The sequence below is a fragment of the Nicotiana sylvestris genome, chromosome 4, assembly GCF_000393655.2.
Source record: "Nicotiana sylvestris chromosome 4, ASM39365v2, whole genome shotgun sequence".
In the NCBI taxonomy this organism is placed as follows: Eukaryota; Viridiplantae; Streptophyta; class Magnoliopsida; order Solanales; family Solanaceae; genus Nicotiana; species Nicotiana sylvestris.
In genome coordinates this window covers 179818859-179890947 of record NC_091060.1, presented here as the reverse complement: position 1 = coordinate 179890947, position 72089 = coordinate 179818859, and the positions used below count along the sequence as shown (strand labels likewise).

Here is a 72089-nt window from a genome sequence, read left to right as displayed (position 1 = left end):
CAGATTTATCTTTACATGAAAAGTGGCTAAATTTTGATTACTTTTGAAACTATGGCTTTTTTTGAATAACCACTTGTAAATCTGGCTATTTTTTAATTTCTCTGTATTTTTCCCCTCCTAATTCCATTGACACTTATAATATATAATTTCTAAAACTTTAAAGTACACAAATAGTGAATGAACCAACAAATTGTTTTTATATTTATTTATTTTTTGTGAAAATTGACTTATTTAGAGATAAACTGATAAATCGTGCCAGCTAACTCTTTTTGGTCCCAACAAAACAATTACTAGAAAAGTTTGACATTAACTTATATGCCTTAAGATGAAAACAATATACAGATATTCATTACGAATAATAGTATATCACCATCAATAAAAGGGTCAGTGGATAGTGAAAGTTTTATTACTTAAAAGAAATTTATTCCTTTGATTTAAATAACAACAAACTAATAGCTTTGACTTCTTAAAATCAAAATTCTTCCCCAAAAATTTTCTATGTTCCCATTAGAAGTTTGACCTGGCCCTTAGGGAAAACGTCAACCTTTACATAATGTGAACTCCTTAGCATTCAAATGCAATATATATATATATATATATATATATATATATATATATATATATATATATAAACAAATATGATTTATTAATAATGGCCGGCCAAAGTTGGTATATTAGTTTGAACCATTTTTTGGTTTTAAATTCCTTATTTTATTTTTAAAAAAAATATTGATTCTTATGCTTTTTTAATTCTTTTTTGGGAAAGTCTTGATACCTGTATCTTTATACAAATAGTCGATCGAATTTACTACTCACTTTCCCTAGCACGTATACACTGATTATACATAAATTATACATATATTATGCATTCGTCAATTATTCTTAGTTTAAGCAGTTGGATGGTCGACTGTTTAGGTTACATCTTCATTCCTTCCTTCTTATATGTAGAAATGATACTAGGTAGCCACGTTACAAGGCTGCTATTTAGGAATTAGCTAATGCATTCTGAATTTTAGTTTTTAAGTTCAATTTTTTAGGACAAAAATGTCATGAATTGTCCTAAAGTTAAGATTTTTAGTTTAAAATTTCAGAACAAAATAAATACTGGCTAATATCTAAATAGCATCCCTAAAAATGGGAGAAATTCAAAAATAGTCAGATTTACGATGGTCATTCAAAAATAGCCACAGTTTCAAAGGTAATCGAAATTTAGTCACTTTTCATGTAAAGATAAATCGAGACGAAAACACTGTTCAGAATCCGAAAAAATACATAATCTTGCATAATATAATGGAGTTCCAACATAAGTATACTTGGAACTCCTCCATATTATAATGGAGATCCAGCATAAGTATACTGGAACTTCCAGTATATCCAGCATATTATATTGGAAGTTCATACACATGTGCTCCAATCTCCAGTATATTGTGCTAGAACTTTCCGCGTGTTGGAGTTCCAGCATAATATGCTGGAAGTTCATACACAGGTGCACCGATCTCCAGTATATTATGCTGGACCGATCCCTGTTACAACAAAATAGTGGCTATATTTCAATAACTTTGTAAACGCTTGCTATTTTTGAATGACTAGTCCGAAAACTAGCTAGTCCGTACTATATTAACCCTAAAAATGGCCCTTCTTGTTCGGCTATAACTTACGGAACCTTATTTTGGACAGGTCATTTGTACGTGAGGAGTGACGTGTATGGGTTTGGAGTTGTGTTGCTAGAAATACTAACGGGCCGTAGAGTACTGGATCTAAACAGGCCCAATGGGGAGACTAATTTAGTAGAATGGGCCAAACCAATGTTACCTGACAAAAAGAAGCTAAGGAAAATAATGGACCCAAGATTGGAGGGACAATACCCATCAAAAGCTGCATATCAAATAGCAGAAATTATACTACAATGTCTTGAGCCTGATCCTAAAACTAGGCCTTCCATGGAAGAAATTTTGGAGTGTTTAGAACAATGTAACGCGATCAAGATGAAACCGAGAGAAAAAAATGCCACTCGTGCCCACGATCAACGATCAGGAAATCATCGTAATCACAACAACTACGGGCATCGATCACCTCTCCATGTTAAAAAAACAGGTAGCGGTAATGTAATTGGAAACCAAGGCCGCCATGCTGCCATCAATCGAAGCTACTGAAGCTTGAACGGGTCGTAGGGTCATTTTCTTCGATTCAAATTATCGCTAACTAATTATGTTGTACAATTCCCTTGTTCTGAAGGTGGACGATACGAAAGAAATTGATATGTGGGCCTGTACACACTATAGGCCCAATCCAAAACCAATGGAGGCCCAATTTATCAGCCCATTTAAATGGGCCCCTGAGACCTGTTGGTACTTTGAATTGGTCTTACATAATCATGAAAAAGCTGGCATATGTCTGTATCAGACTGAATGATAGTCAACATCAAGAAAAGAATGGACTTCCACTTATCACTGTAATTGTTACCCTTTTTTTCCTTTTTGTAACTTCTTTTTTGTACTGACTAGATATGATTGTATTGCTTTTGTCTGTATATTTTTAAATTTTTGGATTCATTTTGTAGGGTGATCATTCTTCATCTATCATATTCTTAAGGTCAACATTGATTTGCCTTTTGTTACTTTCTTGTCCATATCCCCTTTGGTCACTCTTTCTCCTCCCAAGAAACTAGAAGTTGGAATAACCATTAATTTTTAGTTATAAAGATCGAATATTAATTTGGACATTATCATTTTTAACTCGCGTCATAAATTATTTATATTCGGTAGTCAAAAAGTGTATAAAATTTGTATAATATTTGTATATATATATATACAAAATATATACAAAAAGTATACATTTTGTCGGCTATTATTTTGTGAGCGGTTATACAATGTCGTTTTCCCATATTAATTCTTATAGCATTATGTCCAACTCTGCCTTACATAAACTAAGCCGTTTGGCCATAAAACAAATTTCACTTTCTTTCAAAATCAATGTTTGGCCATCAAATTTTCAATTTTCACGTGAAGATAAATTTCAAAAAAATTCGAAATTTTGAAAATTTCCAAAAAGCTATTTTTGCAAAATTTTCATTTCAAATCACTCACAAAAATTCAAAAAGAATCCAAAATTATATTATGTCCCAAACACAACTTTAATTTTCACTTATCATTTTCACTCACTTTGTTTTAGAATTTTACAATTCTTATGTCCAAACGCCCACTAAAAGCCAAAGAGATTGTGACATTAATTCTTGCACTATTTGTTTAGTTGCGGCAATTAATCCAACTCACTAACACATTCAATTTCTAGATAGACTCAATTTATATAAATGCATTGTACATATTCGTTAGTTCACTTCTAAAACTTTCCTACACTTCAAGAGGCAATGAAACATCCAAGGGAAAATGTAAATAGATATTAGGAAGTTGGATTTCTTGTCTTTATAAAAGTAAATAAAGAATAGTGTTAAATCAGAGTTATGTTATTTGGGTGGGAAAGAAGCATTTCACTTTCAAAAAGTAACATGCCTCCTATTTTTATACCCTTAAATACTATATATTTTGTTTTTGTTACTGTAAAACCTAGAAGTTTTAGTTTTATACAAGCTACAAGTTTTTATTATTCGCGTGAAATGTATTTTTCTTGATCCAAGGGTTTATCGACTATTGGTTCGACTATCGGTAGTGACGTACAGTGGCGAATCTAGAAATTTTCCCAAGAGTATTGATATTTGAAATAAGTGAAAAAAATTCCGGACAAGAGTGTTCAATGTGTGTTATATACCTCTAAATCGTAATATTTTATCTATATATGTTGTGCAATTTTCGATGAAGGATGGTTAGTTGACCGCCCCTGTGACCATGTGGCTTGGCCACTAGTGACATAGCCACATACATTGAAGGGTGGTCAACCGAACACTATTAATAAAAAAATTTATTGTGTATGTAGAAACTTATAGTGTATATAGGTCAAAAATTATTATATATGCGTATATTAAATTTTGAACACCTTTCGTGTAATTCTTGGCTTTGTCATTGACTATTGGAAACACTCTTTCTACCTCGCAAAAGGTAGGGGTAAGGTTTGTGTATACCTTCCCCTTCACAGACTCCACTCATGAGATCACAGTGAATATGTTGTTTATTTTTTATTTAATATTAAAATAGTAATAATATTTATTTCTTGTCTAAACTGAGTTGTGTAACTTAACATAAAGCATGATAAACACTGTGTGTTTTGTATGGATCAAAATCGAACTAGAGAAATTTGATACACGGAGATGATTGTCATGAGTTGCCTGCAAATCAATATGGGCAGTTTGGCAGAGGTCGATTAGTGGTCAACAGAACAAACCGCTGAATGGTTCATCAGGGCCGAGGTCGAGCAACATAGATAGGAGTAACGGCTAGTATAGCTTTGGAATCATCAAAGGGAATATTCTATTGAATATTCTCTTTATTTTACCTTTTAGGGTTCTTTGGAAATATCTTATATAAATAGTATGAGAGATAATGAAAAAGACATGTAAGATTCCATATGATAAGAACAGTTTTGAAAAGTAAGCTCTCTAGATAAATACAAAGAACAACTTTCTGGAAAGATTCGATCCTTGTAGATTATCTATTGTCATTTCTATCAGATCTGAGAAAGTACGCTCAATATTCTCTCATATTCTTGTCATTCATCATTGTCAGAAAGAAGAATCTTTCATCCCGTTCAATATTTGGTAAATCTTCCTCCTTATTTACATTTATTGTTATTTAATATTTGATACTTCATGCACACTATTTCAAACTTGTATCAGTGTTGGGGTCAGACTTGCTTGGGAATTACTCAAAAGGATTACAATGATTTTAATTGCAGTAAGAAATGATTAGAGAGTGGCAATTTTATCATTTATCAACGACGGTCTTTTCAACAGTCAATTAAGCAAGGCAGGCCTCTAATTATTCCAACAAAACACACATGCTTTCCCATACAGCACGTCTCTAGGGAAACCCTACCCAAATATAATTATACATGTAATATCATTTTTATAAAAGCGTGTTATTCTTTTATAAACGGATTATAAAAATAATAAATTAAAACGGAGGGAATAGTAATTGCCTAAACTATTCCTAACATGTCCGTTAGGAATTACTATTCCTAACGGAGGGAATAGCCCTTAAGTTGGACGTGATCAATAACTTATAACTTCCACCAAAAAAAAAAAATCTTGACTTATAAGGGCGTTTAGTATTTAAAAAACGCATAAATAAGTGGGAACACTCGAACATCATGCATGTGATATTGACATGAATATTTTAATAAATATTCTTTAAATATTACATTTTTAATGAATTTTTACACGTAAATATATGTTTGCTCCGCGAAAATACTGAGTTCATATAAATCTGGTGGCCATACTCTACATCCGCCTCGTGTACATGTTGAGTAATTTTATAGTACCTTTCTATTTCGAACATGCATATGTTGCATTCAAATATAGATATCATCTTATGTTTAATCGAGATGCCGCCGGAAGTATAATTATGAAGATAATGACATGATGAATATTTTAATAAACATTCTCTAATTTAAAAGTGAAAGAATATATAATTATCACTTTTCAAATCCCAAAGCTTAAGGTCTACTAATTACAGAAACATGCGTCTAAGTGTGTACTGTTCTTAAACTAATTAAAAATTTAAATTTGACCCCAAATATTTTTTAAAAATAAAAAAGGAACTGCATGCTTAATCATTGAAGTATTAAGCCCATATAGGTAAAGTTCTCTTTCTTATATTACTGTGTAAATCTCTAGGGATTAATAAACATTAATGCCCATGATGCTTAAACATGATCAAAAGCACGAAATTCCCTCTTTAACATGCAATTCGATCTTGTCATCATTAAGAGACGAAAGTGAATAGAGAAAGCGATTATAATTTATATTCACATTTTAATTTACAACCTAGCAACCTAAAGAATAATGGCAGTCCGCGGTACGAAACATCTCGCATTTACGTAGGGCTCGGGGTAGAGGTGTATCCAGAATTTAAACTCTAAGGGTTTAACTTTTAAACCCATTACATTTTTAAATTTATGGGTTCATATCTACTATTTTTGTAATTTTAATGAATTTTCACATATAAATTTTTACTCCACGTCGAAAGTTATAAGTTCAATTGAACCTGTCATCAACACTCTATATCCGCCCCTGCTTGGGGAAGGACCCACGCACCTCATTGGATGTGATTAGGGGTGGGCATCGGTCAGTTCGGTTATGAATATTATTGTTTTAGCATATTGGTTATCGGTTTACAAATTTGATAAACCGATAAGATATCGGTTATCAGTTATCGATCATTATCGATTTACCCGATAAGATAACTCAATCTAGAGTTAAGTAAAAAAGAGAAGACAATTCATTGGAGTTAAGCAAAAAAGAGAAGAATTCACGTATAATATACTACCCATTTCTGCGTTCTGTCCAGTGACCACAACTGGAGTAGTACTAATTCTTCAACAACTGTTGTCCAAATATATTAATAATAATACAAAATAGTAGCAGTTTCACCTTAAAATTAACAAGTTCAAACATATAGTACTAATAGTCCAAGATGAACTAGATGTTATTTATCAAATACCTAACCTAAAAAAAAGAAACCATAGAGCAAAACCTTGATCTGTACATAGACAATACTAACACAGAAATAAAAAACACCTAGAAGGCAAGAAAATATTGTCCTGTTGTCAAAGCTCAGCGTACTGTACAGAAGAATAATGTTAAAAAATATACCCAAAACTGACGAAGATTGTCGATTGAGAATTGATAAGTGCGAATAGAAATTGGTAGTTGTTATAGGTTGCACAACATGAGCTCACAAAATTAAGAAACGAAAAAAAATAAATAAAGAATCATTAACAGTCAAAAATATGAGTATGAAGATGAATTTTGTTATAGAAATTAAAAACCTAATGTATAAGACTAAAGACTTACGCTAGAAGTAACTAGTAAAGTCTACGAAGAATGAAGATGAAGCAAGTGAAGAGTGCAGCTCAGAAAGAATAGGAGAGAATGAACTGAAGCCCTAACATATGTATATACTTAAGGGTAAAGTCATAATTTTATTAATTCTTATTGGGTTATCGGCTAACCCAATAACAAAATTGGCAACCCAAGGCCCAAAGCGATAACCTAATAGTGAAAAAATTCTAAATCGTTACCGAACCGTTAACCCAATAACCCGATACTGATAACCCAATAAACAATTAATGATTCGAATTATCGGTTTTACCCGATATATGTCCAGCCCTAGATATGATGTAGGTAGTCTACCTTGATGCAAGTAATTGGTGACTGATTCTACAACTCGAAACCGTGACTTATAAATCACACGGAGACAAAGAAACAATCTCGTATTTGCTCATGACCCCTAACAAAGCTCTAACTTAAGAATACTTTTAAAACCATGGTTAAAAGTAGGTGTAAATTTAAACTTCTTTCTCAAAATATTTTGACACATGAAATTTATTCATTTCGAGTTTCTAACAGCAATATTAAGTATGAACTCAAGAATAAATTTGGACCTTTTTTTCCATTGTTAAAAAGAGCACAGGACTGATCTCTGTCTCTCTCTTGATGCTGTCCTTTTATTGTTTTTGGTTTTGCTTTTCTTGTTTCTCTTAGGAATGGCTACTGATTTTGATAAGTTCTAGATTGATATGCTATATACAGTGGCGGACCCAGGATTTTACGCAAACGGGTTCAATCTTAGAAGTATATAACTTTAGTCGTAAAATAGTAATTGTCAAGTGAGTTCAAATAAATATTTATACAAAATTTACACAGTTTTAATCCTAATTTATACGTATACACAATATTATTTTTTGGTGAAACCCCTTCAGTTGAACCCGCTAGCCACCACTTGGGTCCGCCACTGGATATATAGTGTGGACCCTCATTGATTATTGAGGTATTCAATGTGAAATAGATTTTCAAGTCAGGCTATGAAATTTTAAAGTGGGGATGATACTAGATTTTATCAGTTTTATTAATGCGCTTAAAAGTTTGGTCAAGATTTTCAATTTGTTCATATTGAATATTGGCATCACTTGTAGTTAAAGATTTCAATGTGTTCATATTAAATTCTATTTTGTATTAGCATGTTTGGCTAAGCTTTTCCAACACTAGAAGTATTTTTTTCTTCAAAATAAATATTTTTTTCAAAGTTAATATGTTTGTTCAAGCTTTTAAAAGAAAAAAAATATTTTTGAGGAGAGACAGAAGTACTTTTGGAGAATCGAAAAAAAAAATAGCTTCCGAGAAGCACTTTTGAGAAAAATACACTTAAAAACTATTTTTAATAGTTTGATTAAACATTAATTGCTGCTCAGAAGTATTTTTCAAATTAATTAGCTAAACACAAACTGCTTCTCACCAAAAATACTTTTGAGAAAAAATATTTCTCAAAATAAGCTGATTTTTGCAGTTTGGCCAAACAGGCTATATGTCCTCGTTCTCTTCTTCTTTACATAAATAATCAGTTGGATTCACTATTTTTTCCCCAATATTATACATAGATTATACACATATTATACGTTTATCGGTTATTTTTAACTTAAGCAACAGAATAAGCGACTATTTAAGTTAATTCTTCTTTTGTGCATTTAACTGTTGTATTACTCTTCACTATATTGTGCGACTACACGTTATAAAGTTATTCGTAAAAATTTGAGTTAGATAGTTGAAACAAATTAAGATTTGACAGTATGAATTTTTAGAAAATCATTACAGCTGTGGAATTTTTGGCCCAAAGCATCCCTCTTCAGCTGAAATGTTTGACATTGCACAATTTTGCTGTTAGATATATGATTAGTTTTCCTCAAGGGTCTTATGAATGTTTTTGAAAAAGGCCTTTTGTTTTTTTCTATAATTTGAAACAAGCACAAATTTCCAAAAAAAAAAAAAAAAGGCAAAAATATCAAACTTACAATTTTTTTAATTTTTAACTTTTTTTTTTTTTTTTTTTTGCGAATTTAAGTTACATACTCCCTCCGTTTACTTTTACTTGTTCGCAATACTAAAAATATATTTTCACTTTTACTTGTCCATTAAACGAAATCAAGAGAAATACAATCTTTTTTCTTATTTTACACTTATTATTAACTATTCATTTCCCAAATCATTTTTCAAGATTTTTAAAATATTATCATTATTATGGAAAAAATTGTAAAATACATATTTTTTTTAAAGGGAATGCAAAGTCATAAGTGGAAAACTAGTGAACAGAACGTATATACTTTTCGGCTAGTGAATGTAATTAATTTTAGCCGATCGACCAGTTTTATATTTTGCGCAAAAAAAAATTCAAAATAAAACAAAACATGCATTGTGCCACTCTATTCTCAAGGACAACAAGAACATGACATGTATGGCAATTAACACGAAATAGATTATGAGAATATGAATACATGAAACTCCTTAATCACAAATTATATTGTTTCGTTTCAAATCATCAAGAATTATTAGAGAATGAACACTTCCAAATACATTGCATCGTCAATTACAACAACAACCCAGTGTAATCCGACAAGTGGGTCTGGGGAGGGTAATATGTACGCAGACCTTACCTCTACCCCGAGGGGCAGAGAGGCTGTTTCCAGGAGACCCTCGGCTCAAAGAGGCAACAAGAGACACTATATTAGTACTATCAATAGACTCATAATAGAACAACATAAAGTACCATAAAATCCATAACATAACATAAATACCATAAAAAATAAAGTAACAGCAATATAAGAGATATAGGAAATACGAGAAGGATATAAGGTATTAATACACAGAAGATAAAGCCCATCATCAGTAGTTGATCAATAGCATCGTCAATTATAGCAAATAATATTTGGTGTACCTTTCAAATCTTTAATTTCATTACTCATAAACTACATCATATTCATAATTCAAATCAGTTCATTGCCTCTCGAACAGCTAAATCATGACAGCAAAGTTGAAATGTGTTGTTGGAACAGTCTGTTTGAAACTTGAAAGAATTAATTGCACTGCTTTATTTTCAGGTCAAGCATTAATTTGATTAATAGTACTTCCTCCGGTCCAAAATAAGTGATTTTTTGGATGTTTCACACAGATTAAGAAATTCACCTTTTAGCATTTATTAGCAATGAAATTGACCATATTAACCTTTACTAACACATATTCCAACACTAGTTACTCCAAGGAGAATGAAAAATAATTAATTCATTCTTGAAATCTGGAAAAATCACTTATTTTGGACCACAAGAAAAAGGCCAAAAAATTACTTATTTTGAGGGAGTATTTTTTTTTTTGGTTGTTTTCACATATATTAAGAAATTTACCTTTTAACATTTATTAGCAATAAAATTGACCATATTAACCTTTACTATCTCTACATAAACACTCCTAACACATATTCCAACATTATTTATTCCAAGGGCAATGTAAGAAAAAAATAATTAATTCATTCTTGAAATTTGGGAAAATTACTTATTTTGGACCACAAAAAAGCCAAAAAATTACTTATTTTGTCCGGAGGGAATACCAATTTATATATGAATTCCAATTTCATTAATAGATTCATTCAATACTCTGCTTTTGAGCAGCTATGTTAAGCTTCCTATGGTCATTGGATGTTGATAGGCGGTTGCTACAAAAATTCCATTTTGGGTTTGTTTCAACTCCATATGTCTTAAATTATTGTCGTGGTTTTTAAAAATAGTTGTCTCAAATTATTTGTCATTTAGAAGTTCAAGATAAAATTAATTATTTTTTTTCTTATTTTACCCTTAGTAATAATTGTTCTTAAAAATAAAAATGACACATAAATAGAATAAATATTCGTTGAAGATAGATTATATCTTAAGACATACTCCCTCCGTAATGAAATGTTGGGTTTTTAAGCTTATTTTAGCTTAAAAGAGGATGAATGAAAAATAGAGGGAAAAATTAGATTTTGATTTTTCCGCCTTGACAAAGGGACATTGTCCCATGTTGGAGGAGGAAAAGACTTTTCATGGGGTATATATACAATTGTTCTTCTTCTAGCTCTTAAAGAGTTAGGAAGAAGGCAAGTCTCGCGCCGTTGTCGTTGTTGCTAGGTTTCTGCTTCGGCTTCGGATCTGGCCAAATTATTGATTAATTCATTTTTTGGACCAAATTTATTTGCTGATATTAAGATTAACGTAATATTATTTAATCCAAATTAGTCGTTTTTGTAACGTAAAATTGATTTTTCTCCACGTTTTAATTTTCCGTTTTATTTTGCCTAAATAACCATTTACATAATGGTCGTTTTACGTGAACAGTTATGACACACCTTTTGAAGAGTTGCACCTCTTCATTGAAACCCAACATGTTGCTATAAATAGCAAACAATCCCTCAGGTTTTTCTTACGAATTTTCTAAATTCTCCTCTTCATTTCTACATATTTTCTTACAAAACAAACTACGTAAGTGTGATTTGCTGCCGCCATTTGTGTTCGTTGAAACAGTGGAGTTTGAAGTAATGATGCTTGGTGGGTCAGGCCTGAACCGAACCGGACCGGGCCCGCGGTCCTAACGGGCCTGGTGGGCCTGAGAAGCCCGTGACGTTCCGGTCTTCATAGATTAGCCCACGAGCCCGGGATCGTTTAGCCCGGGACCATCAGTCGGGCCTGGCGGGCCTAACGGGCCCAACGGCTATTTTTTTAATTTTTTTTTTTAAAAAAAATTCTCCAATGGCCATATTTAAAATCTAGCCGTTTGGGCTGACAATTTGACCGTTTTTAAGTTTAGAAAATAGCCATTTGGCCCCCAAACTTTATATAATTACACTTTTTGCCATTTCTCAACTATAAATACTCCCTCGTTCTTTCATTTTTATTCACCAATTCATCAATCTCTCTACTACAATTACTTAATTTATTGTTGAAATTTCGTGAAAAATTGTGAAGTTGTTGAATTGAAGTTTTCAAGTGTTCAACGATTTTCAATTTTCAAGAAGTTGTTCGGCAATCCGGTAAACTCGTTTCAACTCTTACGTTTTAAGAATATATTTTTGTGTGGTTTAGTTTGCATAATTATAATTAATATGGCATTTACTTTGAAAAAAATGTTTGGTAAAGGAAAAGATAAAACCGGTGAAAGTAGTGGCCAACCAACTACCCTTCCCCCGGCTCCCCGACCTAGAAAAGATAAGCAAGTTGAAAGTAGTCGCCAACCTAGACGTCCTCCTCCTTCCGTAATTCTTGATAGTGATCACCCTTGTTTTCAATTTACCGATAGTGAATTTTGCCATAATGTTGCACCAGGTGAAACATTAGATGATGAAATTATGAATGCTCTTTATCCTAATGAAACTATCTTAGAAAATAATGAGGAAAATGAGGATGATGATGAAACCCAAGCACCGGATTTAGATGATACACCTACTAGTCCTCTTAATAACCCAACTGATGCACCGGCCGACCCACCTGTAGAAACTCCTACTTTTAATAGAGAACCTGTTAAACGCCTAGAAACATCATTAGTTTGAAATTTTTTTACTCAAGTAAGAGAACAAAATAAGGCTAAGTGTAAAACTTGCGGGAAATTAATGTCGCATAAATATACTGGAGATTGTAGCGGCACGGGTAGTTTGACTAGGCACATAAAAACACACCCTAGAGATAAGGCTAGATTTTTACAAATGAAAGCGCAACTAGAGGGGACAAGTGTAGATTCTGCGGTTAACCCTAATACAGGTTCAAATCTAGTTCAACCAGGAATTAACACTGTCACCGGAGGTATTTTATATTACGATCCAAATAGAGATCGTGAAGAATTAGCAAAGATGATTACTGTGATGTGCTTACCTTATACTTTTGCTTCTAATCCTAATTGAGTTCATTATATTAGAAGAGTTTTTAATCCTACTTATAAAGGTTGGCTCGCGCAACAATTAATAGTGATATTTATAAATTCAAACATGAATATGAACAATATTTGCGGTATTTATTTACTCATATACCTAATCGGATTTCTATTACTACTGATATTGGTAGAAGTGATAATGATTGTGATTATCTAACTGTTACAAGTCTTTGGATAGATGAGGAATGAATAATGCAAAAACGCATAATTGCGTATAGAATAATTAATTCGCGTCACACAGGTAAGTTTATAGCTAACACTGTTGCAGATATTTGTAGATATTTTTGCTTTAGCGATAAAATAATGGTAATTTCTATGGATAATGCTTCTAGTAACACTAGTGCTATAGGCATGCTTACAACAACACTAAATCCTGCATTTACTAATATTTTCCATGTTAGATGTATTTGTCATATTTATCATTTAATTGTCGGTGATGGTATGCGAATTTTAAACATAGAAATTGAAAAGGTTAGAATGGCTCTTAATTGGCTTTTTTATTCAAACCGTAGAAGTAGACTTAGAGAGTATTTTAAAAAATGTGATGAATATGGCCTTAGAGAAAGAAAGGTTCCTAAACCTTGCCCGACTAGATGGAATTGTATGTACGAAAGTTTAGTAGTTGCATATGAATATAGAAACCCAATTAATGCAACGTTTAATTCTCGGGTAGGTGGTGAGGATGATGATGAAATGCTTACTACTCAAGATTGGACGAATGTTAAAATTCTTTTAGATTTTTTAGAACATTTTCAAATTGCTACAAATGCATTTTCTGGGCAATATTATCCTACTATTTCAAACTGTTTAGTTTATATTGCAGCACTATCTGATTTGTTTGTTGAATTTGGTGAGGGTGGGGACATTTATGAACTTGCTATAAATGAAATGAAACAAAAGTTTAAAAAATATTTTTTTCCTATCCCTCCTATTTATGGTCTTGCTGCAATGTTAAATCCTACAATGAAATTGGGAGGTCCTCATTTTTGGTATTCAAATATTTATAAGGCTTTAGATCTTTCAAATGAGGAAGTTGCTACACTTGCAGATGCAAAAGCCTCAATTAAAATTAATGCTCAAACAGTTTATAATGCTTATCAACTTGCCTTAGAGCATGCTAGGCCAACTATTCCAACCCCTACTTCGTCTAGCTCACAATCCTCTAAAAGAGTTGCGGGCTTAAAAGCTCTTAAATCTTGGACGGAGTTCAGGGGGTCTCAAGGTGAAAATTATGATGAAACTTCACATCTAAATGAGCTTCAAGTTTATTTATCTCAGGGACTTGAAAAGGAGAATCCAGACGGCTCTTTTGATCTTTTGGAATGGTGGAAGGCAAGGGAAAAACATTTTCCTGTTCTTGCAAGGATGGCTCGGGATATTTTATCAATTCAAGCTTCAACTGTTGCATCAGAGAGCGCTTTCAGTCAAGCAAGACTGCAAATAGGTGATCATAGAGCGTCTATGACTACAAGAAAATATATAAGAGAATATATATACATAAGATACAATATATATACTACAAGAAAATATATAAGAGAATATATATACATAAGATACAATATATATACTACAAGAAAATATATAAGAGAATATATATACATAAGATACAATATATATACTACAAGAAAATATATAAGAGAATATATATACATAAGATACAATATATACTACAAAAAAATATATAAGAGAATATATATACATAACATACAATATATACTACAAGAAAATATATAAGTAATAAGTTATAATATATATACATAAGATACAATATATATATACTACAAGACAATATATTATGCATGACAATTTAGTGTTTTACTATTGTTTTGTTATTTTTCTTTTTCGTCAAGCACTTTAATAATTAGATCTACATATATATTTTTAATATTGCCATGATACTACAAGAAATTGCCTTAAAAAAAAAAAAAAAAACCCCGCTAGGCCCGCGAAGCCCACGAGCCCGGCCCGTTAAGCCCAGGACCATGTGGGCTTAGGCCCGTCACGGGCCGGTTCCACCCATTGAGCCCACGAAGCCCGGGACCGCCAGAGCCCAGGCCCACGAAGGCCCGGGCCCGGCCCAGAATACAACCCTAGTTTGAAGTACCGCTACACTAGTGTGTAATCCATTCTATTTTGGGAGGAAATAATCCACAACCTCGGGTACTGGGAGGGGATTAAGTTCCTTAAGGAAACACTATGAATTCAATGGACTCGGATTAAATTTTCTTTCTTCTACATTTCTTTTTATATGTTATTTTCCTTCTCCAAAATTATTTTACAAATACAGTATGCGAGTATGAAGTAGTCAAAACCCCCTTCTAATTAATACTCTATCCGTTTACTTTTACTTGTCTACTATATTAAAAATATATTTTTAATTTTATTTGTCCATTATACTCAATAATGAAAAATACAATCTTCTTTTTTTTTTTCTTTCTGTTTTACCCTTATCATTAACTAGTCATTCGCCAAATTATTTACCAAGAAAATAGTATCATTATAATGCGTAAAACTGTAAAATATATATTTCATTTACTTTTTTTTAAAGGGAGTGCAAAATCAAAAGTAGATAACTAAAAGTGAACGGGGAGAACATTCTTTGCATTTCAAATTGTTGATGTAATATTGTTTCGCTTTATTCGTGCAATTAAATATTCAATGATCAACTCATCCTATTCTGTATTTATCCAGTATCTCCTATACATTCTACAGGTACAAATACCCACATAAGTTATTACAAAAAAAAGTATAAACAAAATAACATTTGGAGAGTAAGCGGCCGAAAAAAGTACAAAAATCGACCTGGATTTACAGTGTTGACTTTTGTAAGACACAAAATATAGAAAAACAACAAAAACAAATTGGTACGGAGTTTTAAAAATGGACTTTTCAGCAAAAAACGTGACAAAGTGAACGGAATTTGAAGGTTCTCCGTAGGGGTGGACATCGGTCGGTTCGGGTCAGTTTTGAACATTATCGGTTTCGCCTATCGGTTATCGGTTTACAAATATCATAACCCGATAACCAAACTGATAAGATATTGGTTATCGGTTATCGGTTAATCGGTTATATATCGTTATTGGTTCCGTTATCGGTTTACCCGATAAGATAAAACAACTAAAAAAAATTGCAATATATAAAACAAAGAAATCAAACTGCCAGAACGTGTAAACTGCCAACTTTTGTTGTTTCTTAACAAAAGCACGCTCCTACTTTTGTGCAGTATCTACTGATGTCTGGCGGAGAACTGGTGGTGAGTCTTGCGTCTTGACTCTTGGGGGCTACGACGGAAACAAGAATGAGAACTCAGAGACAAACGACTGAAGAGTGAAAAGTGAAGAGGGAATTAGGAAAATAAATAACCCTAGTATATACTTAAGGGTAAATTAGTAAATTACATCATTCTTATTGGGTTATTGGTTTTTACCCAATAACAAAAATGCAAACCGAGCCCAAACCGATAACCCAATAAAAAAAAATTTAACCCGTTACCAAACCGTTAACCCAATAACCCAATACCGATAACCCAATAAAGAATTAACGGTTCGGGTTATCGGTTTTACCCGATATATGCCCACCCCTAGTTCTACGTCTAACAAAGTTAGATTGGCTCCCTAACGGGTCGTTTGGTACAATGGTGGAATATTTCATAAAATTAGTTATCCAATTTTATATATGGAATAATTAATCCCGCTATTTTAATATAAGAGTTATTCCGAAATTAGCTAAGATCTAAAACAAATATGGAATAAAGTTAATCTCAAACTTTATCGCGAAATTAAATATACTTTTTAAGCACCATGGCAATGTGCAGCGGCAGATGTAGCCTCTACTTGGCTTTTTGTTATGAGTCCATCTGAACTCATAATTTTAAACGGGGCATATAAATAAAATTTATTAATTAGTGTAAAGTTGAATACATTAAAATTTAAATCCTATTCCGCATAGGATCATGTGGTGTTTGGGGCCCATGACTAAGAGACGGAAGACGCAAGGATGGAGGGAGAGTAGAAACCGCATGTTCGGTCGAATCTAGAAACTTTAGTTCAAATTATATTTATCTTAAAAGATTTATTAAACATATATAATTTTTATTTTATACTCCTTTCGGTCCGCTATAATTAATTTTTTGATATTCTTTTGTGGTTCACAATATTTAATTTTTTTCCAAATATTAAGCAGAATTGTCCTTGGAGTAAAGAGCCTAGAAGTACTTATTATATTTTCAATGAACAAATAAAGATTAATATTGTCAATTTTATTGTTAATTAATGATAAAAGATAAATTTTATAATATATGTAAAAATAATCAAAAAATCAATTAAAATATACCGAAAAGAATAATTCAATAACTTAAAAAAATTTAAATTCTGAACCTAAAAGCATAACAAAGAATCTAATCAAAAGTAGATAAGAGTATGGCTGCATGATCCGAGGCGTGGGACTTAAAAGACATGATAATAACCTCATATGAGTGCCAATCATCACTTAAATTCCTTTCTTTAACCCTTTCCATGTCACTACACGCAGCTGCTCCCTTCTTTTTTTCTTCATCCAACTCACACTCAAATACTTGAATTTTTTTATTTTTATTTTAACGGAAAAAGAATTACTACTACATAACTCTACAAGATAGTCAAATGTGTTATAAATATATTATATTATGGATGTTCATTTAGTACTCCGTTGTAAACAAGCTTCCTGAAGAAGCTTATCCATATAGGACTCCACCGTAAATATGTTTATCTATTTTGTACTCTATTGGAAATAAGCTTCCTGAAGAAGCTTATCACTTCGGTACCCGGTTATGGATAAATATTATCCACGGTAGAAGATTATCCATACCGAGTATAATAAGCTTATCCTTTCAGTACCCAGTTATGGATAAACATTAGCTCCGGTAGAAGATTATCCATATCGGGTATAATAAGCTTATCCTTTCAGTATTTCGTTATGGATAAGCATTGCTCTCAGTAGAAGATTATCCATATCTCGTATAGTAGCAGCTTACACAACAACTTCATTTCTTCTATAAATAGAAGAGATTTCAGTTCATTATGTACATCAATTTGAATTCGAATCATATAACAGTTTCTCTCTATACTTGTTTTTACTTTACAGTCTTTATTTTATAACACGTTATCAGCACGAGACTTTGACATCTCGAGCAAATACTTTGAAAGAATTAGAGGTAAGAACTTTCTTTTCATAAATAATGTCAAATCTTTCTAAACTTGAATTTGTAGCCCTGGATATATCGGGCAAAAGCTACATGTCTTGGGTGTTTGATGCTGAAATTCATCTTGATGTGATGGGTCTGACAGACACATCAAGGATAAAAATCAGGCACCAAACCAAGACCGTACCAAAGCAATGATATTCCTACGCCATCACCTTGATGAGGCCTGAAAATGGAATATCTCACTATTAAAAATCCAGTCATACTGTGGAATAATTTGAAAGATAGATATGACCACCTGAAGATGGTCGTTCTTCTACAGGCACGTTATGATTGGACTCATCTAAGGCTACAAGATTTTAAATCTATCAGTGAGTATAATTCTGCTATGTTCAGAATTATTTCTCAATTGAAATTATGTGGTGATAATATTACTAATCATGATATGTTGGAGAAAACTTTCACCACTTTTCATGCCTCGAATATGCTCATGCAGCAACAATATCGAGAGATGGGATTTAAAAAGTATTCTGAACTTATCTCATATCTTCTTATAGCAGAGCAACATAATGGGCTATTAATGAAAAATCATGAAAGCCGACTTATTGGTTCTTGTCCAACACTTGAAGTGAATGAGACGAACTTTCACCAAGCTAAACGTGGAAGAGGTGAAAGCGCCAAATGCAGAAAATGCATGCTATAGATGTGGAGGAAAAGGGCACTGGTCACGTACCTGTCGTACGCCAAAGCACCCGGTTGAGCTTTATCAAGCCTCCCTGAAGAAGACAGAGAAAAATGCTGAAGCAAATTTTATTTCTAAAGATAATATAGACTTCTTGCATTTGGATGTAGCTGATTACTTTGCACTCCCAGAAGGAGAAACAAGTCATGTAATCGGTAGTGAATCTGTAGAAATGTAAATATTTTAATTTTTGTTGTTTGTAATAGATAGTATGATTATGTTATTATTGTTCATAAATAAAAGTTATGCTTTGATAATGATGTATACTATAATATATTTTATTTATGTTATTTTGAAGAATATGGATTACCCTCAAATTATGTTTGGATCAAAGACAAATCATGAAGATATTTGTGTTATTGATAATGGAACAACTCATGCCATATTCAGCGATCAGAAATACTTTTCTTATTTGCATAAGGAAAACGCAAATATTTCAACAATTTCTGGTAATATAAGTTTGATTGAAGGCTCCGGAAGAGCCATAATATTTCTGTCTAAGGGAACAAAACTTATTATAGACAATGCATTGTTCTCCTCCAAGTCCCGAAGAAACTTGTTGAGTTTTATAGATATCCGCCGAAATGGATATCATGTTGAGACAATAGATGAAATGAACATGGAATATCTTTGTATTACAAAGAATATTTCTGGCCAGAAATGCATTGTAGAAAAGTTATCAACTTTATCTTCTGGCTTATACTATTAAAAAATTAGTACAATTGAAGCACACTCTATCGTAAACCAGAAGTTTACGGATTCAAATACTTTTGTGCCTTGGCATGGCCGTTTGGGTCATCCCGGATCAATAATGAAGAGACGAATTACTGAAAATTCGAGTGGGCATCCATTAAAGAACTTGAAGATTCTTACAAATGACGAATTTTCTTGTGATGCTTGTTATCAAAGAAAAATGATCACTAGACCATCACCAATGAAGATTGGTATTGAATCCCCTGCCTTTTTAGAGCGTATACATGAGGATATATGTGAACCTATTCACCCACCAAGTGAGTTGTTTAGATATTTTATGGTCCTAATAGATGCATCTTCAATATGGTCTCATGTGTGCCTACTATCATCTCGCAACTTGGCGTTTGCAAAGCTATTAGCCCAAATAATTCGATTAAGGGCACAATTCCCAGATTATCCTCTAAAGGCTATTCGCCTTAATAATGCTGGAGAATTCTCATCTCAAGTTTTTGATGATTATTGTCTATCCGTTGGGATAAAAGTTGAACATCCTATAGATTATGTTCATACTCAAAATGGCCTTGCAGAGTTATTTATTTAAGGCCCGCAATTGATAGCAAGGCCACTACTTTTGAAAACAAAATTGCCCACTACTGCTTGGGGCCATGCTATCTTGCATACAACATCACTTATCCGTCTCAGACCGACACATTATAATAAATATTCTCCGTCACAATTAGTTTTTGGTCATGAACCAAATATTGTCCATCTACGAATTTTCGGATGTGCTGTATATGTGTCAGTAGCACCACCACAACGTAGTAAGATGGGACCACAAAGAAGGATATGAATATATGTTGGGTTTGAATCACCCTCTATTATTCGCTATCTTGAACCATTGACAGGAGATTTATTTACTGCTCGATTTGCAGATTGTCGGTTTGATGAAACAAATTTTCCACAATTAGGGGGAGAGAAAAAGGAAATCAAAAGAGAAATTGTGTGGAAAATTTCATCATTATCTCACTTTGATCCCTGTACCCCTATATGTAATTAGGAGGTCCAGAAGATCATCCATTTACAGAATATAGCAAATCAAATGTCAGACGCATTTACTGATTTGAAAAGGATAACTAAGTCACATATCCCAGTAAAGAATGTGCCTATCCGAATTGATGTCCCAGTAGGACCATCTACTAGCATGAGAGATAGTGAACCTAAAGCACGCCTAAAGCATGGTAGACATTTGGGTTCTAAGGATCTAAATCCTCGAAAAAGAAAATCGATAAATGATCAAAACGATACTATGAAGGGATCTCCTGAAGAGACCCAAAATCTGATTAATTTTGAGATTCCTGAAGAAATCAATGAACCCGATGCTCATGTGAGTGAGGAATTTCTAATAAGTTCGATCGGTGATGGGATTAATTTAAATCGATCTGAAATAGTGGTGGATAATATTTTTGCATATAATGTTGCACTTAATATTATGCAAGATAGTGAGGATCTTGAACCTCGATCTGTCGAAGAATGTCGACAAAGATCTGATTGGCCAAAATGGCAAGAGGCAATTCAATCGGAATTGAAGTCACTTGCTAAAAGAGAGGTCTTTGGACCAGTAGTCCAAACACCTGCTGGTATAAAACCAGTTGGTCATAAATGGGTTTTTGTGCGAAAAAGGAATGATAAAAATGAAGTTGAAAGATACAAAGCTCGCCTTGTTGCACAAGGATTCTCACAACGACCTGGAGTCGATTTTGATGAAACATATTCACCTGTTATGGATGCCATAACATTTCGATATCTCATCAGTTTAGCACTACATGAAAAGCTTGAAATACATCTAATGGATGTAGTTACAGCTTATCTGTACGGTTCACTTGATAATGAAATTTATATGAAAATCCCTGAAGGATTTAAAATGCCTGAAGCAAAATCTCAGGAAATGTATTCAATCAGATTACAAAGATCTTTGTACGGTTTAAAGCAATCTGGGCGCATGTGGTATAATCGCCTTAGTGAATATTTGCTGAAAGAAGGTTACATAAATGATGTTATTTGTCCATGTATTTTTATAAAGAAAATGACATCAGAATTTGTTATACTTGCTGTTTATGTTGATGACATAAATCTTGTTGGAACTCCAGAAGAGCTCCAAAAGGCAATTGAATATCTTAAGAAAGAATTTGAGATGAAAGATCTTGGAAAGACAAAACTTTGTCTTGGTCTGCAAATTGAACATTTAGCAGACGGGATCTTTATCCATCAATCTGCCTATACAGAAAGGGTCTTAAAACGCTTTTACATGGACAAAGCGCACCCATTGAGTACACCAATGGTTGTTCGATCACTTGAAGTGAATAAGGATTTGTTCCGACCTCCAGAAGAGGACGAGGAACTCCTTGGTCCCGAAGTACCCTATCTCAGTGCAATTGGTGCACTAATGTATCTTGCTAATGCTACAAGGCCTGACATAGCATTTTCTGTTAATTTACTAGCAAGATATAGTTCTTCTCCTACACGGAGACATTGGAACGGGATTAAGCATATATTGCGATATTTAAAGGGAACTCTTGATATGGGTTTGTTTTATGCTAACAAAGATAGTGCAGACCTTGTTGGTTATGCAGATGCAGGTTATTTATCTGATCCCCATAAAGCTCGATCTCAAACCGGCTACGTATTTACATATGGAGGCACTATCATATCATGGCGCTCCACAAAGCAATCTATTGTTGCTACTTCTTCAAATCACACTGAGATAATAGCTATTCATGAAGCAAGTAGGGAATGTGTATGGTTGAGATCAATAATTCATTTTATTCGAGAAAAATGTGGTTTGGAATGTGAGAAAAGACCCACAATTTTATACGAAGATAATGCTGCATGCATAGCCCAATTGAAGGGAGGATTTATAAAAGGAGATAGAACGAAGCACATTTCACCAGAATTATTCTACACACACGATCTTCAGAAAAGTGGTGACATTGATGTGCAACAAATCTGTTCAAGTGATAATCCAGCAGATTTATTCACTAAATCTTTGCCAACTTCAACTTTTGAAAAGATGATATACAAGATTGGAACGCGGAGACTCAAATATTTGAAACAAGGTTTTCATCAGTGGGAGTAAAATACGCGATGCACTCTTTTTCCCTTACTAAGATTTTTTTCCGATGGAGTTTTCCTTATAAGGTTTTTAATGAGACACCTAACAATGCGCCTTACTAAATATGTGTACTCTTTTTCCTTCACTGAGATTTTTTCTCACGTGGTTTTTCCTAGTAAGGTTTTAATGAGGCACATTATTTTTTAATGAATATCCAAGGGGGAGTGTTATAAATATATTATATTATAGATGTTCTTTTAGTATTCCATTATAAATAAGCTTCCTGAAGAAGCTTATCCATATGAGACTCCACCGTAAATATGTTTATCTATTTAGTACTCTATTGGAAATAAGCTTCCTGAAGAAGCTTATCACTTCGGTACCCGGTTATGGATAAATATTACCCCCGGTAGAAGATTATCCATATCGGGTATAATAAGCTTATCCTTTCAGTACCCAGTTATGGATAAACATTACCCCCGGTAGAAGATTATTCATATCGGGTATAATAAGCTTATCCCTTCAGTACTCCGTTATAGTTAAACATTGCTCTCAGTAGAAGATTATTCATATCTGGTATAGTAGCAGCTTACACAACAACTTCCTTTCTTCTATAAATAGAAGAGATTTCATTTCATTATGTACATCAGTTTGAATTCGAATAATATAACACTTTCTCTTTATACTTGTCTTTACTTTACAGTCTTTATTTTACAACAAAATGCTATTTGAATTTATAATTTTTTGTTTATATAAGTGAAATTTCCTATATATAATAAAGAGCTGAATGTTACTCTTACTGTCCTTGCTAAGAGCTCGTTTGGATTGACTTATTTTAAGTGACTTTTAAGCCAAAATGACTTTTAATTCATAAGTTAGGAATTCTAGCTTTTGGCTTTTGACTTGTTTTTTATATTTTAGCCTAAAAACAGTGCTCAAAAGCACGTTTTTACTTTATCTAAATACTACAAAATAGCTTTAAAATTACTTTAGCTTAAAAATACTTAAAATAAGCTAATCCAAACGGGTTGTATGACAAGTCGTTGAACGTCAGTCATTCATAAATATTTTTCTGGAATTTTGATGCCCGAGTGACTAATATAGCTAGGGGCGGATTTAGGGAGGCGCAAGGGGGTTCACCCGAACCCCTTCGCCGAAAAAATACACTGTATATATAGGACAAAATCTATTTTTTACCTCTATATATTAAGTTTTGAACCCCTTTAACACAATCCTAAAGTGTAGTTTAGTGGTCAAGGGGGTTCAAAATTTACAATAAGGTCCTGAGTTCAATTCCCATTAGATACAATTTTTTTTAACCCCCTTCATGGAGATCCTGCCTCCGCCACTGAATATAGCATCTTCCATGTGAATTTACGTGTACATAATTCAAACTTCCCAATTAAGGAAAATTAGAATTCCAGAATATGACATAGATGTTTTTCATCTTCATGTTTTTCTTTTACACGCTACTTAAATAAAATTAAATAACAAAGATGTTTGACTATTTTATCCTTATTTATGTATTAAGATATAATCTCTTCATTTAATACTTACTCGTAATTAAGGTATTTGTAGTCTTCAAGAACAATTAGTATTAAGGGTAAAATAGGAAAATAAATTATTTTACTCTTTAACTTCTAAAATGACAAATAATTTGAAACAATTATTTTTAGAAAACACGATAGAAAATTTGAGATGGAAGTAGCAGTAGTTCATTTTAACTAGTAGTGTTACAATCTTTATTTTCTTTTCTTTTTTCCTTTCTGGTTTTGGACAAAATATATTATGATGGTTACAAACATAAACCGTGATTGTTTTTATATTTAAAGCAAATCCTATCAAGTCATGACGTGCTAATTATGTATGTTCAAACCATGGAGAATAAGTTAAGGAACAAAAAACTCTTTTTAAATGCGAGTTACACAATACCTTTCTATTTTTGTTATTAATAATAAACAAATAAACTACTACAGATGTTTTTTCCCCATTTCTTTAGAGCCCACAGTAGTCACTTTTCAATCTCCTTCACGATTAAAAACAACGGAGATGAATATATAGGCCAGAGTTGTAGTCAGAGGCGTATGCAGTGTAGAAGCCGTGGGTTCAACTGAACACATAATTTTTATTATTTTTTCCCAAAATATATATATATATATAACTAACAAATTGTGAACACGTTAAATTAGATGAGATGTAATAAAATTACAAATTTGAACTCATAAAATTTAAATCTTGGATCTGTCTCTAATTACCGTATGTATCTAGAACAAGATATAAGAAATTAAAGTTCTTAAAAGGATATTGTAGAAATAAATTGGATTAAGGTCATGTCCCACAGGGTTATAAAGTTAGGCTTATCATCATTAATCGCACTAACAATCTTCTCAACTATCAGTTTTAATTTATACCCCAAAAGTACCAATATATTATCTGTCTCCCACAATATCTAATCCTATTGCTGCATTTAGAATTCGCTCTATAATGTACACGGTTACAAAGAGGTGAATTCAATATTTAAACTGGACGAGTTTATTCTTTATTTTCTTACCATGAATCTATTAATACTCCAGCGGACTCAATTCTAAAAAAATGAAACAACAATAGTAAGATAAATGTAAAATTAAAAATTTGGTTTCACTTGTAAATGTTCATCCAATAATTATTGCACAATCAGACTTTTTGAACTTAGATGCATAAATATATATTTAAGCATTACATGACTATACATAACCTAGGGAAGGGAGCATGGGTTTATGTGAACTAAGGAACTCCCTAAATACGCCCCTGCCAGCGATATGTTAAGAAATAGAGGGGGGAAATCAATTAAGAGTTATGCTTTATTTGATATAAATTATTTTTCATAAAAAGAAAATTTCTGAAATTTTTTCCGATATTTGGTTGATGAATGAGATTTAAAAAATATATATGAAAGGTTAATAGAAATATTAGTACTTTGAATAGTGTTTTGATGAAAGTTTTGAGTAATAAAAATTATTAACAATGTCTAAGTAATAGTTTGAAATAACCATGTCTAAAAAAAGGACTTTTAGCTTTAAGCAAGAGAACACTTTCTATTTTTGATGAAAAATATTTTTCTTGAAAATGATTTTATGGAAACTAATTAATATAAAAAAAAAAAAATTCTCATACAAATCATTTTCTTGAATAATGACTCCCGTTATACTAATATGGTTGGATGAAAAATCCCACAAAGTTAGTGTGGTGGTTGAACAGCCGAAAATGAGCTTAAAAAATGACTTACTTAAGTGTTGATCTACGTTGGGTGATCTTAGAATTGACAATGCACTCATTCACCTGTCCATTTCTATGGGTTGTTGGCTTCAAGTCGTTAATAAACTTGGTAGTTGAAACTATGTGGGAATTCCACTTAGTTTGCAGTATAATATACTGGACTTTCAGCGTAATATACTGAACTTCCAGCATAATATACTGGAGTTCCAACATAATATGATGGAAGTTCATACACAAGTGCTTCAATCTCCAGTATATTGTGCTGGAACTTTTCGTGTGTTGGCGTTTCAGCATAATATGCTGGAAGTTCATACACAGATGCACCAATTTCCGGTATATAATGCTAGAACTTTTCGTGTTGCAGCAAAATAATAACTATTTTTCATTGACTTTGCAAATGCTGACTATATTTCAATTACCACTCCGAAAACTGGTTAGCCCATGCTGTTTTCAATGTCTGCCTTAATACAAATATCAATATTTGATTTTACAGTTCGAACTCGTGACTTATATCACACCCCATTGTCGTTAACCGGTAAAAAAAAAATTGGCCTGCCTTAACTCTTGATCAGAAATAAATGATTAAATTTGGCAAAAATCATCCCTTGACTATAGCTCAAATCTAAGGGACATCCTTGGGTTACCTCAGTAAACAAAAAACATCCCTATATTATCTAAAAGGTGGCAAAAATCATCTCTCAATTAACTTTTGTCAAAAAACTAACACCATCAGCAAAAAAGCATGTCAAACACGTGCCTCTCCCCCTTAATTTTCTCATTCTAGCCCTTCCATCTTCTACCTTTAGTGAAACAAAGGCTTCTGAGCACCCAATACTCATTAACCATCATGATAAATATGAATCAATACATACAGTTGAAGAACCTTCTATCTTCCTACCTCATAAGACATGTGATCTTCGTCCATATGCATATCTCCGTGCTGATCAGCATGATCACGCACTTCATGGTAGCCAGGAATAGTGGCGGAGGCAGGATTTCTACGAAGGGGGTTCGGAAAAAAAGTTGTAGCTAATGGAAATTGAACCTATAACCTTAAGAAGGTTTTGAACCCCCTCGACCACTAAGCTACACTTTTGGGTTGTGTAAAGGGGTTCAAAACTTAATATATAGAGTAAAAAAATAAATTTTGCTTTATATATATAGTGTAATTTTTCGGCCCTTCCGTCCCTCTAAATCCGCCCCTGGCCAGGAATATCCAACATTGCCACTCCCTGCATACAACCACCAACAAAGAATAACCCATTACATTCAACCCCATAAAATTTATTGCCCGGAATTAGACAATTATGTGACAAAAAAATTTGGAAATCTAGCCAAACAGAAACATATTTTACATCTTCACGAAGAATTCTCATGTTAGGTAGGTTGTGATGTCTAACATTTGTTTCATGCATAAATTCTCCTCGTTGAGGCATGTACAATCTAAACTCAGTTGGTGGGAATGGTCTAATGTATCTAAGCTTTGTTTCCACAAGGGCGAATGGATTGATAGAGCTGTTCAACGAGCTACTCGGGAGGTGTCTGTGTGAAGAAACAGTCATTTGTGAAGGGAGGATGATAATGTGGGGTGTCACTCCATGAACATTTGGGGGCAAATGACGAAGGTTTGGGGTGCTCGGAAGCCTCTGCATTGCTGAAGGTAGAAGATGGAAGGGCTAGAATGAGAAAATTTAGGGGGAGAGACATGTGTTTGACATGCTTTTTTGCTGATGGTGTTAGTTTTTTGACAAAATTTAACGGAGGGATGATTTTTGCCACCTTTTAGATAATATAGGGATGTTTTTTGTTTATTGAGGTAACCGATGTACCTTAGGCTTGAGCTATAGTTAAGGGATGATTTTTGCCAAAAACTCAAATTTAACCAACACCATTTAAATATAACAAAGATAGATTAGAGCAAGCAGAAAATTTGATTATGGCAACATTAGGCGCTCTAGTGCCATACAGCAAAAATCAATTATCCAAAATTGATTAAAGAAAAGCACTCCTAGTATTCCTCATGATTGTCTCTTAACTGTTAATCACATATGAGTCAATCCATGATTTGGTGGCATGTTTAGTACTAATACCGCTTTATGTTTAGGCACTATACTGTAATATATATGTATGTTGTAATACGTAATATACCAAATCCATTGCATTTTTGGTATTCTATAATTGGATTATCTTTTTGTAACTTATATACTACATATCCCGTAAGTTGAAGATACAGCGTATAAAGAAGTAAATATTTGATGATTTCTTGACATATATATATATATATATATATATATATATTTGAGATGTATATTATATTTAGTATGTGATGTAAATGATGGAGAGTTGACCGAAATTGAGGAATTGTCCATACGTAAAATCAGAATTATTGATACGAGCCTTTTCCACAGAAAAGGGGAATCTTGTGTTCCAATAGCAGCAGAAGTGATGTGGATTATTCAAGAATCGAAGTCTCATATAGACCTTTATGGCCCTGACCTGTAAATGGACCTTTATGAGCTTCTAAAATATCGAAGATTTAATCGGAAATATCGACAAATTCTTGTGGAATCCAAAACAAAAAAATGAAATTAAAAAAAAATCAACTGCTCCAATTTCATGCTCTTTTTCTCCTTGACTTGCGGGTTCTTTTGCTTCTTGAATCCCGTGAAACCATTTCATAGAAGTTCATTGATATCTTCTTTTTATAAAGCAAATCGACTTCGATTCTTGAATAATCCACATCACTTCTGCCTCTTCTGCTCCGAAACGGACTGTTCCAAATGTTCCTGGAAATTCTTGCTCCCATTAGATTTTCACCTCATACGACTCCTCGTTCAATTCTTTCGAATTTATTGGATCCTTTCCGCTTTTGAGAATCCCCCTTTCTTCCACTCCGCCCCGAAGAGAGGGAACCCTGGGAGAGTTTGAAGATACAACATAAGGAAGTAGATATTCAGCGATTTGCTAACATTTGTCTAGACCAGATAATAAATTTTATACATATTTATATCATATATAAAATGCTAAAAATGGAGAAGTCAAATATGAAATGTCCATTTAGCTTACGTCAAAACACATGTGACCAATCTCTTGAATATTCAGGAGCTTAAAAGAAACATAAATTGTATCCATCATATTGATACTCTTAATAAAAATATGTAACACGCCAAGTTTGGAGAAATAAATTGAATGTCATAAATGTACTTTTTTTTAAATTTTAAATTTTACTTTTTAATAATATTTGGAGGAGCCAAAGTATTAAAGTCACTGTCAACAAAGTTAGTTCCGAGGAAAATACAAGAAATATTACGAAAGTTAGTGAGAATCTTATACGCAAGTAAAGGAGAATCTTATTACGGAATAAATTATTTTTAAATTCAATTTTTTTTACAAATGTTTGATGTCTCGTGTTCAGAGTGAAACCTAGGTATTTTCAAATTCTTTTGGTTCTCATTTTCTTTTTATAGTACTAAACTCCCTCTGTCTCAAATTATACGTCGTTATTTTTAAAAATAGTTACTTCAAATTATTTGTTATTTTAAAAATTCAAGATTAAATTAATTACTTTTTCCTATATTACCTTTAATATTAATTATTTTGAAGACTATAAAAACCTTAATTATGAGTAAGTATTAAATAAAGAAAAATTATATTTTAAGACATAAATAAGAATAAAACAATAAAAATCTATTCTATTATATATTCTTTTTCTCTTAAGGAATGTATAAAAGAAAAATATAACAAATAATTTGATGAGAAAGATGGATTAGTTCTTTTTGTTCTCTATTCTTTCATTCTTAACTTTATTGTCGTGTACCTAAATATCACGGGAATTACAAATTCTAACTTCTAGTTAAATTCCCCCTTCCTCTATTAAATGTTGTAATAAATAAAGTACGTAGATACGTAATCTTTTTTTTTTTTTTTGTCTGAAAAGATAATATATATTAGCATTTAATAACCGCGTACAGATGGTTGGGGCCTAACTGGCACCCTATCGCAAATCATTGTTGTATTACAAAACCCTAAACTACTATTAGTATTTACAGTTGTCATGGTCATCCTATTGGAATTATCATCATGACAACTAGTTATACACGGATATAGGCGATTCATATTGCCACCGTAATTTTGCCAAGCAGTGCCTTGGCGTGATTGAGTTCCTTCCAAACAAGCCTTGTCCTGTGCAAAAGTTAGTTCAACAAAATTAAGAACATTTTTCAAAACTCTTGGCAAATATTCCTTTCCAAAATTGTGGCCTGCTTTTGCTAGTTGGTCTGCTACTATGTTTTGTTCTTTGTACACATGTTCGACTACAAGGTTACCTAGCTGGCCCAGATAGTACCTGCCATCAGCGATTAAGTTAGAGAAACACGTAATCTTAGCTAAAAAGTTCTCCAATTTGGTTCTGGTTAGCTTTTCTTTGTCAAACAAACATCTCATTATTCTGAGCCTTATTGTTCCACCTATAGAAAATGAAAATGAAAATGAAAATAATTTTTTCTTAACCTACTAATCTCATCAGATTTACCAAAATTAAAGTCCAGTGTTAGCAATCCTTTTTATTCTGTCACCAATTTTTGCTTATATATTCAATATACTTTAACACAAAACCTGGTGGAGTTACACTTATTACCACACCAACAAGGGTTTTGGTGGAGTGATAAGTACTCCTTCATCTTTAACCAAAAGTCTCGAGTTCGAGCCCCTAAGTATGGAATCACCTTTGTTCGATAGCGCTTTACCCCAATGTGAGACTTTCCGGCGCGAATCCGAATTTAATCGGACCCAATGTGGAAAAAAAAACACTTATTACCACAAAAGATAGTTAGATGCAGTATATTTTATAGCGACTGACTTAACAAGCAAGGAAAAAATTACTTGTCACATCATAATATTTTACATGAAAATGTTACTATCTGAGAAGTCAAATATTTTTTTCTTAAATTTTAATAAATATAAATTATCAATTATATTGACTTATAGCATGTTATAATATTATTCCAAACGAAATTGACGTATTACAATTTTGTTTTACATACACAACCAATAAAACAATAAATTAAACTCGTATATTTGAACTTTTGCAGAAGTAATCTTCAATTTCCAATTATAGAATCGAAAATGACTTTAATCACCCTCAGCATACAACATTGATTGATCGAATAAACGGTAAAAAAATCATGCGTTTTTCATGATGATTACTCAAACAACAAAAAAAGAAAAAAAATAAATACTCCCCCTAATTCACTTTAATTGATTTTTAGGCCCCCTTTTTATGGTCAATAATATTTAAATATTTTCAAATACCAAGAAAGAATTAACTTTTTTTTTTAAAGTTGCTCTTGTAATAAAGAGTCCACGAGTATTTGTTATATTTTTCATGAACAAATTAAGATTAATATAATTAACTTTATTATTTTATTCCCTCTCTCCAAAAGATCCTCACATTGCTTTTGAAATAACTCGAATTCACAACTAATTAATTGGAAGTAAAGGATACCCACCACTTGAACAAACCATTCTTATTAATTAATATTAAAAGATAAATATTTTAATATATGAAAAAATAACCAAAAAATCAATTAAATTGAACCGGACAGACGAGTAATAAAAAGGACATCGAAAAAGAAGGCATCATACGCTTTCAATTACGCGAGCCTTGAGGAAACATAATTAAAACGCATCCCGACAATACGAACCGAAAGCAAGGCTAAATCCGTAAAATAACTTAAAATTATTAAAATAATTCATATATTCTATTTTGTAGTACAAGTGTTTTTTTTATCCTAAACCGGGGACCGGGTTTGCCCTTAAAACTCGTGAAGTTCCAGACTGGAACATTAGAATTTAAAATTCCAGTATTTAATGGAATAGAAGCAATCTTTATTAACAACAACAACGACCCAGTATAATCTCATAAATGAGGTCCGGAGAGTTAATATGCACGCAGACCTTATTCCTACCCCAAAGGATAGAGAGATTATTTCCAGGAAAAGCAACAGGAGCCGATATATTAGTACCATAAAAATGCATAATAAAATAATAGCGAGATATAAAATACAGATTACGAAATACGAAATAGATGACTGATATACTAAAACTAAACTGGCAGGTACCCGTGTATCACCACGCAGCAATCTTTATTAACCTCAGTGCTATATATTCTAACAGATTTTTCATTTGACTCTCTCTCTCTCTATCTCATATTCTGTACAGAAAAAACGGACTTGGACTAAAGGTAATAGTTGGATAACTGGAACCAAAATAGAGGAGTTTTCTGAGGTTAGGACTCAGCTCCGGCATTAGCAATGGCGGAGTTTTCTTCCATAGGAACAATGATGCTTCATTTTATCCGGATTTGGTTCGCGCTATGTTTGTTTCAGGTATAACTTAGACTGAAAATTTCTGACTTCGGTTGAGTAGAACTACGCCTCTCTGCTCGGGTAGGGTAAGGTCTGCGTACATACTAGCCTCGCCAGACCTCCGTGGGATTATACTGGGATGTTGTTGTTGTTGTTGGTGGTGGTTGAGTAGAACCACGTTTTTTGTTCATCATTGATTTCCGCCAGTGAGAACTTAGAAGTTGCAGAAGGACTGTTGATTGATAATTTTGGACTTCTTCTTCTGATTGAAGCTAAGAAAAAATTTGATTTTCGCTTTTCAATTGTTAAATTTTGAATTCACTTTCTGATTGAAACTAATGTCGTTGTACAGAAACACGTTTCTTTTCATCATTGATTTCCGGCATTCTTCAAAATGAATTAATGCTCGCGAGTGAAACGTTTTTTTGCTGTTTTTTTGAACATTTTGGACTTCTCTTTCTGATTGAAATATTCTATTTTTTTTTTTGCAATTTTCGGTTTTTAATTGTAAAACTTGACTTCTGTTGTGAAATTTGACTGCCTTCCTTGCGGAATTGTTTGACAATCTATACCTTTAACAAAGTTGATGAGTTACATGTGAAGTATATTGCAAAATTCAACTTTATGAAGAGTTTGAATGCAGTCATCTGCACTAAAAAAAAGGTGTCTTTCTGTGTTCTTTCGCCTAACAAATTTATGTCTTTAATTTGTGGCATAAAAAAAGGTATCTTTATATGTTCTTTCCAGCGAATTCCCATAGTAACTTAATACCCTTTTTTTCAAGATGAAGGTTACTCGAGCAGTAATTTGCCGAAGAATTTGATAAGCTGGCTAATTTCTAGTCCTGACTTATACTGAATTGTGCATAATATTTGATTCCTACATATATATATATATATAGAGAGAGAGAGAGAGAGAGAGATGCCTATAAAGTTAATGTGGGGCATAGGCATCTTTTGATGCAATAAATGAAAATAATTTCTGATATGAATGGTTTTGAAAATCCTTCTTGAACTGCTCTGAGTTATACTAACAAATTTACATGTGCAGGTTTTGTTGATTGGTTCTACGGTGACTGCACAAACATCAAACTCCTCTGGAGTGTAAGTTTTATTCATTTCTATCTTTCAGTGAATTATGGTATTGATATCTTTTTTGCTGAAAGAAAATCCATGTACATTTTAATCCAAGGCAGTCAGCTCCCTTATTTATTTCATCTTTTATTGAATATTACATTTTACAGAACAAACCTAAACTAAAAATTGACTTGAACTAAATGAAGCAAAGCAATATGCACTTGTGGAGCATAAACAAAGAAGAATTGGATAGCCTTATTTTTGTTATTTTATTTTATACAATGAACGTAAACAAAATCTAAGTTGTCTCATTTTTCATGAATTTCATAAAGTGCAACACCTTATAGTTTGAAATCTTCAATTTTTTCACTTGGTTAGACAAAGGCATGCTGAAGGATATTGTGCCATGTATGACATTTGCGGAGCACGCAGTGATGGAAAAGTTCTGAATTGTCCCTTTGGTCCCCCTTCTGTGAAGGTAAATACTGTTAGATAACTATTGATGAACCATCTTGGTACCTTTGTATTTGGTTCATCATAGATCACTTGATAGACGTTCGGTGGCTATTCTAAGCTAGCCATTCATAGTTGTTGGCCTCTACAAGATCTGGCCTGCCCCCCTCACTCTATCATCTTTGTCTTGCTGACTTGACTTCCCTTCCAATCAAAAGGAAAAAAAGGAATCACATGCACATGCTCAGAGACTTATATGTGGTTCTCCTGGTTGTATTACTCTACAACTATTGGATATCCAAATTATATTCAACCTGATATTTTAATGTCATTATGTACAATATTTTTGCTCTGCAGCCAGGTGAGCTACTTTCATCGAAAATTCAAAGTTTGTGCCCAACGATAACTGGAAACGTCTGTTGTACGGAGGGTCAATTTGATACCTTGCGAGCTCAAGTCCAGCAAGTAAGATTTTATGCTGTAAAACTTTTCCAGCTCCTAATTTTGAGAATTTTATCTGAAAAATGAGTGGTTTTAACAACAAAGAATATTATGAGTATAATTTTGATAACTTCGAGGGTCTTTGTAGCCAAGTGATTTGAACAAATCTAATGTTGTATGACAGAGCGTCTTTTTTTTTAGGAGGCTTGAGATTGGTGCTTTAGTGATAAGCTCTCACATTTGATGGTTGTCAAGTAACAGGGTCTTGTGTATTTGTGTGACAGGAGCTGAGTTGGAGATGGCTCTGTAGCCTTCTTACTTGAGAAAAATCTTGATTCTTGTCACAACTGAGACTTTGTAGCTTATCTGCTGAATCATTTTTCAATTTTGTTTCAACTCCTTTACTTAGGACAGCTAGTCTGATTAATATTACTCACTAGATACTGGTGAGCACACTGTGCATAATTCTAATTGGCAGAAGTCATTGAAGAATAAACGCAAGTTGAGAGATAATAATAGCATATGATAGTGGAGATAGCATGTAGAAGAAAGGAATTAAAGGAAATATCTATGCATTCAATACGATAGCTCTTCCATCGCTTCTCTTTTCTGGTTAGTAGGGTGGTTATAAGAGTATCATTTGTAGTAAAATTACTATAGTATTCAAAGTAATTTTAATCCAAAACACGTTGTTCCTCTTATATGTGTATGTATATAACCTATATATTTCTTCTTTGGGAGGGGTTGGGGTAGCTGAAACCTTTTTCATTTTGAGTTATGTGTAAATAATGGCAGTTCTCTTCTCACGATTCTTTCTTGTTTTGAAATCCTCTCTATCCAATTAACTTCTTTTGTAGGCAATTCCGTTTCTTGTGGGCTGTCCAGCATGCTTGAGAAACTTTTTGAATTTGTTTTGTGAACTTACATGCTCTCCGAACCAGAGCCAGTTTATCAATGTTACATCTATTTCCAAGGTAAGTGCTACCTATATGGCCAGTTTGCTATTTTATTTCGTCCTCACTTTGTATCAATTGTCCTAAACACTTTCGGGGAACCTGATTTAAGCTAAACTATCATGTTTGTCACTGTGCACCAATTGTCCTAAATTGCTTTGAATAGGCAATTCATGTTTTTTTTTGTTTTCAGGTCAAAAGCAATTCTACTGTCGATGGAATTGATTTTTTCATAACTGACACTTTTGGTGAGGGATTGTACGAATCTTGCAAGGATGTAAAGTTTGGTACAATGAATACCAGAGCCATAGAATTCATTGGTGCAGGAGCTAAAAATTTCAGAGGTAAATTGTCTATTCCTTGGTTCCTGACTTTGAATAGATGCACACATGTAAAAAGGGGTGCATGTCTTCATGCTACCATGCATGTGTGGTCATACCAGGGAAGATAAAATCAAGAATGAAGTTATTAGGGACAAGGTGGGAGTGGCTTCCGTGGAAGCCAAGTTACGGGAATCGAGGCTGCAATGGTTTGGGCATGTGAAGAAGAGAGATATAGATGCCCCGGTCAGGAGGTGTGAGGGCTTGACCATGGCGGACTTGAGGAAGGGCAGGGGTAGGCCTAAGAAGTATTGTGGAGAGGTGATTAGGCAGGACATGGCTAGCGATAGGAAGGTGTGGAGGTCGAGGATTAAAATGGTGGGTTGACAGGTAGTTGCGAGTTTTTCATAGGTTCACCAGTAGTACTAATAATATTCTTGCTGTGGGTTGAAAGTTACTTCCTTCTAGTTTGTTATTGTATCTGGTACTTTGCAACCACATCCTTTGTTTTGTAATTTGCTAGTGGGATTGTTGCTCTCTGATTGTTACTATTGATGCTACTTTTTCTTCCTTTTATGCTCCCTGATGGTTACTATTTGATGCTACTTTTTCTCCTCTTTGCTTATCGCCTTTCTCCCCCCTCTTTCCTGCTCTTCTTCTCCCCTATTCTTCCTTTCCACCTTTTCTTGAGCCGAGGGTCTATCGGAAACAGTCTCTCTACCTCTCCAGGTGGGGTAAGGTCTGCATACTCGCTACCCTCCCCAGACCCCACCCGTGAGATTATACTGGGTATGTTGTTGTCTTCATGCTACCATGCCTCAGTAAGTATAGCTTTTGGCTTTTCTTTATCATTATTAGGAGGCCTGTTGGCTTGGGTTGAAAAGGTTTTACACACACATGCATTATAAGTATAACTGGCAGTTGCTCTTTCATTTGGTTATGCAAGACAGAGAGAACAAGAGAGAGTATTGGGGTGACGGTGGATAATAGTATGACTTCTTTGATTTAGTTGGTAATCTACATGCCATGCTGACCCTTAATTTGGCAGAGTGGTATGCATTTATTGGAAGACGAGCGGCACCTGGAGTCCCCGGATCTCCCTATGCAATTAACTTCAAACCAACTGCTCCTGAGTCATCTGGAATGAAACCTATGAACGTGTCTACATATTCATGTGGTGATACATCACTAGGCTGTTCATGTGGTGATTGCCCCTCGGCTTCGGCCTGCTCAAGTTCAGCTCCTCCTCCTGCGCAGAGAGAAGATTCTTGTTCAGTGAGAATTGGGTCTCTCAAGGTGAAAAGACACCTATTATAGAGAGTCACTTGATTTACTCGCTTCTATAATTCATACACATAGCTCAGATTGAATTTCATCTTTAAAGCATAGCTCGTTAAATCTGTCTTTGTTGCGTCGGTAGAACTGCAAGAAAATACATGATTTATGCTGTTCCAACTCTTGATTGGTGCAGGTGAAGTGCATTGAAGTTGCTGTCACAATTCTGTATGTTGTACTAGTCTCTGTTTTTCTTGGATGGGGCTTTCTCCATAAAAAAAGAGAAGAGACTCCGGTTTCGAGAACAAAGCCATTGATCCGTGCAACTAGAAATGGTGTCATCCGCCAAAGCAGCAGGCAAAAGGATGAGAATATTCCCATGCAGGTGAATGCCAGTTTGCAACCTCTCAGTGATTTGTTTGCTTGTCTGAGATATCTCATTTTGTATTTTTCATATTAGTGCTACTTTCCTTTATGTTAATACCTTCTGTCTCTCAAAACATGAGTTTGGCGAATCATCATGTGTATAAAATGTGTCTTTCCTTTTGTTTTCCCAGCTTAAATTCCTATCCAGTTATATGAACTAAAGAATCTACTAGCTAACACCATTGAGCATAGGCCAAAAGTTGTAATTTAAATTCTGTGAAAGCTTCTTTCCACAAAATTTCAATGTTCTATTTGTTGTAATAGTTTATGAGTTAACTTTTGGGTCATAGCTGGTTGGATAATGGAAGTTTCACCATGAGATATCTCAATATCATCTCCTCACGTTTATAACTCATTTTAAAATTTCAGATGCTTGAAGATGTCCCTCAAATTTCAAGTGGTATTCAACTCTCAATTGTACAGGGATATATGTCAAAATTCTACAGGTGATTCTCTACACTTTTAATCAGTTAAGATCAGTGATTGGTTGAGGATTGTTTTACAGAAATGGTTGCATCTGTAAACAACCCTTTTTCAGGAGATATGGAACATGGGTGGCTAGAAATCCAATCCTTGTATTGTGTTCATCGTTGTTCATTGTCCTGGTGCTCTGCTTAGGCCTTTTCCGTTTTAAAGTTGAGACAAGGCCTGAGAAGGTATGATGTGGCTTAGCTGTCTCAATTTCCTATTATATCATTTCATCCACTTAGCAAGATTACATTTGCTTGTATATACCATTGCTTTAATATTTTTAATTTGTTGCATTCACGTCCTGAGATTCCACATTGATACTTTCAGCTATGGGTCGGCCATGGGAGTAGAGCTGCAGAGGAGAAACTATTTTTTGACAGCCACCTTGCACCATTTTATAGAATTGAGCAGGTTCTACTTCATTGTGTTTTCTGCTAGATACTTTTGTCGTCGTTTTTTATGTAGTTAAGTCAGACTTGGTATAATATTTCACGATTGTAGTATCCAATAGTTTTCCAGTGGATCCATAATTCTGGGGCGACGTGTATGTTATGTTTCTCACGCTAATTGACTTGAGTACTTTGTGGATGAGTCGTACGTATTTTGGTGGAGTACTTTGTGGATGAGTGTTTCTCAGGGGTAACTTCAAAATGATGACAAAACTAATACTATGGAATTGAGAAAGCAAGACCTATAAAACGAAGACTTGTTTTATATGTTGACAAAGATTGATCTGATGGTCTCTAATTGCTTTAATCACTCAGCAACCTTACCGATTTAGATATGTTTGTACCTCGTAGTGCTGGTTGTTTCCAGCACCTGGGGTTCCATGCAAGTATTTGGTACAATGGAGTAGTTACCTATGCCAGTTCATTTAACATGCTGGCATCTTAATATTTCAGTTGCTGAAAAGGCTTGACTGTGGTTAATTTGAGTGCTGTGCTACTAGTACTTGGGCTTCTCCAAAATTTTGCACTGAACTTGGTTAAGATGAACACCTACATCCATCCTCCCAAAGAGGCATGAAAATGATTTCTCAGATACTGATTGGGTGAAAGGTTTTACCCTGAATACTGACCGACCCTTTTCTTCAGTTGGAGAATTCTCGATTCAGTACTGATCATGCAATGCAAGACATCTAAAATTGGACAGTGAAAATTTTCCAACTTGAATCCTGATGCATCCAACTTGCTTGGGATTGAGGTGTAGTTGTAGTAGAATTAGTTGAATCCTGATCCATTTGTAGACTCTAGCTGTATCATCTTTTCATGTCGCAAACTTGTCTTTGCATTCACGTTAAATGTAATAAAAGTTTGTAACTTTCACGTCTTTGTCTGGATAGGTCTTAGCCAAACAAAATGAGGCTTCCTTGTTTGACTATCTGCATCTATCCTAATTTTACAGCAAGGAAACTCTGTGAGGGTTTAGGGGTATGCTATTGCTGACAACTGCTAGCTCAATGGAGCATTTTTTGTTTAGCTGCTGTTCACTGTTTTGTTGCCTTTTCAACTTAATTTATAGTTTAAGAACCTTATAAACCTTTTTTACGAAACAGGCCTGCCATTCTGGTCATGTTTGGATCCAGTTACAGTTTGGATGTACTTTAAACTATGTTTCTCAAGTCTGCCTTTTTTATTACATTAGTATCTTTAAATTCAAGTAGCTGAATCCCACGTTTCCCATTTATCAGGGTAAAGGGGGATTTCTTTTCTCTTCCTTTTTTCCCTTGTTTTGAGGTGGGGGTGGACTGGATGACCTTTGAATCTCATGGAAATTACTATCACCTTATTAAAATTGCAGCTCATAATTGGTACAATCTCAGACGCAGATAATGGAAACTCACCTCCTATTGTTACTGAAGACAACATCAAGTTACTCTTTGACATACAAAAAAAGGTAATACATCTTCTTGAATTTTGTTTTAAACTGAACGGAATCATGCTTCCTTTAATTACCTGCAAGAGGAGTGACATCTGATTTACAATTCTGTGCATCATATGATTTAAGCAAGTGCAAAGTATATTCTTAATAGTTTCTTCTTTTCCTAGAAACTAAGTTTGCCCCATGTTGAATAGATTGATGCTATCCAAGGGAACTATTCTGGCTCAATGGTATCCCTGACTGACATTTGTATGAAGCCACTTGGCACAGAATGCGCTACTCAAAGTATTCTTCAGGTACAACACTATATTAGTTAATTCTTCTACGTTTTGGCTATATATCTCGTATTAAAGCAAACATTAACTGAACTTATTAATATTTCGAAGCAAGTTCTCTAAGTCTGTCGGTGATCTCTTATTGAAGAATGTCATGATCTGAAGATTGTGTTAAATATTGAGTACATACGGGAAAAAAATATGAAAAGTTCAATGTCAAATTCCGTGGGCTGTGAAATGGTCTTGTCTTTTTCTCTCTGCTCTATGATTGAATGTTTTGGCCCTTTGACATGCCATTGCTAGATGATGTTGTCTGCTGCATGGTTTTCCTTTAACTTCCTGTTCCTTCCTTCATGGTCCAAATGTTATCTGTTTTTCTCTTACCGATGTCTTTTGGTACTAGACCTAATTACTTGTGACTCTGCTACTTCTATTAATTGTCAATCATGGCTGCTATTACAAATGTCTGTTAAAGAAATTTCTCAATTTCCCCTTAGATGTCTTGCAACTGATTCCCACTTATATGATTTGTAGTATTTCAAAATGGACAGCAATAACTTCGATAGTTATGGAGGCATTGAGCATGTTCAGTACTGTTTTCAGGTATGTTGTGATCTAACTTTGTGATGCTGTACTTATAAAGTTACTTTTATTTTTCTTTTCCTTTTGTCTCTGGTCGCTGTTATAATATTCTTTTCCTTTCTTCTTATCGGTTTTACTTGTAACTTGCTTTTTTGGTCCACATTGCTGTTTGCTGCATACATTCAAATCAAGCAGAACAGCATTAAAGGTGCTACTGCTGATTGGAGTTGTATTAGTTAGTTAAGCCTGGATAAAGGTAGAGTGTATTGCACCCAAGGGTGTGATCTAGTGGTTAATTGGTTGAGAACCATGAGGGCTCAGGTTCAAATCCTAGCGGAGTCCCATCTGTCCAAGCCTTGGTGGACAGAGTTATCCGATACCTGTGCTGGTGGGAGGTAGTAGGTACATTGTGAAATTAGTCGAGGTGCATGCTAGCTAGGCCGGACACCACAGTTATCGAAAAATAAGAAGGTAGAGTGTATTCCTCTAGCATGCACACATCAAGTTGAGATATCCATGCTCAAATTGAATGACTGCAGAAATTCTGGGATTTGAACATATGACATGGTTTGAATAAGAACAACTTAAATCAAATTGACAGTCATTTTTATTTAAATCTGCAGACAACACATGAAACAACCTGATACGTTCTACTCTAAAGAAAGGATATCCAAATCTTGATAGTACTCTGAGTTCATGTGAGGAGTTAGTTGCTTCTAATTAGTTGGATGAGCAAATAAATAGAGGTCCTTCAACTTGTGTCTGCTCAGGGTGCTTACGAGATCTCTTCACCGAGGAACTCAATATTCTAACAGCTTAAGTTTGTAAAATCAGTCAATTCTTTCTGTCTTCAGTAGAATATTAAGAAGTGAACAGCAGAGAAAGTTTGGCTCTTGAGTTTAAAGAATCAGAAATTAATCAATGTGCTTATTTTTCCTTTTAATTTGTATCTTTCTCAATCTTTGACATCCACTTTCATTTCATATTCTTCACAACCTAAAGGAATAATGTTAAAGCTCATCATCAATTTTCTTTGCTGTCCTTTAGCATTATACTTCAGCAGAGAGCTGTTTGAGTGCTTTTAAAGCTCCACTTGATCCAAGTACTGCTGTTGGTGGTTTCTCTGGTAACAATTACTCTGAGGTACCTCCATTTGCCTTTTGTCCAAAAATTTCGTGATTCAAAGAACTGATACAATGTTGGTCTAAGCTGTATTCTGATGTATAAATGTTTATGAGACAGGCTTCTGCTTTCATTGTGACCTATCCTGTGAATAATGCAATTGATAAAGAAGGCAACTATTCTAAGAAGGCAGTGGCCTGGGAGAAGGCTTTCATTCAGTTAGTGAAGGTCTGCATGTTGTAATATGTTCCTTTCGCTAATCGCTCTATGCCATGACGTGCCTTCTGAGGGATCTAAAAAGCTAGATAACATTTTTTTTATAATATAAAAGCACAAAGAAAAAAAAAGCTTGATAACATAAGAAGTCACTGAGAGATCCTAAATGAAACATTTGAGCATTAATCATTTTCTAATACTAGATTACCTTTGACTATGTGGTCTAATCAGTTTTAATACTATGTGCAGGATGAGATCTTGCCAATGGTACAAGCAAAGAATTTGAGCCTTGCTTTTTCATCAGAAAGTTCTGTTGAGGAAGAGTTGAAAAGGGAGAGCACAGCAGATGCTATTACTATCTTGGTAAGGAGTGCACCCACTATGGTTTCATATTTACTTTGACATGTCTTTCTTGCTCACCTTAATGACGATATTATCATGCACTTCCTCTGTTGCTTCTGCTCACCATTTCCTTTTGTACTTGTTCTGTTCCAGATAAGCTATCTTGTGATGTTTGCCTATATATCCTTGACGTTGGGCGATACTCCCCGTTTTTCCTTTTGTTACATTTCCTCTAAGGTACAGTGCTTTTGACCCTTCATACCATCAACCATAATGTACTATGGACTCATGACTGTTGCAATTTTTGGTCCTATTCAGTTAACACATTTTAGATTTTTGTAAAAGAATATACTATGAGAATCATCATCAACATACTTAATGGTTTCATTTGACTTTTTCATTCTCACTTGAAAGGTGGTGCTTATATTAGCCTTCTTCTATTTTCTTTTTTGACATTTTCTTTTGATGGATTGTTGTTTTCCAGGTCTTGCTTGGTCTTTCAGGAGTTATACTTGTCATGCTCTCTGTTCTTGGATCAGTTGGTTTCTTCAGTGCAGTAGGTGTAAAATCAACCCTAATTATAATGGAAGTGATCCCTTTCCTTGTCTTGGCTGTAAGTGGAATTTCGACAGTCTCTTCTTCTTTGGCTTTGCTCTGTCTCTACTTGCTGATCCTTTTTGTCTAAAAAATATTTACTTACAACCCCTTCTCTTGCTTTATGATCATTCTCAATCTCCATATTTTCTCAGGTTGGAGTAGATAACATGTGCATTCTGGTGAATGCTGTTAAGCGGCAGCCAATGGAACTGCCTTTAGAGGGACGAATTAGCAATGCTCTTGTAGAAGTTGGACCATCAATTACACTAGCTAGTCTTTCAGAGGTTTTAGCATTTGCAGTTGGAAGTTTCATTCCAATGCCGGCATGCCGCGTTTTTTCCATGTTCGCAGGTCAGGAATTGCCTGATTCTAGGCTTACAGAGTTGCTAATTATTGTAAATATCTAGCATACTTGTGTTTAGAGCTTCTGTTCTTTATCCCTTTTCTTTTCTTTCGCTGCAGCATTGGCCGTTTTGTTGGACTTCCTTCTGCAAGTTACTGCATTTGTTGCCTTGATTTGTTTTGATTTTTTGAGAGCCGAAGATAACAGGATTGATTGTTTCCCATGTATTAAAGTGTCTGGTTCAAATGCTGATCCTGACAAAGGTAAATCTGGGAGCTTTTCAGCAAGGCTCTTTACTTTTTTTTCCAATCGGATGAAGCCCTTATATCAACCAATTTTGTAGGTAATCAACAGAGAAAACCTGGATTGCTGGTGCGGTATATGAAGGTAATGGATGGTCTTAAATGTTTCTGAAATTTCATCCTTTGTTCTCTCTGAACTGATGCATATGATCTCAGAAACATTTTTAATGTTTGTTTTCTTTATCTAGTACAAGGTTTGTCTAGTTAAATCTAAATCAAAAGGTGGCGTTTTCGTATTTACTTATATGCGAACATGTCTCAGTATTATCGATCAACAATGCCATCTGAGGTTGTTTTAATCTATTATTAAAATTGATGTTTGATCCTGCTATTCTTTTTGTTTTATCTTTGTCAGTCTTGGACTTCTAGGTTGACCATGCAAAATCTTAACATATGACGATCAGGAGGAACTCTGATGATATTGCTCATATTGCAGCTATTATCTTAAAGATCTCTATGCTGTACTTATTACATATAAGCCATATGAGATCTCGAAGGACTGGAAATTGTTTGTGATTATACATTGATTATTTTCTTCTTCTTTTTGATAAGTGAATAAAATGTCTCGACTCAAGGGGAAATCTGGAATCCTAATTAAGAGAAGTTCCATTCTACAAAGCTGTCTTATCATCTGGACATGATTGAGTACTGCAAGGATACCAAAAAGATATACGAAATTATCACTATCATCTTCCGAAGCCTTATGTCTCCTCTTCCTTTCTTTCTCCTTCCAGCACCCAAGTAATTCCTCCCATGATCATAATCGATTATTTGACTCGTGCTTTAACATCTTGGCGTTGTAACGGTAGAGATCTTGGTAACTTTATGGGAGCTCTGTACATCTTGGTAGCTTTATGCTGCTGATGAGTGTAGAGTTATGTACATGTTATATCTTACACTACTTGATGTTCTTGTAACTGGAGCTGTTTTATTTGCATTTGGTAACCAATTTGATTTATTTTGATTTTTTCACTTGTAGGATATTCACGCCCCCATCTTAAGTCTGTGGGGAGTAAAACTTGTTGTCATATGTGTCTTTGCTGCTTTTGCATTGGCGAGTATTGTAAGTTGCACCACCTTTTTACTATGTAATCCTTGTCTCTTTCTGCTGGTTTTATTATATCGAGCAACCTGGGGGTGAATGATCTTTTTATCGTGATATCCTTCAAGGCATTATGTACAAGGGTTGAACCTGGTTTGGAACAACAAATTGTTCTTCCTCGCGACTCATACCTTCAGGTTTAGTACCCTAATTAATGTGCATTTACAAAATTGGTTTTCATAGAGTTGTGAAGTGTGATATTTGTTTGCATTATTTTATGCAGGGTTACTTCAACAATATCTCGGACTATCTCAGAATTGGACCACCACTGTACTTTGTTGTCAAGAACTATAACTATAGGTACCATGGATAATATACTCCTTTATTTAGCAACATGCTTCTCAATATGCTGACTTCTTTCTGTGTCTTTGACGAAGAGCTTCAGAAATGTTTTAAAACATTCTAGTTGTGATATGCGTAATCATCAATGATATGCAGATTATATTTGAGAGAACAAGAGGATGCCTGCTGAGAGTTAGAATTGTGTTTAATTTTTGTCTAAGCATGTTGCTAAAGTAGTTTGGTGCCAAGGAAGTTCTTTTGTGGATGTTTGAGAAGAAAAGAATTCATATCAATATATAAGAAAAATTGTTCTTGAAATGATTATGCATACCTATGACAAAACTCTTGCTTACCCTGTTCAAACTATGAACATGCAATTGGCTGGTTAACTGGCTTTTGCATGATTTAAATGTCAGAACTTTGAGCTATTATTGGCGACAGATGTGAATGTTGAACTCAATAGTCCTAATGATTGAGAATGTGATTTTACTCTCTCAGCTCCGACTCAAGACAAACGAACCAGCTATGTTCCATCAGTCAGTGTGACTCTGATTCTCTACTGAATGAGGTAAAACACGTGTTTCTTTTGAAGAATCAAACCATTGACATGTTCTTGTGAAGTGGAGTCTCTCCTAGAATTAAGCTACATGTAGAATTGTCTCTCTCTTCATCTGAGAGGAATAATATTTTTGGTCCTGGATTAAGTTTCTTCTGCTGCTGGGTTTTGGGAAAGGGATAGTATTTGGTTTATTGCTGACCCCTAACTCTTGAGCTCATCCCAATTGGATCATGTGCTTTCTAAAGTTTATTGCATATGGTCTTCATTGAGAGTGTTATGGTTTATAAATCTTTTTTGCTTAAGGAGATATTTTCCTCATATTGTTCATGCTTTACTTTAGCTTAACTTTGTATTCTGCAGATAGCCAGAGCATCTTTAACACCAGAATCAAGTTACATTGCTAAACCGGCTGCTTCATGGCTTGATGATTTTCTTGTTTGGATATCTCCAGAAGCTTTTGGGTGCTGTAGAAAATTTACAAATAGTAGTTTTTGTCCTCCTGATGATCAGGTTCGGTTACTTTTTCCTTAAGAAGAATAGTGTCATGACTGGAATGCTTACCCAGCATTTCATAGTAAAAGGTGTTTGACTTGTTATACTCTGTTCTCAGTCTAATATTTTTACAATTGTACTAGTACAGCTTTAAAATGGCTACTTTTTGTACTGTCATGTGTGTTTTTCCAATTTGCTTTGAAGTAGACCACTCTTTTTTAAGTTCACCACTTCTTGCGTGCTCAAATAACTGAATGAAATGTGATAGAACTTTACAAATTGCGATGTTTTAAAGCGTTTTGGGCTCAAGAATTGCCATTTAGCTCATAGTATGGCGTCCTTCTTGTGCTACATCTCACATCACTGCCGCTAAAAGTTTACTGCTATTGCCCTATCAAAAAACAAAAAAAAGAGTTACTGCTATTACTTTTTGATATACTTTTCTTTTATTTAATAATATTCTATTACTAACTGAAAATCTCTCTTTTCTTTCAGCCCCCATGTTGTTCGCCCAGTAGTGGCTCCTGTAGCCCGAACAGCATATGCAAGGATTGCACAACGGTAATTCAAATATTTCTATCTGATATAATTTGTTATTGTGCTTTGTATTGCAATGTGACAGTAAGCAAAATGTATTCTTCAGTTTCAAATATCTTTTTTATTTTGGCTTTTTGAAGAATCTCCTTGGACATTTTCCAAGTTTAGCTAGAGTCATTCCTATGAATGTCTCAACTACATGAAAATCATTAAGCCAACAGAAAACTGTTGAATTGAGTACTTGGCTAACATTTGGATTCCTTCAGTGTTTCCGTCATTCAGATTTAGCAAATGGTCGTCCCACAACTCAACAGTTTCGAGAGAAGCTTCCATGGTTCCTGAATGCTTTACCTTCCAGTGATTGTGCTAAAGGTGGCAATGGGGCTTACACCACCAATGTGGAGCTTGAAGGTTGACCGATTATATGTATTGTTGGTTGTTTCCCTTAAACGTGATATAGATCTTGCAGTAGCAATTGTTCGTCTGAATCAGCTCCCATTAATTATAACTTTGCTCCTTTTGTTTTGGTCATCAGGCTATGAGGCCGGTATTATTAAAGCATCAGCCTTTCGTACATATCACACGCCTCTTAACAAACAAGTATGTAATCATTCCCAATCCTTTACCTTACAGTTCACTAAACTTTGTCTTGAGGTCCATGCCTTCAATATCAAGCCATTTTCTTCAGGTTGACTATGTCAATTCAATGAGGGCTGCACGAGACTTCAGTTCAAGGCTTTCTGATTCTCTAAAGGTAATTTCTGAATGCAACGTAATGAAGTATTGGTATCCTTTTCAAGACATAACTGTTTGACCTCTCTTTGTTGTCTCTACTGCTTTTTAATGACAATTCTCGTGACAATCTACTTTTGTACTAAGATTATCTCTTTTGTTTTTATTTGTTCAACTATTAGTATGTACATTCTGGTGATAAACTATTTCTCATTATAGCCTTTAGAGCATTGTCATTCGTGTATTCAACTCATTTATTTGTGTTTTAGTAATCAGTACAATTTATTTACCTATATAAAGACTTTTATGTCAAGATTGTTGTCAACAATCCCATTGCAACTCATTCTTTGAAATTCATGAGGGTAGCAGATAATGGATATTTGAAAAGAAAGTTGTTCTGCAGTGCAGAGGCAGTTACTGCTGGAAAATTTGGTTAATCTCATCTAGCTGTTCTTCTGATTATAAACTCTGAAGGTAGAGGGGAGCTGTGCAAGCTCGATGAAAGTAGGAGAGAAACACATTTACTTTTGTTATTCATAGTTGATATCATGAATGTGAATATGCTCTTAATAAGCATGTTGTTAGCTAGTAAATGTGGTAATTTGAGAAATGTAGCCACAGTTAGATCATTTATAGAGAGAGTGCTCTTACTGTCGTTTATGCCAATTCTGATTGAACCAAAACAGAAGGAAATATGATCTGATATAGGGATTATTTATTCCAAAAACCAATAGGCATGTTATATTTGTATTATTAAAGTTTTGATAAGTTAAGTAAAACTTAAATTTTCATTGTGGAACTTTCAAGAGATTCTGGAGGTTAGATTTTCGTGTCATGGTCTCTTGTGAATTGTATATAACTAATATAATTATCTGTATTTATAAGAGTCGAGGTACAAAGGAAGGAAAAACTATGTGGCATAAAAAGGAAATTGTGCCAAGTGAAAGAGTTCTTACAGCCTGTAATTAAACCCCACAAGTAAACTGCTACGATTCTGTGATTCGTCCCATTATCTTCTTCCAGACAATCACACACTTGGCATGCATTTTCTAAAAATTCCTCGTGTTGGCTATGGCTTATCTCTTTGTCTTGTGCAGATGGAGATCTTCCCATATGCTGTGTTTTATATGTTCTTTGAGCAATATCTGAGCATATGGAGGACAGCCCTAATTAACTTAGCTATTGCTATTGGTCAGTATCATCCCTCTTTATGCTCTTTATATATGTCGCTTATCCTTTCTCAATTAGGAAACACTGGGTAGTTTTAGAATTACTAAAACCATTTAGAAACATTAATCAATTAATTTTTCATTTTCTACAGGTGCTGTATTTATTGTATGCTTAGTGATCACGTGTAGGTTAGTAGATTATCTCTTACTTGGAATGCTGTTCCTTTCAATTCTTTCTTGCTTCCTGGAACAAAAAACCTTTTTTTTATTTTTTATTTTTATATATGTGATATTAACTCTGTTTCCTTACACCTTTTGCTACATCCAGTTTATGGACTTCAGCAATTATCTTGCTTGTGCTGGCTATGATTGTTCTGGATCTTATGGTACATTTTCTTCTGTGAACAAATCGCTTGAGTTCATATCATTGAGCGTGTTTGTTTTCTCTCTAGCTGTGACATTGTACATTGTTTTGCAGGGAGTAATGGCAATTCTAAAAATCCAGCTCAATGCTGTATCTGTTGTTAACCTTGTGATGTCCGTCGGTATTGCTGTTGAATTCTGTGTCCATATAACACATGCCTTCTTGGTTAGTCTTCTATCACAATGATCTATCTGGTCTACTACTCTTTTTAAAATAATGGGAGAGTAGAGCTCAACTTGAGTAGGCCCAAGTAAGGGAATTACTGTATATTGAACAAATGTAGTTGTCTCCAAAGAGATTGAGAAGGGAATCTTTGTCTGATTGAGTAAAACTAATGACTAATAAGTTCTAGTAAAAGTTTAGTGCTCTGTGTGCTAAGTAAACTGTTCAAATGATATCTTTCATTGAGTTATTAGCGACGAACCTCCTGCAGCGAATTATACATTCGCTTGGGCAGTCAATTATGACCCTAAATAGGAAGTCGAAACAAGATAATTTGGCTTTATATTCCCAGGTTAATTCAGGGTTGTTGGTGTACAGCAATATTATTCGTTATCTTTATTCATTTTTCTGTATGTTCAGTTAGAGGCATTCATCCTAGAGTTCTCTCTTTAACATTCTTATGCACTTTATGCAGGTCAGCAGTGGAGATAGAAATCAACGGATGAAGGAGGCACTGACTACTATGGGCGCTTCAGTATTCAGGTTTGACATTCTCTTATACTAATGGAGAAGATAGGATGGATTATGTCTTCTGATCTATCTTTATGTTAGAGCAAGTTTAAAAATCCTTTTGTTTTTGCTTCTCCATTCTACCAATTCAGTGAAACTATCTTTAATCAAGTCTACTTTTTGACTTTTATCAATACGATTAAATAGTGAGTCAGCTTGTTTATAAAGAGATATAACTATGAGGCAATACTTTCTAGAACAGGAATTTACGGCTAGCAGGATGTTAACTTGATATGAATGCATGTCCATAACACATCGAATTTTAGCACATAGCGTCATAATATAAAATGAAGAACTGTCAGGAAGGATAGATGATGTGAAAATCAAATTTGAAAAATAGGAATTACGTGGACCTATAACGAGCTGCCATAACAAATCGAGAAAAGGATCTAATCCATCAACGATGTTTACTAGCCACAGAGAAAGCTAATGGACCTATGACATCAAAGCTAATAATGCAAAGCAACACAATATATATATCTGTCTTTCAAATATGGTAGATATTGAAGAATATATAACAACAACAACAACAACTCAGTATAATCCCACTAGTGGGGTCTGGGGAGGGTAGTGTGTACGTAGACCTTACCCCTACCCTGGGGTAGAGAGACTATTTCCAATAGACCCTCGGCATTCTTCCCTCCAAGAACTCTCCACCTTGCTTTTGGGTGACTCGAACTCACAACCTCTTGGTTGGAAGTGGAGGATGCTTACCATCAGAGCAACCCACCTTGTCAAAGAATTCTCACTTATTTATTATTCTCACTTTTGCAGTGGTATCACACTTACCAAGCTCGTCGGTGTCCTTGTTCTTTGTTTCTCAAGGACAGAAGTTTTTGTGGTATGTCTACTTGCACACAAAGTCTTGGAGTGAACCGCTTGTTCTGGTTGTCCTTATCTTAACCTACATTTTGCAGGTTTACTACTTCCAAATGTACCTGGCTTTGGTTCTTCTTGGTTTTCTACATGGACTCGTATTTTTACCTGTAAGTGACTTGCATTAGCAATAACTATTCCGAATGATAAGAAAAACATCATATAATATAAAGTGTACTTTATCCTATCCCTTGAAATCAAATTCATTATTATGTTTCACAAGAACAACAAAATAGAGAAAAGAACTTGAAATGACGAGGATGACCTCCAAAATTCATATCCATTAACTAAAAATTAATGATCTTGGTGGAGACATAGAATTGCTATATTTCAATAGTTGCAGTCATTTTGCTCCCCCCCAAAAAAAAGAGGGAAGAGTTAAAAAGATAAAATGTTTACTGAACTAAAGTTTAATTAATGTACTTAATCCTTAATTTTTACTTGAAAATTGTAGAATTCCAAAACCGTGTTTGAAATAATTCATGGAGATCTTGAAATTTGAAGCAACCTTGGTTATGCCTTCTAATAAATCGTTTGGTTGGAAAACAAGTTATCTCATGATTAATTATCACGGAATTAGTTATCCCACCCTACCATAGGGATAAAAAAAAACTATAATCCCGGATTAGTTATACCACGATTTTATTCCAACCAAATGTAGGATAAACTCATCTCAAATTTAATCCCGGGACTAATTATCATTTATCCGTCGTACCAAACGAGCCCTAAATGCTCCACTTGCTTCTCCTTTTGCAGGTACTGTTAAGCATGTTTGGTCCACCATCAAGATGTGTGCTAGTAGAGAAGCAAGAGGATCGGCCATCTACATCTTCCCAATTCTAATCTAATCAGGTGTTAGAGCTAATATTTTTTACAGAAGCCATGACTTGATGTTTGTAATTTGACCTACAGCACAACTCCGATACAAGCTACATTGAAAGAGCTGCCTTTTTGTAGGGATACATAGCCTTTTCTTTTTCATTCTTTTTTTCTCTAGTTTTTGAGTTGGGAGGGGAAGTAGGGAAAGGGAGCCCTTGAATGTCCATGACTACATTGTATAACCTTCTGGAGAACACATCAGAATAGCTGTGTTAATTGTAAAGTAATACAATTATATTCTCTGTAAAAGAAGGAACAAAGAAAGGTATATATATCTTTGGGTTTTCAGTCAAATTTTGCTATACGCTGTCAATTTTAGATTATCTGTTTACTATGGACCTATAAAATTTCAGGCCAATCGAAGTCCGTCAAAAACAAGCTCTACAAAATCAACACGTACTAATACATACGAAAAAATGGATTTATCACAAATTCATGTTGCATCATCTTGAAATGTCATAAAATGAACCGAAACTCATAGTGAATCAATGAGTATTTGTCATTAGGCTGTTTTTTATGGATCTACAATTTTTCAGGTCAATCAGAGTTCGTTAAAAAATTATATAAAATCAGCATATACTAATACACATGAAAAATTGTATATAATCACAAATTCATGCTGCATCACTATGAAACGCCATAAAGTAAACCCGAAAGTCATGGCGATCAATGAGTATTGGTCCCTAGGCTATTTTGTATGGATCTATGAAAATTCAGGTCAACCGGAGGCTGTCAAAAAAATTCTACACGTGAAAAAATGGATATAATCACAAATTTGTATTACATGACCCAAAATACCAAAATTGAACCCGAAAGTTACGACAAAGTAATATGTATTGGTCACTAGGTCATTTCTGATGGACCTAGGAAAATTCAGGCTAACCAGGGTTCGTCAATTTTTTATATTACAAGATTAACATGTACTAATATACAAAAAAAATGGATATAATCACAAATTCGTATTACATAACCCCCCAAAAGCCTTAAAATGAACGCGAAAGTCATGAGGAAGTGATGCGTATTGGTCACTAGGCCATTTTTTGTTGACCTACAAATTTTCAAATCAATCAGAGTCCGTCAAAAAAATTTGCAAAATCAACATGTACTAATATGCATGAAAATGTGGATGTAATCATAAATTTGTGATATATGACCTGGAAACGCCATAAAATGAATCTGAAAGTCATGACGAAGCTATGGGCATTAATCACTAGGCTGTTTCCTGTGGACCTACGAAGCTTCAGGCCAATCATAATCCGTCAAAAAAATATACAATATGTACTAATACATATGAAATAGTGGATATAATCACAAATTCATATTGTATGACCCCAAAATATCAAAACTCGAAAGTCATGGTAAAGTAATGAGTATTAGTCAATAGACCGCTTCCTATGGACCTACGAAATATCATACCAATCGGAGCCCATAAAAAAATTCTACAAAATCAATATGTACTAATACATAAGAAAAAGTAGATATATTCAGTTATTCACAAATTCGTGTTGCATGACCCTAAAACACTAATAAAAAATCCGAAAAGTTATGCAAAGCGACGAATATTGGTCGCTAGGCCGTTTACTATGGACCTACAAACTTTCAAGCCAATCGGAGTTCGCAAAAATATTTTTCACAAAATCATTATATACTAATGCATACGAAAGTGGATAATCATAAAGTCATATCGCATGATCTCAAAATACCAAAAATGAACTTGAAAGTCGTGGAGAAACAATGGGTATTGATCACTAGGCCGTATTCTTTGGACCTATAAAATCCAGGCCAATCGGAGTCCGTCAAAAAAATTCTATAAAATCAACATGTATTAATACACATAAAAAAGTATATATAATTATAAATTCATGTTGCATGACCATTAAACGCAATAATATGAACGTGAAAGTAAAAAACCAACGTTAATGATAGAGAAACAATCAGTATTGGTCACTGAGCTATTTCTTATGGACCTATGAAATTTCAGACCAATCAGAGTGTATCAAAAAAAATTCTATAAAAAATCAGTATGTAGTAATACACACGAAAAAGTGGATATAATCATAAATTCGTTTATCAACTATGAAAGACCATAATATGAACTCGAAATTCATGGTGAATCAATGAGTATTAGTCACTAGGCCGTTTCTTATGAACCAATAAAATTTCAGGCCAATCGGAGTCCTAAAAAAATTCTACAAAATCAGTATGTACCACTACACACGAAAAAGTGAATATAATCATAAATTTGTATTGCATGACTACGAAATACCATAAAATGAATCCCAAATTCATGGCAAAATAATGAGTATTAGTCACTAGGCCGTTTCCTAAGGACCTACAAAAATTTGAGCCAATCGAACTCTGTCAAAATAAATATATAAAAGCAGCATGTACTAATACACATAAAAAAGTAGATATGATCACAAATTCGTATTTCATGACCACGAAATGCCATAAAATAAGCTGAAACATGGCGAAACAATGAGTATTGGTCACTAGGTTGTTTCCTATGGACCTTCAAAATTTCAACTCAATCAGAGTCCATAAAAAATGTACAAAATCAGCATGTACTGTTACACCTCATGTTTTCGTACGTCGAATAACGCCATAAGCAAATTGATATAAGCTCGGGAATGAGATATTACGCTCTGTAGTATTATATTACGATAATATTACGCTCCGTAGTATTATGTTATGATGATGTTATGCCCTGCAGTATTATATTACGTCGATGTTACGCTCCGTAGTATTATATTACGACGATGTTACACCATGTAGTACTGTACGTTCAAATTGTCGTACGATAATTGACATCGGTTCAAAAATAAGATTATTTGGAGATTATAAGTATTATGCTATTTCAAACAAGTAATAAGTATATTTGTGAAAGCAAGAGGGTAAACAAATCAAAGAAAATGAGTTTCGTCGATGTTTGGCAATTTGGGATAAAATACGGTCCAAGCTATAATACTCCGTATTTATGGACTAGTGCCATACAAGGTACCACATGACCATGATAGTGAGGTGTATAAAGTGAATAGTATTTTAAGTAATTTGAGATAATTCTTAATTATATGAATAATTAGGTAATTATGAATTTTTAGTGGGAGATTAACTAAAATCTTTGAATAAGTTTAATTTTCCCAACGTGGAAGCAAATTAGGTGTGGATTAAAGTCCAAATGAGTGATTCCTACACTATGTAGCAAGGTGGCACAATTAAAGATAATTGTGGCTAAGTCATCACCCATTTTGATAAAGACAATTAAAGAAGATGTATAAGCTTGGTAAGGCTATCATTTTAATAGCATACGGATTGTGTCCATTTTCATCCATCACATACTTATCCAACCCCTATCACACGGAAAATTCCAACTTCACGTTCATAGAAATTTTAGAAAATACTATGTAGCATATCAAAAGGGACTAAATCTTGAGACAACAAATGGAAAATCTCAACAAGATTTCATATAAATTCTTATAACGCTACAACAACATGAGATGCGATTCTAAGAGAGCACGGTACAATCTTTCTCAAGAATATTATACGAATTTTTTCCTACTTTAATCCGCCGTTACGTGATTTATCGCAGTTGACGTGTATTAGAGAGATTGTCAAGAGAATCGGCTCACGTATGTTAAGGCTATCCCTTATTTCCTTTTGGCATGATCCATACGACACAAACGAAGCGTGCAAAGACACAACTTCCATAAAATGACTATATTCATAGAAGTATTAGAGGTGCCTATGTTCTTGAATTCCCATGTGTCTTATTATTACATCTTCTGTTCATGGGTCTCAGAAAAATATGTAAGTTGAAAAGGGTTTACTTCATGATATTAATCAAAGGCATAATGGTCTTATGACATTCTGAAAGATTTTATTGACGTACTTCTTATGCATTGCATTCATTTATACATGTACATTGACCCATGACCATATATATATATATATATATATATATATATATATATATATATATATATATATATATATATATATATATATATATATATATGTGTGTGTGTGTGTGTGTGTGTGTATGTATATGAGATATGGAAAAAGGTTACGGTATATATATGTATATGAGATATGGAAAATGGTTACGGCGTTATATATGCAAATGCACAACTTCCATAAAATGACTCTATTCATAGAAGTATTAGAGGTTCCTATGTTCTTGAATTCCCATGTGTCTTATTATTACATCTCCTGTTCATGGGTGTCAGAAAAATATGTAAGTTGAAAAAAGTGTACTTCATGATATTAATCAAAGACATAATGGTCTTATGATATTCCGAAAGATTTTATTGACGTACTTCTTATGCGTTGCATTCATTTATACATGTACATTGACCCATGATATATATATATATATACATATACATATATGTATATGTGATATGGAAAAAGGTTACGACGTTATATATGCACCGCCACCTGATCAGCTGGTATACATTGATAATTTTGCCCATAGTGGCCAAGATGATATGATGGGATGCCCTCAGAGGCTTGAAGATATTATGAACACGTGTACCTATGCATGACATGACATCCATATGCATATGCATGATACTATAAGTATTTCATGATTTACAGAGTTATCCAGACATACAGGTTGATTCATTTACTCATGTTTCTTCCATGTCTTTTATATACTTATTTATGTTCCTTACATACTCGGTACATTATTCGTACTGACGTACCTTTTGCCTGAGGACGTTGTGTTTCATGCTCGTAGGTCCCGATAGATAGGATTAGAGTCCTCTAAGTAAGCTATCAGCTCAACGGAAAGTGTTGGTGCTCTCCGTTTGCTCTGGAATTGCTTATTTGGTTAGTATGATTAGGATATGTATAGATTAGTATGGCGGGGCCCTTTCCCAACCTTTATGACATTTATGTACTCTTAGAGGCCAATAGACATATGTAGTGTACGTGAAAGATTGTATCACTTTGTCGACTTATGTTTAGTGTACGAGTGATTATTTTGGTTTTATAGGCCAATATGTCATATGTATAAGTTTGTATTTCCCTTATGCTTTACTCCGGTTCATTTACCTATGATAGAATGATACGAAAGATATGTTACGTTGGTACTCAGTTGAGTAAGGTACCGGGTGCCCGTCGTGGCCCATCGATTTGGGTCGTGATAAAAGTGGTACTAGAGCACATCTGTCCTAGGGGGTCTACAAGCCATGTCTAGTAGAGTCTTATTTATGGGTGTGTCGTGCTCCACACTTATAAGCAGGAGGCTAGGGCATTTAGGACAGTCACTCTTTCTTCTTACTCTAGATCGTATGATAGAGCTCAGTCGTAGAAATTCAAATTCCTAATTCTATTATATTCGTAATACAACGCTACCTACATCCAGAAGGTTTTGGTAAGAGATATAGCTATGGAAGTGTTGAGTTAGAGGAACTCGAGTTTGCATCATTCCTATGATAGATAAATGTGAGGTCTTCAGCAGAACATGTGTGTACTAAGACATGTAAGCATCTTGATAAGGAGCCTTAAGGTAAGAATATCTCTCCACCTTTATGGTAAAAAACAACGAGAGAATCAGAAGGTACAAGTTTCAACAAGTAAAAGAAGCAAGATAAAGAAGGGTACGAGGTACCTAGTTAGTGAAGATGATCATTATCTATAATTCAGGAAGAAAGATATAAGCATTTTGATTTACCTTCAACAGTGACAGCGGTATGTACAATTGACCACACCGAACTCAGTTATGCCATATGGAAGCTAACAGATATAGTTTAAGAGAAGGATAAGATATCATGATCGAGTCGGGGTTAGAGTAACCCAAAATTTTGGATGGTTTGTTAGCATTAGTTGATATTTCCGAAGGATAGTACAAATGTGGTAATTTATCTCCTTGTGAGACACCCAGATTGTGCACTCTAGAATAGTACAGCCAAATATGAATACTGTGAGCATGCGATTTTTTGCCTCATACGAATTACTCCAAAAGAATTCCCAAAATTAAGTCTTTTCTTTAATTATGTGTTATTTTTAGAAATTATTGTGTGATTTCCCTGATTGTTCGCATATATTTGTGTGCATGTTTAATTTTGTTAATGCATTAAAAATACAAAAATATAGCATTTTCATTTGAGATTTGATTTTTACATTTTTTGAAATTAATTAATACTTAGATGTTTTACAAAAATGAAAATTCAAAAAAATAAATATATTTTTGTAATTTTAGTCAAATTGTGTGATTTTCTTTTAATTTGGCATTTAATTTTTTGTGATAATTATTAGTTAGAATTAATTAGTATTTTTAAGTTAATTTGGTGTTTTATAATTAATTAGGATTTTAGTTTTAATTGTTGAGAAGAAAAAGGAAAAGAAAATTGAAAAGGAAAAGAGAATAAAAAGAGGAAAATCTGGTAGGGCCAATCTGGCCAGGCCCAAAACCAAAACTCAGTCAAACCCATTGAGAATAAGAAGAGAAAAATCTGGTTGGGCCAATTTACTAATTGAGAAGCTTCTAATAGTGGTTGGGTAGTATTTGCATTATCAAATTAACTAAAAGCACTAATTGAGTGGACAATTAAGTGGATAATTAAAGAAATAAAAAGTTGAATTGGTAGTGGAAAATGCACTAATTGAATGGCCATTTAAGGGAGCTGAAAATCAGATTAGAGAAGAAAAAAAGAGGGGGTCGGAGAGAGCGGTATACACTCGATATACACTCTGGATACACTGGATATACAGGGGCAGAGAGCTAAGAAAACTTGGAAGAGATTCTGAGAGAGGGAGAACATTCAAAGAGGGTAGAAGGCTAGGAAATTCGGAAAGGAAGAAAAAAAGAGGGGGGCGGAGAGAGCGGTATACACTCGATATACACTCTAGATACACTGGATATACAGGGGCAGAGAGCTAAGAAAACTTGGAAGAGATTCTGAGAGAGGGAGACAAGAAAACATTCTGAAAATACTGGGAAAAAAACTGGAATTTACTGTTTCATTGATTTCTATTTTCTGGTTTTCAATTTCGAATTGGCTGAAACCATCTTCCATATACTGTTTCATTGAACTATCTGGGGTTAATAGCTGGATTAAAACTGGGACTGTTTTGTTGCTGCTGGTGATTCCTGTTGTTTTTACTTCTGATCTCACCCCTTTTGACTTTCATTTCCAGGTATTCCTTCATACCCTTTGCTAACAAATGAAGTGCCACAAGTTGGAACCAGATTGAATTTGTATATAGATTTGGATGTTTGAATTGGAATTTGAATAGGAGTTTTGTTTGAATGTTAAATTCTATTAGCTTCTGCTGTTTATACTTTTGTTTTCTTGTTATGATTCATTTGTTAAGTTGTCCAACTGTGCTCAAGGTATAGATTGTATACAACAATAGTTTCTTCTGAAAATTTGGCTATGTATGTATAGATTGCCTGGTCTTAACTGTAACCAATTGATGTTTCCATATAGTTTATGCCTTTGTTTAAAAGGGGATTATTATTGATTGATATATATATAAAGTTCTTATTCATGCCCCGACTCGTTTTTCTCCCCTCCTCAACGGTTAAAAAGATTATGAGAGATCACTGGTAGGTATGGCTTCAGGGATTCGATGCTGAAGCCCTTGCTTGTAGCCGGCGTTGCCAAAATATTCATGCCCTTCCGCTAATAAAATGGTTTAATAAAGCCTTGTTGTTTGGAAGGGACTTCTCAAGTACTTTAGTGTTAAATAATTAGGGTCTTAAAAAATGGAAATTTGAGGCAAGCCATAGTTAGACACTTAGTAACAAATGGCTCTTGTGTTAATTTCATAATGTAGAGGTAAAATAATAAATATTCCTAGAGAAACCTTTAGGGCCGTTTAAAATATTATCGTGATTGTGGACATGTTCGCGTGACATAATTAGGAATTTTCAAAAATAAATTAAGGTTCGCGTCCGCGCGACTTTGACTAATTTTTTTTTCTTAAATAAATTAAGTGTTGTGAATTGTGTACACGTACGCGTGACATGACTCTTGACACGCCAAACCACACGAGTATACGTATGCGTAACTCGATAATTCTTTAAGTACGAGTAAATCACGTAATTAAAAGCGGTAAAGGTAAAAATGCATGTGGTTTCTAAACACGTAATTAAATAATTTAAGCCAAGTATAAATGGTTAAGCGACCGTGCTAGAATCACGGAAATCGGGAGTGCCTAACACCTTCTCCCGGGTTAACAGATTTGCTTACCCGGATTTCTGGTTCGCAGGATACAATACAGAGTCAATCTTTTCCTCGATTTGGGATTCGAACCGGTGACTTGGGACACCATAAATTATCCCAAGTGGCGACTCTAAATCTTTAAATAAACGAATCTCATTTCGAATAATGTCACTTTAATTGGAAAAACTCCCTTATATACCTTCGGGTGTAGGAAAAAGGAGGTGTGACAGCTCTGGCGACTCTGCTGGGGACGCAAACCCAGAATCTCTGGTTCAGGGTTCAAGAATTCGAGCTTAGAATAATTGTTATAGTTGGCTTTATCCATTATCTGATTTTGTTACATGATTTGGGCCTAATGTGCTAATTGATTGCTTTTACCGCTTTGATATTCCGTGAACTGTATATAAACTGTTGCGAAATCCCTCTTCTCTCTGAGTCTTCTAAATCATGAAGAAGTGTGCACTTCGTGTAACTTCTTTTTTCTGTTAGAGTCATATCCCAAACTTAGAATGAGGTTCGGACAAGTTGCAAAGCCGGCGAAGCTTTTGTATTCCCGGTACGTTGCCCCCCCTCGGCTCGAGCTGTCCACTCGAGTAAGCCAGGTCTAGAACAAACACCCAGGTTCTGAACCTAGAATAACTCAACTTCATGCCAGATCCCTAGTAGGAACGCTTATTTGCATCATGTGCATTTGACTTAGGGGACTCAACACTGGGGTTGGGTCCGTCTAGGACAAGTCTGCCCAAAATAATAGACCATCTTGATGCATCCTGTGTACTACATGTTGCATTCCTTTAAGGGTAAAAAGGTCATTTGGTGGACCAATGATAATTGAGGGCGAATGAAAAAAAAGGAAAAAAAATAGAGAGAGGCTGAAGTGTGAGGATGAAGCGAGTAGGGCCCAATTATATTTTTTGTTACATTTTATTAAGAAAAAAGAGCTTGGAAACTTCAAAAAGATTTTGAATTTTTTTTTATCATTTTTTCACAAAAAATGTGTTTTCTATATGTCAGTTATTTTTTATTATTATTATTCTCGCCCGTATCCAATCTGCCCGAACTACGCATACCTGATTCTCGTCTTTCGGGGCGTGATATGTAGACAACCCACATAGGGTCCGGTCTTCCTAGTAAATCTTAGGTTCTTGGCTTTGCGGGATCATAGCCAAATTTTGCACTTCTAGCCACCTTTTGGCCAAATAAGCCATTTTGCAAAAATAGCCTCAATCATGTCTTGCATGTGTCTTAGGGAATGTTATTGTCTCACATAGTGCTAGTTTAAATTTTCTCATACATGTGTGGATCTACTTACTGGAGTTTGAGCATGACAGATATCACAGGATCACTGCATTCAGGAGCTGCTCGAGGAGCCATATTATGTTTTTGAGTCAATTGTTTTTGTTTTATTTTCTAGTCTTGTATAGTAGTATTTAGTCTTTTAAGTGATGTTAGAGTTTGTAATAGTCAGGTTAAGTTTACCAAGTCTTTTGTTATTGTATTTCTTATTTTGTTTGTGGAAATGTGTTACAAGTCGAAAATCTAAAAAAAAAGAAAAAAAAAGAAAATTTTGCGTTTTTGTTATAAGAAATAAAAAAATCTCCTTTGAGATGGTTTTTCCTTTAGGCAATTAATATGTAGGACTTAAAATGAATTGGTTTTATATTTCCTCTATTATATTAGGACCAAAATTAAAAAAGAAAAGAATTTTATTTTAGTGCTTCTTTAAAAAGCTTTCTTTAAGGTGTTAATTCTAAAATTCAAAAAGATTTTCTTGTGAGGTGTTTCTTTGGGAAATTAATGAAAGATGAAAAAAATTCTTTTTATTTTCATTAGACCTTTAGGATATTGTACATAGAAAAAAAACATACTTTATCTTTTGTTTATCATTAGAATTTTTCCTTTAGGCCATCAAAATTGAAATCCAAAAATATTATGTTTTATCTTTTTCATTGCTTGTTTCGAAATCTTGCGTCAGGATATCAAATGAAAATTCAAAACATTTTTTCTGTGGTTTATTATTTAGATTTTCTTCCTAAAAAAAAATCAAAAAAAAAATATTTTTCTCTTCTAGGATATTTCCTTAATAGAGTATTTGTGTCAAAAGGATATATACAAAAAAAAACATGCCCGTTAATCTTGAGTTTAGAATAGGTCATAGAACGTTTAAGTCTAGAAAATTAAAAAAAAAGGATTTGCTGGTTTTATTTCTCTTTTCTCATCAGAGTAGTCGCTAAGATAAAAAAGAAAAAAGGAGAATGTCAGTTTGTTTACTTTATTCCGGTTCTTCATGAACTACACAAAGATCTGATTCACGCGGCGTCATGATACGTAGACAACCTACATAGGGTTCGATCGAATCATTTTTTTATTATTATTAAAAGGAAAAAAAGAAGAAGTCATGGGATGTAAGAATGAAAAAGAAGAAAAAAAGCGATCATCAGAAAGAAAAGAGGAAGGGAAATGAACGAGCTAAGAAGTACCAGAAAAACAAAGAAAAGAGTGGATGAAATGAACAAATTAGGATGATGCCAACTAATATTTGTACCCTCGAAGTCATTTTAGAACAGATAATTGTGGCTAGGTGCATTGCACATAAAGTGAGATTATCTTATGTTAAATGCCCTAACGCTAACGTGATGACTTCATTTTGTTATATTCATAGCAGAAGGGTGGTTGGTTTGTGGTTTTTAAAGTGGTAACTCTTCTCTACAACACAAAGTCAAAAGGCAATGACAGACAACAATAGAACTGAGTTGGTTGATACCGGTGCCCGAAAGCAGTTGGTTGAAAAGGACAATGGGTTGGTTGAAGAGGTAGAGATGTTAAGAAAACACATGGCGGACATGTATCAGGCTTGGATGACTGGGAAGGCACCACCCCTGCCACCACCTAGCTTCCTAGATGCTGCCCTTACCCAAACTCCGGACACAATGCCAGATGATCCTCCATACTCTCCAGATCTACCCGCTAATCACAACTTTCCCAACCACCCTAGTAGCTCCATCACTCGTCCTCCAAGTATCTTTTCCCAAAAGTGCCCTCATGTCATATCCACTATTCCCAACAATGAATATCCACTCAAAGCTCATGACCAAAACTATCCCTCAGAGGTTGCCCACAAAGTTCCCAACTCATACAAATAGAGCCCTCGAGATAAGTTGCATGTTGAAAATGAAAGGTTCACAGGAAGAGAAAGGAAAGAGGGGATACCTAGGAGACTGAAAGGCATAGAACAATCCTCGAAGAACAAACAAGGAAGGGAAGATCAGTGCAGCATGTCCTACAAAGAACTGTCTGTGTCCTCTGACGTTCGCCTGCCCGCGGGGTTTAAAGTGCCAAAGTTTAACTTGTATGATGGGTGTGAAGATCCAGTAGCCCATTTGAGGGATTATTGCAGTAAAACGGAGAAGTGTTGGCGAGAAAGATGATTTGTTGATGGCGTACTTCAGTGAGAGCCTGACTAGGGAAGCTTTGGATTGGCATGCTCGTCAAGATGTTGGTAAGTGGCCTACATTGGGTGACATGGCTCAAGATTTTATTCGGTGCTTTCAATACAGATCAGGTGTTACCCCAGACCGCTCCTCCCTATCTAGGATGGGAAAGAAACCGCAGGAAAGTTTTAGAGAGTTTGGGCTCAGATGGAGTGAGCAGGATGCTCGAGTCAGTACCCCGATTGGTGAAGAAAAAATGGTTGAGCTTTTCCTACAAGCCCAGGGACCTACCTACTTCAGTTGTTTGATCCCGGCCCTGGGGAAACCTTTCAATGATGTGTTAAAAATGGGGGAGCTAGTAGAAGAGGGAATCAAGTCAGGCAAAATCATGAGTTGTTCGAAAAATATTCAGAACATCCCAGTAAGCTTGGGTGGAAGAAAGAGAAACAGAAAAGATGATCCAATGGGCTTTCCCGATCAACACTTCCAGCCTCGACATCGTCCCCGTGGATATTCTTATGCACCAGATGATCCTCCCCAATGCCACTTCTCTCTACAGAACTCCCAAAGTCGTACATCACTCTCCCAGTACCCAGCTCTACAAAATGCCTATCCACCCCCACGAGCCTATTGAAAACCCCCTGGATCAGGTTTCCGACCCAATCAAGCATTTAAGAATGAGAGGTTTCTGAAAAAAGAAAAGGCTTTCACCCCATTAGGAGTGTCATACGCCAGTTTGTTCCAAAAGTTGAAGCACTTGGACATGTTGAAGCCGATCCAGATAAAAATGCCGAACCCCTGTCAAAGAAGTTTGATTTTTCTCAAAGGTGCGCATATTGCTCAGATGCCCCGGGGCATGACATAGAGAAGTGTTGGAATCTGAAGAATGTGATTCAGAATCTTATTGATGCAGGCGACATTGTCGTGCAAAATCCAGATGCAACAGACACCAGCCAAAGTCCATCGCCTGTGTATAATGAGACGCATATGGTGGATATGATTTATTTTGAAAAGGAATGTGAGAATTCTTCTAAGAGCCTCGGAGGCTCACATGCTACTAAGCTTTCAGCGCTGTCAGAGGTTGATCTTAAGAACGAGCCAGCGGAAGGAACCCAAAAGCAATTTGTTAAGAACAATGTGATGAAGATGTGTGAAGTTCCTAGTATTGTTGATGCAGAAGTCAGTGACTAAGATATTGAGTTTGAGGATTGGAAAGATGCTCTTTTCTTGGTGAGCCAGGGAGGAGCTTTGGTGGCTTAGTTTGTTGTCATTTCTGTTGTCCAGGTTATTTCAGGGTTGTAATCCGGATATTGTCTTGTGACTCAAACCCTTCTATCCTTTTATTTTGTCTAGTTCCTTTAGTCGTAATATCTCATTTAGTGCTGTCTAGGTTTGTTCCAGGGTTGTATTCCAGTTTGTTTTACTTGTTTTGTTATTCGAACCGTTTCACCGTCTGTCTAATGCAATGTCCTGTCTTTTGTTATTTCCAGTTGTTTTCTTTGTTTAGTTCTTTTATATCCTTTCATTTTGTCTTGTCTAATGCTGGTTCTAGTGACATGACATGCATGCAAAATTCTAGGCCTGGTCTTAAATTCAGTTTAGTTATGAAGCAATGGAACAATTTTGAAGATGATAGGGACATTTGAGGGAAATAAGTAAAGGCATTTTGAGATCACTTCCAGCCCGAATTGTGTGAAACTGGGGTAGGTAGAACGTAAAGCAAACCCTACTAAAATGCATCATGCCGCATCGGGTTGAAGCTAAAGGCAAGTTTGCCCAAATTGACAGGAGTCGTTCGTGGTAATGAGGGTGAGAGTGTTGACCAATGGTGCTTTATATTTAACAGATGTAGAAGGCGAATGTGTAGATATAGTTATCAAGTCTGGTACAATCAAAAGATGTTACGATTGTTTTCCTTGGTTTGTTTAATTGTGTTGTTTGTACTTGGCATGTTTTGAAGATTGGAATGATAAAGGCATTTTGTTTTGCTATCTAAACACCTTATCCTTCGTTACCCCTTTGAGCCTCATTTATTTTTTTTCATATCCCTCTTTTGGAATCAGTATCAAAGATCAGAAACACAAGCGTAAAAGATAAGTAAAGGAAAAAGGGAAAAGAATAGAACGAAAAGGGAGAGAAGAAAAATGAAAAATGAACAAAAAAAAGAAGAGAAAAGAAGAAAAAGAAAAAAAAAGAGGAAAAAGAAAAAAGAAAAAAACAACAAAACAACAAAAAAAAAGGAAGAAAGAAAAGAAAAGAAAAGAAAAGAGAAAAGAAAAATCACAACAACAGAGTAATTCCTATGTCATGAACTACGTTCGACCTGATTCCTTTTAAGGATACGTAGGCAGCCTCACGGTTCGGTCCCATCAAAATAAAATTCCAAAAGTCTCCAAGCAAAGAAACTGGGGCATAAGTTGTGTTTGTTGTAAGAAATCTGATTCCAAAAGTTGTAATTTTAAACTCATGTCGAACTGTTTTGAGCCTTTGATACCCTTTCTTTCTAACCCCATCCAAAATCTCACATTATAGTCCAAATAAAGACCTTCCGATCAGTCTTCGAGAGATGCCAAGTCGAGCAAATAGAGGTGATTCACAGGGTAACACTCTGGTACAAGCAGGAAAAGTAATGAAAATGAGAGAGTCTTATCGATGAAAACCCTCACAGGCACCGTAAGGCTATGAGAGTTGAGAGAAATAAAAATGAGAGTCTTATTGGTGAAAACCTTCACGGGCACCTTGAGGCGACGAAAGTTGATAGAAAGAATCAAATGAGAGAGGCTTGATGGTGAAAACCCTTTGGGCACTACAAAGTCGAATAAGGATTGTAAATCAGATTGGATAATCGGAGCATTGAAGCCCAGTTTCACGGCTTAGAGGGTACAACAATAGTTGAACATCAGACTTGCTTGACAGAATAGGCCACATGTACATGTCATGGTCGTTAGAGTTGGTATCCAATCTGATAGGTTTCTCATTTGTAGTTTTCTTGTTAGGAATCATCTCTTTCCCTTGTCCTTTACTCTGTTTCTTTTGTCGTATTTACTTCCTTTTTTTGAGTCTGTTTGGTCCAAACAAGTGAGAAATGACTTCAAAATTTGCTACCAGCTTTCCAAGTGCACAAAATGAGATCTGGCTAGCACATCAAAGCATCATAATTCAGTAAAGAACAACAAGCGCATTGAACTGGTAACAATCAACTTGCTTTGCGATCCTTGTGAAATACAAAGCTTTGGTACATATCAATCCATAGAAAATGCAACAAATAGAGGGTGTTAGGTGAACGGATCAAATGTATCTTCTGTGTTAAGATTGACAAAAGTGGTTAACTAGTGGCAAACGAGGCCTTCCAAGCAGAAATCAAAGTTATCATGGCAAGTGAGGGAGCAGTAGACCTCAAGGCCAGGGCCAGTGGTTTAAGTTAAGGAAGAACATCATATACACTGAGTTGGTAACAATCAACATGCGTTGGGATCCATGTGAAATACAAGGGAAAAAAAGGGTGGTAAACCAGTGGCAAGCAAGATCTTCCATGCAGAAATCAAAGCTATCATGGCAAGCAATGGAGCAATAGACCTCAAGACCAAGGCCAGTGATTTAAATTGGGAAAGAACAGTGTGTACATTGAAGTTGGCAATAATCAATATACCATGGGGATCATGTGAAACACAAAGGTTTGGTAGATGCCGATTCATGAGCAATACAACAGATAAAAGGTATTGGGTTTGAACGGATCAGAGGTATTTTCTGTGATAAGGATGATAGAGAAAGTGGCCAGTCAATAAACAGGCAAGGTCTTTCAAGTTGAAACCAAAGTTATCATGGGAAGTGAAGGAGCAATCCCCTTCAAAGTCAATGCTACAAAGCAACCACCATATTTATAAACTCACAAGTTTTCTTTGTTTGAAACAGGGACAAATATTGTGTCCAAATCAAAGCTTGAAAGATTGAATTTTTTTCAAATGTCACGCCCAAATTTTGTCAGCACAAAGGCGGTTTGAGAAGGGGAAAGGAAAATTTGTTCGATCTGTAGGAACCCTCCATGAGGAAAAGCATGGTTCAGAGGAAAGGAATTTTGTTCGTCATGCAGAGATCCTCCAGAAAGAAAGCATGGCTCAGGTAAGTTCATTCTCGGCTCTTCAGGACCCTCCTGGATAATGGGATTTAGTTTTAAGTGTTTAGGACCCTCCTTGACAATGAGATTTAGTTCTAGGACCTTCATAGAAGATAAGATTTAGCGTAATTTTTACCTTTAGGAAATATGATTTAGCTTTGAAGTTGTCACTCTTAAGGTGAGATTTAATTTGAAAATTTCAGGACCCTCCTGGAAAATGGGACTTAGTTTAAAATTCAAAATAATCATGAGTAGCGGAATTTGGCATAAGTGCACCCTAGAAGATTATAAGTGGAACTTTGAAGTTTGTATGTTTGAGATACACTTTGGACATTACCCCATGAGAACAAAGATTCTGACTTCTCTTCTTTCCCAGATTAATGATTATGATTTTCTGTTTCCTCAACATTTTCCCCAAGCAGAAACGCCATCTTTTTCCGCCTTTTCCAAATTTAGTCGGAAATTTTCAGGACCCTCATGTAAAATGGGACCTAGTTAAAAAAAATCAAAACAATCATAAGTAGCATGAATATACCCCAGGGAATATAAGTTGGTTTCAAAGTTTGCATGTCTAAGATAGGATGTAATTAGGAGTTTTCAGGACCCTCCTGGATAATGAGATAGCTTTAAGACCCTCTTAGATAACAAGATTTAGTGGAAGTCACACCTTTAGAAGATATAACTTAGATTTAAAATTGTCGTTTAGGTAAGAATTGTCAGGACCCCCCTGGATAATGGAACCTAGCTTTCGAATTCTTAGTAATCTTTGGTAATATGATTCAGTTTAACACTCACATATAAGGCCAACCTCCAAACAGGGGCAGGAAGTTTTCTTAGTTTTATCTGTTTCATTGAAGTCAGGAGCCCGCCTGAAGAGCAGGGAATACTTTCAAGTGCAACAGTCAGGAGCCCACCTGGAGAGCAGGTAATACATTCAAGTTCAGCAGTTAGGAGCCTGCCTGAAGAGCATGGAATACATTTCAAGTTAGCAGTCAGGAGCCCGCCTGGAGAGCAGGGAATATATTCAAGTTCAGCAGTCAGGAGCCCGCTTGGAGAACAAGGGAGTACAATTCAAGTTTTAGTTTTCAAGTTCTTATTGATATTTGGTAATGTGATTCGTTTTACACTTACATATGTTCCCAGATACCCAAACTGGGGCAGAAAATTTTCCTTTGTTTTCGTCTATTTTGGTTGAATTCAGGAGCCCGCCTGAAGAGCAGGGAATACATTTCAAGTTAGCAGTCAGGAGCCCGCCTGGAGAGCAAGGAATACATTTCAAGTCTAGCAATCAGGTACCCGCTTGGAGAACAGGGAGAAGCAGTTCAAGTTTAGCAGTCAGGAGCCCGCCTGGAGAGCAGGGAATACATTTCAGTCTTTACATTTTTCAAGTTTTGAAGTTGGGAGCCCGCCCATATAACAGAGGAATACATTGAAGTTTGAAGTCAGTAAAACGGAGGGTTACAACATAAATCCCCAGCAGAAATCAGAAGGAAGACCACAAGTCAAGTCAGAAGTAAAGAAACAGCGGAGGAAGCACAAATCGACAAGGCAACATCAGTCACAAGATCAAGTTTGGAAATAAATATTTGTAAAGCATAGATTATAGATTAGTCTAGCTTCTTCATTTTTGTCATGGTGTAATAAGGAGGTCAGTAGGCAGTATCAGCAGCAACAACATCAGTAACAGCAAAACCGCAGCTTTATGGTAGTCCCAGTTACCAAAACTTCCCGAACTACATTGACCTGATTCTTTTATAGCCAAGGATATGTAGGAAACCTTTGAAGCAGAGGTTCCGTCAAATCTTTCAAAAATGCTTACCCACGGAGTATTCTAACAAGCAACAATCGCTCGTATCCGCTCACTTTATCTTTGCACGAAAACTCTTCATGTTTCCGGACAAAGAGGGGCAGCTGTGAGCACGCAATTTTTTGCCTCATACGAATTACTCCAAAAGAATTCCCAAAATTAGGTTTTTTTTAATTATGTGTTATTTTTAGAAATTATTGTGTGATTCCCTGATTGTTCGCAAATATTTGTGTGCATGTTTAATTTTGTTAATGCATTAAAAATACAAAAATATAGCATTTTCATTTGAGATTTGATTTTTATATTTTTTTGGAATTAATTAATAATTAGATGTTTTACAAAAATAAAAATTCAAAAAAAAAATATAACATATTTTTGTAATTTTAGTCAAATTGTGTGATTTTCTTTTAATTTGGCATTTAATTATTTGTGATAATTATTAGTTAGAATTAATTAGTATTTTAAAGTTAATTTGGTGTTTTATAATTAATTAGTATTTTAGTTTTAATTGTTGAAAAGAAAAAGGAAAAGAAAATTGAAAAGGAAAAGAGAATAAGAAGAGGAAAATCTGGATGGGCCAATTTAGCCAGGCCCAAAACCAAAACTCAGCCAAACCCATTGAGAATAAGAAGTGGAAAAGCTGGTTAGACCAATTTACTAATTGAGAAGTGGTAGGGTAGTATTTGCATTATCAAATTATATAAAAACACTAATTGAGTGGACAATTAAGTGGATGATTAAAGAAATAAAAAGTTTAATTGGTAGTGGAAAATGCACTAATTGAATGCCCATTTAAGGGAGCTGAAAATCAGATTAGAGAAGAAAAAAAGAGGGGGGCAGAGAGAGCGGTATACACTCGATATACACTCTGGATACACTGGATATACAGGGGTAGAGAGCTAAGAAAACTTGGAAGAGATTCTGAGAGAGGGAGAACATTCAAAGAGGGTAGAAGGCTAGGAAATTCGGAGAGGAAGAAAAACAAGAGGGAGGCGGAGAGAGTAATATACACTCGATATACATTCTGGATACACTGGATATACAGGAGCAGAGAGCTAAGAAAACTTGGAAGAGATTCTGAGAGAGGGAGACAAGAAAACATTCTGAAAATACTGGAAAAAAAACTGAAATTTACTATTTCATTGATTTCTATTTTCTGATTTTCAATTTCGAATTGGCTGAAACCATCTTCCATATACTGTTTCATTGAACTATCTGGGGTTAATAGCTGGATTAAAACTGAGATTGTTTTGTTGCTGCTGGTGATTGTTGTTGTTTTTACTTCTGATCTCACCCCCTTTTGACTTTCATTTCCAGGTATTCCTTCATACCCTTTGCTAACAAATGAAGTGCCACAAGTTGGAACCAGATTGAATTTGTATACAGATTTGGATGTTCGAATTGGAATTTGAATAAGAGTCTTGTTTGAATGTTAAATTCTATTAGCTTCTGCTGTTTATACTTTTGTTTTCTTGTTATGATTCATGTGTTAAGTTGTCCAACTGTGCTCAAGGTATAGATTGTATACAACAATAGCTTCTGCTAAAATTTTGGCTATGTATGTATAGGTTACCTGGTCTTAACTGTAACCAATTGATGTTTCCATATAGTTTATGCCTTAGTTTAAAAGGGGATTATTGTTGATTGATATATATAAAGTTCTTATTCATGCCCCGACTCGTTTTTCTCCCCTCCTCAACGGTTAAAAAGATTATGAGAGATCACTGGTAGGTATGGCTTCAGGGATTCGATCCTAAAGTCCTTGCTTGCAGCCGGCGTTGCCAAAATATTCAGGCCCTTCCGCTAATAAAATGGTTTAATAAAGCCTTGTTGTTTGGAAGGGACTTCTCAAGTACTTTAGTTTAAATAATTAGGGTCTTAAAAAATGGAAATTTGAGGCAAGCCATAGTTAGACACTTAGTAACAAATGACTCTTGTGTTAATTTCATAATGTAGAGGTAAAATAATAAATATTCCTAGAGAAACCTTTAGGGCCGTTTAAAATATTATCGTGATTGTGGACATGTTCGCATGACATAATTACGAATTTTCAAAAATAAATTAAGGTTCGCGTCCGCGCGACTTTGACTAAGTTTTTTTTCTTAAATAAATTAAGTGTTGTGAATTGTGTACACGTACGCGTGACATGACTCTTGACACGCCAAACCACACGAGTATACATACGCGTAACTCGATAATTCTTTAAGTACGAGTAAATCACGTAATTAAAAGCGGTAAAGGTAAAAATACATGTGGTTTCTAAATACATAATTAAATAATTTAAGCCAAGTATAAATGGTTAAGCGACCGTGCTAGAACCACAGAATTTGGGAGTGCCTAACACCTTCTCCAGGTTTAACAGATTTCCTTACCCGGATTTCTGGTTCGCAGGCTACAATACAGAGTCAATCTTTTCCTCGATTTGGGATTCGAACCGGTGACTTGGGACACCATAAATTATCCCAAGTGGCGACTCTGAATCTTTAAATAAACGAATCTCATTTCGAATAATGTCACTTTAATTGGAAAAACTCCCTTATATACCTTCGGGTGTAGGAAAAAGGAGGTGTGACAAATACTAGAATGTTTAAAAAAAAATATTAAAAAGATCAGCACTAGAAGCCTGGAAGGGATAAATATTACCTTAGTGCATTTCCCGTCCCTAATAGAGAGAGAATGTTAGGCAACTCGAAGAGCCGGTGGATAGAGAAAGGGGAGCTAAAAGCAAAAGAATGTCTTGTTGAAGTTTTAAAAATAAAGTGATGGACAGAAATGTTAGCAGGAAATAAGAAGAGAGTTAATAGAGCATTATGAGTATGATGTGATACATGGATGAAAACGGTAGATCAAAAAATGGTAGTATTACAGAGTCTATAGTCAAGTAAAGGAAAAGACAAGAGGTGACAGGCCTTGAGGCAATAAAAGAGTATAAGCCATAAAGTCATATCCCCGTTTCAAAAAATGAGTTGGTGACTCTAACGTAAATACCAGAAGGAAAAGGTAGACCCCCAGAGTAATAGAAATCAGTATGGGCTGGTGAACAAGATAAACTAAACATGAATTAGGGATTGAGTGATTTGATAATGGTCGGCATCATGAGAATTTCATATTGCGTTCCGACGATAATGCAATGAACAACAGAAGAAGATTCATGAGAAATTCAGAGAATGATCATTCAGGAAGATGCTTCCCTAAAGCAAGAATATGAGAAAAGTTAAGCTTAAGGGACTGTGTGTGCCACTTACACTAGGCATCTCCCTCGTAAGTAAGGAATTTTGTTATCCATGGTACAGAAGGATTACTGCAAGGCGAGTAAGGGTCATTGATAATGTGAAAAGGCGCCAAAGATGAAGAGGTAAAATATCTATGGAATGATATGGTATTAAGTCAGAATTAAATGGTTCTAGTAGCTATGGAATGGTAAAGTAAGAATGCGATAAAGACGATGAAAAAGGAATGAGATTGCACT

General features: G+C 34.7%; 2 protein-coding genes across 3 annotated transcripts in view; both read left to right on the top strand.

Moving 5' to 3' along the window:
- LOC104216825 (probable serine/threonine-protein kinase PIX13) overlaps positions 1-2617 on the top strand; it is a 5927-nt gene extending 3310 nt beyond the window's left edge. For both annotated transcript variants that reach the window (XM_009766955.1, XM_009766954.1), the window contains exon 6: positions 1678-2617. In XM_009766955.1, coding sequence (XP_009765257.1) covers positions 1678-2153 — 476 coding nt within the window. In that variant the 3' untranslated portion in view covers positions 2154-2617. The remainder of the gene's footprint in view (positions 1-1677) is intronic.
- A 29440-nt stretch (positions 2618-32057) lies between these two features.
- On the top strand, positions 32058-51388 carry LOC104237807 (uncharacterized). The gene is made up of 39 exons (XM_070172431.1): positions 32058-32256; positions 33286-33338; positions 33690-33789; positions 34122-34229; positions 35063-35179; positions 35352-35502; positions 36527-36774; positions 36950-37138; positions 37549-37625; positions 37718-37835; positions 37978-38061; positions 39451-39546; positions 39726-39827; positions 40341-40409; positions 41436-41531; positions 41631-41738; positions 41976-42089; positions 42222-42305; positions 42553-42681; positions 42818-43016; positions 43128-43271; positions 43352-43395; positions 44290-44373; positions 44481-44549; positions 44636-44712; positions 45193-45262; positions 45614-45763; positions 46241-46306; positions 46549-46693; positions 46818-46882; positions 46971-47036; positions 48112-48205; positions 48336-48372; positions 48512-48569; positions 48662-48772; positions 49245-49312; positions 50114-50180; positions 50257-50325; positions 50972-51388. The coding sequence occupies exons 1-39, from the start codon at positions 32182-32184 to the stop codon at positions 51056-51058; spliced, it is 3888 nt and encodes a 1295-aa protein (XP_070028532.1). The 5' UTR covers positions 32058-32181; the 3' UTR covers positions 51059-51388.
- The last annotated feature ends 20701 nt before the right edge of the window (positions 51389-72089 follow it).

What these genes read in the sequence shown, in the direction of transcription:
- LOC104237807 (XM_070172431.1), top strand. Translation starts at nt 32,182, where the DNA reads ATGGCGGAGTTTTCTTCCATAGGAACAATGATGCTTCATTTTATCCGG. An exon ending in TTGGTCCCCCTTCTGTGAAG is followed by an intron (nt 33,790 to 34,121) that starts GTAAATACTGTT and finishes TTTGCTCTGCAG; the next exon opens with CCAGGTGAGCTACTTTCATC. An exon ending in CTTTCATTCAGTTAGTGAAG is followed by an intron (nt 41,739 to 41,975) that starts GTCTGCATGTTG and finishes TACTATGTGCAG; the next exon opens with GATGAGATCTTGCCAATGGT.